Source organism: Lepisosteus platostomus, chromosome 24 (genome assembly GCF_059453375.1).
Source record: "Lepisosteus platostomus isolate fLepPlt1 chromosome 24, fLepPlt1.hap1, whole genome shotgun sequence".
NCBI classification, from domain to species: domain Eukaryota; kingdom Metazoa; phylum Chordata; class Actinopteri; order Semionotiformes; family Lepisosteidae; genus Lepisosteus; species Lepisosteus platostomus.
Window position 1 is genome coordinate 261,851 of NC_142634.1, and position 72,089 is coordinate 333,939.

The 72,089-nt window shown below is 40.6% G+C and overlaps 1 protein-coding gene and 2 long non-coding RNA genes across 3 annotated transcripts; 1 reads left to right on the forward strand and 2 right to left on the reverse strand.

The window, feature by feature from the left end:
• Positions 1 to 21,046: 21,046 nt before the first annotated feature.
• Positions 21,047 to 24,349, reverse strand: LOC148641311 (uncharacterized). Its single transcript, XR_015929812.1, has 2 exons — positions 21,961 to 24,349; positions 21,047 to 21,907 (listed from the first exon to the last, which is right to left on the reverse strand). It is a non-coding gene; the product is annotated as an uncharacterized LOC148641311 (long non-coding RNA).
• Positions 24,350 to 28,581: 4,232 nt separating this feature from the next.
• Positions 28,582 to 43,081, forward strand: LOC148641312 (uncharacterized). The gene is made up of 25 exons (XM_088618121.1): positions 28,582 to 28,710; positions 30,361 to 30,437; positions 30,586 to 30,870; positions 30,969 to 31,091; positions 31,171 to 31,339; positions 31,459 to 31,760; positions 31,853 to 32,060; positions 32,722 to 32,853; positions 32,967 to 33,106; positions 33,200 to 33,406; positions 33,607 to 33,824; positions 33,920 to 34,565; positions 35,077 to 36,211; positions 36,978 to 37,036; positions 37,210 to 37,489; positions 37,593 to 37,709; positions 37,809 to 37,957; positions 38,546 to 38,677; positions 38,949 to 39,088; positions 39,616 to 39,821; positions 39,911 to 39,964; positions 40,053 to 40,270; positions 40,362 to 41,005; positions 41,305 to 41,884; positions 42,407 to 43,081. The coding sequence occupies exons 2-12, from the start codon at positions 30,412 to 30,414 to the stop codon at positions 34,543 to 34,545; spliced, it is 2,436 nt and encodes an 811-aa protein (XP_088474247.1). The 5' UTR covers positions 28,582 to 28,710; positions 30,361 to 30,411; the 3' UTR covers positions 34,546 to 34,565; positions 35,077 to 36,211; positions 36,978 to 37,036; positions 37,210 to 37,489; positions 37,593 to 37,709; positions 37,809 to 37,957; positions 38,546 to 38,677; positions 38,949 to 39,088; positions 39,616 to 39,821; positions 39,911 to 39,964; positions 40,053 to 40,270; positions 40,362 to 41,005; positions 41,305 to 41,884; positions 42,407 to 43,081.
• A 17,099-nt stretch (positions 43,082 to 60,180) lies between these two features.
• Positions 60,181 to 63,856, reverse strand: LOC148641313 (uncharacterized). Its single transcript, XR_015929848.1, has 2 exons — positions 62,131 to 63,856; positions 60,181 to 61,296 (listed from the first exon to the last, which is right to left on the reverse strand). It is a non-coding gene; the product is annotated as an uncharacterized LOC148641313 (long non-coding RNA).
• Positions 63,857 to 72,089: the final 8,233 nt, after the last annotated feature.

A 72,089-nucleotide genomic window follows, 5' to 3' on the forward strand; every position in this document is an offset into this window, starting at 1 on the left:
CCCTGGAGTCCTGATGCCCTCATTCATCAGTTCAGTCGTGGGCTTTCCAATGAACTTAAGGATCACCTCGTTCAATTATCTCCCTACCCTGGAGGCTTTCATTTCACGAGTCTGAAATGAAATTGATTTAAGACTACAAGAACGTCAATCCAACCTCCAGTCCCACTTCCTCTCCATGGCCAGTGCCCTCTTTCTCCCCATATCCTCCGGGCTCTTACTTCCAGCAGCTCTTTCCAGGGGCGAATGTCAACGGTCTCTTCCGGCCTTCATTGATTCCAGTGCTGCAGGGAATTTCCTAGATATTGGACTCACCTCTTCTCTCAAGATCCCTCTGCAACTGATTGTTTCAACAAATGCCAAATGCATTACCCCACGGTTCAGCTCAGCATCAGCCTTACACTCCCTATAAAATGTATCCCCTATTTTTCAATATTGTTTTTTCTCCTCAATTGATTTCTTCTTCTTCCGAAGGTGTCCTTTTTGGGATGACAGGTAAAAAGGAAAAGCTTTGTGATTTTGAACTGAGCCAGCACTGCCAGAATGTCATCATGGTCATTGCACACCACTTCACCCTTGTGCCACCATTGGGAATGGACCATATCATCTCCTCCCTGTCTCAGGGGATTGTTAGTAAGATGTAGACCCCTCTAGTTTTAGGACTTTTTTAATGTTAGTAATGTCATTGATGATGTTAAATCTTCATCTTGGGAATCCAGTTTCCAAAGAATTTTCAAAACGATGTAGTGCTGACTGAGCGGTCCGACACTGGTCACAGATAACAAGATCACATGGACTGTGGTGCTTTCCTGTAATCCAGAAAAATCAGAAAATTTGGCATATGTATGGCATAATTTCCAAAGTCAAGTGAAGTATGGACTTAAAATAGTCAAAAGATAAATAATCTTTATAGAGTATGTTATCTGTTTAATATATGTTTGGATTGTGATGAAACACTTTTCAAGACGGCCATAAACATATGCAGCATGTTTAAGACAGGAATCTCAGTTTAGTTACAAAAACTTTGGCTGATAATCTGTCTGAAATGTCCATTTTTACTGCATGTTATTTAAGGATAAGTACTAACTCATTGACATTCCGTTGATTAAAATAACACTTAACATTAATCACAAATGTATTATTCCAAATAAACTGTAGTAATCAAGAGAAATTAAGAAACAAAAACATAAAGCACTCTTCTGAGGATGCCAGACGCAAGTACAGATAGATATACTTACACATACAGTAGGGCCAATTTGACCAGAATCCATTTAACCACCCACCAATATATCTTCGGACTGATGGGTAGAAACCAGAGCCCCTGGAGGAAATCAAAGCAAACTATGCGATATTACAATTTTTCAGTTATTAAAACTATGTATACTATATACTTATACATATAATACTCATGTCTGAAATGCATAGAATGCTGACACTGATCTTTCATATGCAATGTTTTGCACAAAATCAGCAGCTGAACAGCAGTATGTGACATACCTTTATCCAGTGCCTTTCAGAGCAGAAACATAAATGTTCTTCCTCTATGGTCTGCTGTACTTTAGCTAGTCACATTTTGGCTGTGGCATGTGTACTCCTGGGAACCCTGGACTGTAATGAATATCAGGCATTATGTAAAAATTAATCATGTGAGCATATTATTGTGTTGAAGCCAAACACAAAGAATCACTTCTAAAATGTCAATTTAACTTCCAGCGTCTGAAAATGCTGTCCCATCACCCATCTTCTGACTTCTGGGTGTGTTAATAGATAAATGTCATTTTCTTTTTCCCATATGCTCTTCTCTGCATCATTAAGTACTTGTGGGTCATATCATGTACCTCCTGGCATCTTGACTGGCAGACGGCTGCTACTAAAAAGTAAAATAAATGATAAGATCTTCATATTAACATAAATGATAAGATCTGCATATATTTGTGTTGAAGACAAAAACAAAAGAATTCAACATCTATATGTTTTACACTTTACTGTAGCTTTTACAATATGACAATCTTGTCATATTTACAATCATCAATTGTTTTAGGTTGCTTAACTGATTATCTGGAGACACTTGTCCCAGTGAACAAAAATGACCTTTGTTTAAGAGACAACTTACATTTTTAAACATGATTTTAAAGATAAACATCTGAAAATGTGTTTTTAATCAAACTTCCAACTTCTTAATTATGTTATAAAATAGCAGAAAAGTTATTTAGTGTTTAACCTATTCAGAAAACTTCACTAAAAAGATTAAGGAATTGTTCTCTCAACTCATCTTCAATTCAATTCAATTTATTTTTTATATAGCACCTTTTACAACAAGGTTGCCCAAGGCACTTAAGAAAGCAAGTGACCATATATGTTGCGAATACAGAATAGAAAAGACCAGAAGACAACAGAGGAGAGAAACCAAAAACTCCTTAGTAAGGAGAAAAAAAACTCTAGGGTTTATAGAGGGTTAGGGCCCATATCATATCATCTTGTGCGTTCTGTTCTGGGTGAATACAAACGGTGTCGTTCATGAAGTGCAATCAGTGCAACATGGCTGGAGATGAGTGGCAGGCGGACTTTACAAAACAGCAGAAGCACATTAATATGATTTTGTTGAAGACACAATGAAAGAACAACTTCAAGAACTCCATTTGTTGCACTTTTCTATTGCTTTTACACTATGAGAAACCTGTCACATTTAAAAGCTGCAGTGGACTGAGGCTGCTTATCTGCTCCAATGCAGTAAATCCTTCAAGAATGTGACAGACTCTGCTGGGAAGTGACACCTGTTAGAGTGAAAAATGTCCTTTGTGTAAGTGACAGGTCTCTATTGATCATAAATCACAGCTCAGACATACATAAGAGCCACTATAGTTGATAATTGCCTCACAATTACAAAATCGACTGTGTGTTCTGAATTAATTTTTTTTTTCAATTAAACTATTTTCAACAGTTTATGGCTAAAATGAACATAAAATGCAGTCATTGTAGATAAGGTCTATGGCATACACCCACTGTTGGCCTTTGCGATGCTTTGTTTTAATTAAACAGTCTAATTCCCCTGGTCCACACCAGTTCAAACTCAGCTACTAGACACTAGCCGAAGCTGCCCATTGCCTGCTGACCATCCCACCCCTGCCGCTGCAGATGATGGATTTAACCCCTCCGGCACCCTGTCCTTCACTCCTGCCTTCCCCCACGAGAAGGGGAGGGGGAGCTCCGATGTGGGTGTGCGAGAAGGGCTGCTGAAATGGTAAAACAATGTAGGTAAGGGAAGTCGGAAAGTCAGATCCATAATTTGGGGTAAAGATTGGCTGGTGCTGGGTCGGTGGGGCTGGGATGTGAAGTGGGGCTGGGCGCGAGTCTCGGTTGGACAAGGCACCGCGTGCCGCAAACCCTCTCACACGCACCAGTCAGACGCACCAAAGCGCCTTTATTTCTTGAGGTGCCTCAAGCGATCGGGGATGCCATTACATGTGTTGGTGAACTTCTACCGCTGCACCATCGAGAGCGTCCTCACCAATGGGATCACCATGTGGTATGGCAACACCTCTTTGCGAGAAAGAAAGGCACTGCAGAGAATGGTCAATATGGCCCAGAAGATCATCAGCTGCGGTCTCACCAAGATTTAACAGCTCTATGAGGACCGCTGCCGTGGTAGAATTCTGGCCATCACAGAGGACAGTCACCACCCCGGGCATGAGCTCTTCACCCCACTGCCCTCAGGCAAGAGATATAAGAGCATACGGACACTTACCACTAGATTCTTCAATTGCTTCTATCCACAAGCAGTGAGACTGGCGAACACATTTAGCCATCCCCCTCGGACCACGCCTACACCATCACCATCTACCTCTTTATGATTTCTTATCTATTGCACATCTCCAGTCATTGTTTACACGTCTGTATTGTTTACATTCAAACTGTCTACATGTTTACTTGCAAATTGTCTATTGTTTGTTTGTACATTGTCTTGATGCACTGTTTGCACTTTGTCTTGTTTTTTACACTTGTTTTACAATCGAGTTTTACAATCGACTTTCTGTAAGTAAGAATTCCATTGTGCCAGTACCGGTTACATATGGCAATAAAGTTCAAGTTCAAGTTCAAGTTCAGATAGAGGGCTGCAGATCTGCACTCAGGCCAATGGGTCTTTTAAGAAATGATCTTGATCAATTCTTGATCATGTCAAATGAGTAGGAAAAGTGTATTTAGTGAAGTGTTTAGCAGTGATCCTGTGGCTCTGCCCTCAATACTATGTGATTGATATATTTATGTCATGTGTGGGTATTTGTCTCAGGTATTAATTACAGGCAATGTCAACAGAACAGAGTTCCACATTCCAGAGTGCTTCAGAGTTCCATACTGCCTAAACATATGCAGCTCTTGCATAGTAGATTATATCATAGCACAAAGGTAACAGCGAAACCGCACTACAGCATAACTGTTTCGCTTTTTTAGAATTTTTTTAAAACAATTTCTATAGATTTTTATTCCTTTGACCTTTTCTCAGTTTTGCCTTTCCTAACTTGTAAGGTCAATATCTCCACCTTGTGGTCATTGTTAGTAATGTCTTATTTTGAGGATTTTTTTTTTATTTCAGTTCTCTATTTGGTGATTTTATTTTTATTTGTTTGAATTGTGCATTCAGCAGTGCTAGATTTTTTAAAAAAAATTGAAGACTACTACTATACATAATGTGAGTTTATTTAAAAAAATACAATGAAAGGAATGCATTTTTATGAGGAAAACAATGTTGATATTCCCGTGATAATCTTCCTTAGATCATGTATTGCATCATTAGGACACTTTGTGGGCTTGAACTACAAAGATTTTCCTATTCTATGGTACAAGATAAATAAAAACAAAAGCAGCCCAGCTTCACACCCTAGCCCAACCAACCCAGCACTTAGAGCCAATCCTTATCCCAAATTATGGATCTGACTTCCCGACTTCCCTTACCTACATTGTTCTACCATGTAGATTTGTTTTTTAAAACACATAAAGTACCTAGTAATTTATTTAATTGACATAAGTGAAATCACTTTTAGTATATTTAGTCCCTAATGCACAATGCAATGATAATTTGTGCAACATGCACAGGTGTGTCTCAAAGGACATAGTGTTCCACACTCTAGAGTGCTTCAGACTTCCTACTGCCTAAATAAAGCAGCTCTTGTATAGTAGATTATATCATAGCACAAAGGTAACAGCGACACCACGCTACAGCATAACTGTTTTGCTTTTTAATTTAGAAATATTATTTTTTATTGTATTTTTTTCAAATTCAATACACTTGAATTACAGCCAGCAGCCATATCACCCTGCAACTCACAACTGGCAACCCACTGAAGCTAAGTGGGTGTGAGCCTGGTCAGTACCTGGATGGGAGACCTCCTGGGAAAAAATATGGTTGCTGCTGGAAGAGGTGTTAGTGAGGCCAGCAGGGGGTGCTCACCCTGCAGTCCATGTGGGTCCTAATGTCCCAGTATAGTGATGGGGACACTATACTGTAAACAGGCGCCGTCCTTTGGATGAGATGTAAAACCGAGGTCCTGACTCTCTGTGGTTATTAAAAATCCCAGGGTGTTTCTCAAAAAGAGTAGGGGTGTAACCCTGGTGTCCTGGCCAAATTTCCCATTGGCCTTTACCAATCATGGCTTCCTAATAATCCCCCTCTATGAATTGGCTTCATTATTCTCCTCTCCTCCCCTCTGATAGTTGATATGTGGTGAGCATTCTGGTGCACTATGGCTGCCGTCGCATCATGGATGTTGCACATTGGTGGTGGTGGAGGGGAGTCCCCATTACCTGTAAAGCGCTTTGAGTGGAGTGTCCAGAAAAGCGCTATATAAGTGTAAGCAATTATTATTTCTGTTCCTTTTACCTTAACACAGCTTTGCCATTCTTTACACGGGAGGACAAAATCCCCACCTTGTGGTCATTGTTGGTAATGTCTAACTTTGAGGGCAGATTATTATTTCAATTCTCTAATAGGTGATTTTAATGTTATACATTTGATTTCTGCATTCAGCAGTTTAAGATTTTTTTTCCAAGTTCAATGGAACCATCATAGTAATGTAAGTTTCTTTAAAAAAATAAAATGAAATGAAAGGAATACATTTTTTGAGGAAACCAATACTGAGATTCCCATGATTATTTTCCTTTGTTCATGTATTGCATTAAAACACCTTGTGGGCTTGAGATACAATTATTTTTCTGTTCTATGATACAAGATAATAACAAAAGCATTTATTTTAATTAGTTTTGTTTTATAAACAACATTTAAGATCTGATATCAGATTATTATTTCAATTCTCTAATAGGTGATTTTAATGTTATACATTTGATTTCTGCATTCAGCAGTTTAAGATTTTTTTTCCAAGTTCAATGGAACCATCATAGTAATGTAAGTTTCTTTAAAAAAATAAAATGAAATGAAAGGAATACATTTTTTGAGGAAACCAATACTGAGATTCCCATGATTATTTTCCTTTGTTCATGTATTGCATTAAAACACCTTGTGGGCTTGAGATACAATTATTTTTCTGTTCTATGATACAAGATAATAACAAAAGCATTTATTTTAATTAGTTTTGTTTTATAAACAACATTTAAGATCTGATATCAAATGTGAAAAAACACATCGCATAATGCAATGAACAAAGTATTGCTTACAGGCCTCTGAGACAGAGTGCTATGCTTTTTGACACATACCTGTGCTTGTTGCAAAAATTACCGTATTTTACTATAGCTTATATTTTGCCTGCAGTTCTGCAGTCAGGCCGACAGCTGTTTTAAGAAATGACAAATTCTGGATCATGTCAAAGGAGCAGGAAAAGTGTATTCAGTGAAGTGTTTGCAGTGATTCTGTATTGCCCAGGGCATTAATCAGGATCAGGATTTAGCTCCAGATGGGCCAGAGACAGTGTTGTGAAGTACAGCAACTCACAGGATCACAAGGGTCGACCCCACTGCACTGTTTCTCATTAAAAAAAACAACATATACAGGTATGAAGCAAGCACATTGTAGCAGGAGTGACATTGATTAAGTGCTTGCATTACGGGGCTTGTGGAATCTACAGGGTATGATTTCCACTGAAGGCCTTCAGAGCCCAGTATATCAAACACCTAGCTGTAAGCCTGGCATGTTGCACCACAGAATCACTTTTAAACCTTACCTCTGGTATACTTAGTTCCTATTGCTCAATGCATGATGAAAGTATTGCTTACTGGTGTCTGACATAGAGCACTGTGACACCCTTTGAGAATCCCATGCATGTTTCACGAATTATCACATTTTACTATAGCTTACATTTTGGCTGCAGATCTGCAGTGTGGCTGACAGGTCTTTTAAGAAATTACAGATTCTGGATCATATCAAAGGCTAAAGGAGTGTAACATTTAGGATAGTTTGTGGATGCAGGTGGGTTCTGGTGAAGGAAGCGTGATAACAAGTGTTGGTGCAAAAGTGATTATTTTAAGGTGAATAAGTGACTGGTAAGTAATAGGACACAATAACAAACAGGAAAGGGAACTAGAGTGGTGCCAAAGAAAAGAAAATAACAAACAAAACTGAGCTGGCAAGAAGGTAAGGGAAAGCTTACCTAACTACAAAAGAAAACCTGAAACACTCAGTCTTCTTCATCATCACTGACTACCCAAAACCATGCAAGACAAAAGGCATAACAGTTTTGCTTTTTCATTTAGAAAAAAAACCCAATATTTTGTCAAATTCAATACATTTCTATTCCTTTTACCTTATCACAGCTTTGTCATTCTTAACTTGTAAGAACAATATTTGTACCTTGTGGTCGTTGTTGGTAATGTCTTACTTTGAGGGCAGGTTTTTATTTCAATTCTCTATTATTTGATTTATAGCAGTGCTAGATTTTTTTCAAGTTCAATGGAATTATGATAGTAATGTAAGTTTCTTTAAAAAAATGAAATGAAATGAATGGAATACATTTTTATGAGGAAACCAATACTGACATTCCCATGATATTCTTCCTTAGTTCTTGTATTGCATTAGAACACATTGTGGGCTTGAACTACAAAAAATGTTCTGTTCTGTGATATAAGATAAAAACAAAAGCCTTTATTTTAATTAGTTTTGTTTTATAAACAACACTTAAGATTGGTTTACATTAACATATGTGAAAAGCATTGCAAAATGCAATGAACAAATATTGCTTACAGGCCTCTGAGACAGAGCACTATGCTTTTTGACACATACCTGTACTTACTGCAGAAATTACTGTATTTTACTAGAGATTACAATTTGGCTGCAGGAAAAGTGTATTCAGTGTTGGCAGTTGTCTTGTATCTCCAGCTTCAACACAGTGATTTTTATATATATGCCCCTGTGATTTATTGGTACTTGCCCAGGGCAATAATCAGGATCAGGATTTAGCTCCAGATGGGCCAGAGATAGTGTTGTGAAGTACAGCAACACACAAGATCACAAGGTTAGACCCACTGCCTGTTTCTCCTTCAAAAACCATGTACAGGTGTGTATACTGTACATATACAGGTGTGTAGCAGTAACATTGTAGCAGTTGTGACATTGATTTAGAGCCTGCATTAATGGGATGTTGGTATGATGTGTACTGAAGGCCTTCAGAACTCAGCATATCTAAGACTGGGTTGTAAGTCAGGCATGTTGCACCAGAGAATCACTTTAAAACCTTACCTCCTCGATATTTAGTCCATGGTCCATGCAATGAGCATAGTACTGTTTACAAGTCTTGGAGACGGTGCGCTCTCCCCTTTGAGAGAAACCTGTGCTTGCTGCCCCAAATTATCATATTTTACTAGAGCTTACAATTTTGCTGTGGATCTACAGTCGGGCCGATAGGTCTTTTAAGAAATGTCAAATTCTGGATCATGTCAAATGAGCAGGAAAAGTGTGTTTAGTGAAGTATTTGCTGTGGCTCTGTCCTCAATACTATGTGATTGATATATTTTATGTAATGTGTGGGTATTTGTCCCAGGTTTTTTTTATGGAGAAGGACAAGCTTTGGAGCATCTTCTCAGTAAAATATTAGATTTATCAGAGAGAGTGAATTGCTTCTCTGTCCTCCAGTCTGAGAACAGCAGAGGTCTTTCTCAGGACACACCCAGACCCTCACAGACATAGGAGAGGGAGGCTGTAACATCCTGACTCTGAATGTTTCTCTGTGGACTTGATTAACTGTCCACTTAGCATGAGAATCAGACCCATCAGTCTTTGCAGAAAGTGAAAGTCCTAAAACTAACCTCCAACCTGATCTTAGATTCCAAGAGACACCTTTATCTTCCTTAAGAACAAAAGAGAAACCAAACAAAAAAAAAATAAATGCTGAAATTGAGAGGGAGTATTTTAATACCACAGATGGCACACACAGTCCAGATGATATACAGGATACCTGGAAAAACACATAAAATACATGGCAATTCTCAGTCATGGGTCATTGCTGATGAAACCTGGGCCTGTTCTCCAGCAAGATACATGAGAGATTCCTGGGGGATTTGAGCTTAATTGAAGGTAAAGGCCTTAAAGAGCCTCGTTGATAACAAATAAACAACAGCTGGCTTTATTCCTCAGTAAAGAAAATAGACTGAAACTGGCTTCTGTTTGAATATTTTCTCATGTAGGTTCATGCTAAGTGGTTGCTTAGCTGCTAAGCTTGTTGCTTGTACTGTGTTGCTCGACAGTTTCTCAAGTTCAACACTTCTATTACCATAATAACCATTTGCATCGAGTCTGGTTTGGTCAGCTCATGCAAGCGAAAGACATCAGTACAATATACGACAGTACAAACATAAAACCAATAATAACATTCCCACATCACATACTATCCTTATATACTCCAGTAATAATGTCTTCCTTTAACCTACATTATATAACTGTGTTCACACATCTCACAGCCTCTGGGCAGGTGCTGATACAGAAGCTGTACTCCTTATTTTAACAGACCTAAGCACTACCAGAGAGGAGGAAGGTAAACAGAGGCTGGGCAGGGTGGAAGCAGCCGGCGAGCATCTTTAGAGCTTTGTGTTTCATTCTAGAGATGTAGAATGAATCCACAAAGGGAAGATGAGTTTTAGAGGTGATATACACTGCCCTCTCTAGCTATTCCATGTCCTGGGCAGAAGTGTTGCCATCTCACACAGTGATAGGAAACAGCACAACAGTCTCAATGACAGATCCATAAGAGAGTGTCATTTCCTCCTGTGACACTCCAAACTTCTTCTGCTTCAGGGATAAATTGAAAATCTCTCTAAGATAGGAGCAAGCTGGATTTCACAGGATTTCAGTGTAGAGGTTACAGAAAAGCCCAGATGCTTCCCTGCTGTTCTGTATGTAGAAAAACAATGAACCCAGCTGCCCCTGCTCTTTAAAGCTACACTATAAATATGGGTTACCTTTTATGCTACTGTGGTAGATAGTTGTTATAGAACTGTAGTAAGGTGTGTTCAAAGGTTACATTCTAAAAAGAGTCTTTTGTTTCCCTGAAAAATAGAAATGGCTGCCAGATAATCTGAAGTTCAGTTGTTTATAATTAAGATCTCTGATTGCGACAATCCTGGTTACAGGGACAGTACTAAGAAGTCTGACTTTAGATTTCAGATTGAAAAAACCCACGCAGAAAACCCAGCCGGGGCAATTTCCTAGTTTAAAAAGAAAGGGTCCCAGTCTTATCCAGTTTAGCTTTAAACTGCTCTAGATAAATTTGAATTCACACTGGCTGAGTTGTCAAAAGCTCAGAAACTGGAGGAATATAAAAAGAGCAATTCAAAATATTTGGCATAATCAGAAACTACTCAAAGAAGCGTTAGTGAAAATAGAAAATAGAAGACCCTCTGTCATGGAGGAGGCCAGAAAAGAGATACAGGTAAGCTTGTATGAACAGGAAATCAAACTGGAAAATTTGCAATATGCAACAAGACTAATGAATAACTGAGACACGCTAATTGAAGAACTAGACTCTGTCCTGCAAGAAATCAGAGATCTCAAGCAGGGCAAGCGTGTCTCTGGTATTGGCCAAGGGTACAAGGGCATTCAGGAAGCCTGGGCTAAGAGAATCTCTAGACTAGGATCTCCGAGTGGATCAGAAAGAGCCCTATAACGGACGCTTAGGTGTATCTGTCCTGTCCTTGATCCATTTTGTAGGTAAGACAGTGGATTTAACCTCCACTAATTTAGAGGGCTAGCAATAGACAATGAAATGTTTGATCTGATAATGCCTGGTTGTAATGTCAAGACCTATATTGAGTGTCACAGAGAGTTTTTTCCGGGTCCTATGCAGACAACATGATCCGGAATTGTGAAGAAACACTGGGGAAAAAGTCATGCAGGACAGGGTATAGAGACAGGGGGCGTGTCCAAGGGGTGCAGGTGTCCAGGGAGAGTGAATCCGGGGCGAACAATCCATGAGTAAATCCAAACGGGTCATCCAAGACAGAAGGTAGTGTCCAAAGCCAAGGGATCCATCCAGGAAATAAAACCATGAACCAGGTCGGAATCGGTGGGGCAGGGAATCAGGAACCGAAGGTTAAAAATGAAACGGAGCCAGGCGCAGCAGGGCCCCGGGCTCTCACGACGCAGAACCCACTGAGGAACCAGGAGTGAAGTCTGCTTCTGGCTTTTAAGAGGGAACGGAAATAGGGAACAGGTGCAGGTAATGGGAGAAAACAAGGAAGCGCTGGAGCACCCTTAAGAGGAGGGGATTGCGATCATGACATTGAGGAGCTGAAGGATATGCTCCAGTTCTTGCCTGAAGCTATGGAACCAAAGAAAGTTATTTTAGTGAGAAAAACTACCAGCAGGGCAGTACATGAGTAGATGGCAAGTCAGGGACCATAGATCTGTAACAGCTTTGATGTCAAGCTATGATATAGGGATATTCTATCCATATTGATCCACTGGTTTAAGCAGGGACATCTGAGTCTCCTCGTGAGATTTGCTATAAGATCAGATACACTTATTTTGTTGGGCGGAATTGTGTCAGTGATGAGGAGAGAGCAGGCATATTGCGCCTACCCCAGCATACGATTGCAATCGTGCTGTCAAGGGATTCCTTAACCAGAAGGTGTAATGAGTGGCCTTGAGCGAATGATCATGCATACAAGTAGTGTCAGCGTGCACATTACTAAGAGGTAAGGACTCCTCTTTTATTTAAAAGTCCCGACTCTCTCAGACCAACTGGGAAATCTCTGCTCCCTGCGAGAATAGCCCGAGATGACGGAGTAAACGTGAGTTCCTGGATGCCTCTGGCCCGGGGAAGACACCGGTGTATGTAATGGGTGGTTTGCTGTAAGCCCAGAAGTTGGTCTGGCAGGCGGTGATTCGCGGTATTGTGTACAGGCGTTCGAAACTGGTGTCGGGTGTATGCCTCAATTGCACGTATGAAACTGGTGTCGGGTGTATGCCTTAATTGCACGGGATTTTTTAACGGGTTTGGACCTTTACCGTGAGGCTCAGGATCGGTGTGGGCCTTAATTGTGCCCGGGGTTCTGAAGCTGAGTGGTGCTTTGAATGCACGTATAATTCAGGATTGGGTCCTGAGAGTAGCTACACCTTGGTCGTGCACGGATAGGCGTGGCGTGGTTTTGTTTTATTTTGTTCTAAAAGGAACAGGAAAGACGTCGATGATACATGTATGTTTTTCGTGTTTTCCTCCCTTTAAAGGGAGCAGCAGAGACGTAGATATAGATGTATGATTCTGGTGAATTTCTTGTTTGTAAACATATACACACGCACGATACATAAACCATAAACACACCTCATAATAAAAGAGCAAAGCACTAAGTAGCAGGATTTAAAGGACGTTAAGACCCGGGAATCGCCCTGATTGAGCTCAGTGTGTATGTCCACCCCGGGGCAAAAGCAGCGATGCTGGCGTTCTGGGGATGGTGAATTACTGATCAAGGAAGGGGGTTTTCGAGGTCTCGTTCCTTGCCTGTGAACAATGCGGTGTAAGTCCTCTCTAAAGGCTCTGAGAGGCATTTAGATCTGGAGGTAAATGCATCTGGAATGCACAGGATTTCCATAGTGAAAGCATCCCCCTACTGTATGAGCTGCTACTGTACCTCACACACAACAAAGTAACTCTTAAAGAGACCTAACGTGTGCTAACTGATGGTCTGAGAAAGTAGTGTAAGGGTCCGTTTATATATCGGAAAAGTGTAAATTGACGGAAAAGAAGGAGAAAAATATGGGAAAAGCTGAGTCTCTCGGAGGGAGTTTTGGGCGAAGACGCCTGTAAAGAAAGCATATGAGTATTGATTGGCAAAAGCACAAGCATGTAGCTGCCACCCTGGTGCACGGCCAGCACCAGTGGTGGCAGATACATGAGAGAAAAAAAAGAAAGAGAACTAGGAATGTGATTACTTAAGTGTATTAACGGGAGAGAAAAAAAAACGAAAAAAAAGGTGCATACTACAAAGAGTATGAACAAAAGCAAAAAGAGGCTGTGCAGGAGGATCGAAAGATGAAAAACGGGTACAGACTGTCATACGGTTGTTTGGTCTGAGCAGGACTGTCGGAAAGTGTCTGAGCAGTGGTGAAAAAATAGACGGATACTAATCGATGTCGAGTTTTATGAGAAGTTACGCTGTTAAAAGTAAAAAGGATTCGTGTAGAAGTGAAACAAGAATACAGCACATTGTAGTACGAAGAGAAAAATATATTCTCGATGTGTATGTGTGTTTTATGAATTTGTGTGTAACTGAGTTTTGGTATACTAAATGACAGTGCGAGTGTGTTAAGCCAGCGGGACTGGCTAGAGACGTAATTTTAAGAGACTTGACGAAAATCAACTTAAGGAGATTGGAAAATATAAGAGCGTCTGAAATGTTTGAGTACAGTACAGGTGGACGTAAAAGGAGTTAGATAAACAGTTTTTGTATGTATATACAATTAGTTGTAATAGTGGAAACAAGTTGGATTTATTCGAATGTCTCGAAACCAGACATGCTGAAACGCTGTAGGTTTAGAATCAAGACTGGGGAGAATAAACAGTCTTGTGAGAAGATCTGTTTACCTAACGATTAGATCCTGTAAATCCCTTGTAGCCTCCCTAAATCCGTCCCAGTCCAGTGCATAAAAGGAGTTAAACCTAAAATGTACTGTTAATGGGGTGTTGGTTTCTCTGTTATGGGATACTGGAGCACTACTGTCATGCTTGTCTCACTTCACAGTGTGCTATAGAGTAATGTATATGGGGAGATGGCAGGAGGCCACAGGAGTATTGGGGCAGCAAGTTTTACTTGCTGAGTGCCAGATTTTAACATTCACGTGCACTTATCACGCGAATGTGGGTGGTTTTATCCCAGATCTATTGGGTTGGAATATTATGCATTACAAGGAATGACTATCCAGAACAGGGTATCACGTGGCTTCAGCTGACTGTGATCCCTCAGTATGTTGATGGTAGTCTGAGTGCTTCCCCTGACGAGGAAACCCACAAGTCTTGAGTTGCTTCAGGTTTAGAGTGTCTAATATTAAGCAGTTATGATAAGGCCCTTTTGTGTCTTGCAGTGTGTTATTTTAACAGGGCCTGGGTGCAATGTTTTTACGGATGAGCACAACTTTTAACAGATCTGCTTAAGGGGGGAGTGCAGTCCAAGGCCAAGATTGCCTTGGTTCCAGCAGCAAAAGCCGCCTGTAATAATTTGAAATAAGCTCTCTTACAGGTGCTGAGACTGCACTTTAAACTAGTGAAATAAACTGTTCTTTCTGTTACAACACTGCTTTTACATGTGCCTGGTTTAAACCTATTAATATGTATAATTTCAGAGGTATTAATGAAAATATGCCATCCATTAATAATATTAAAAAATATTGGACACCCATTTTTATAGAGGCAGACATGATGCGAAGTTTAAAAGTGGGGATAATAGACATTAAATGAAAGCTCTGATTCTCTGCTTTCATGTGCATTGAGTTTTAAGCTTGTAGTATGCAGCAGGGTTCCATGCTGTTGGTAAGAAATGTTGGCAAGTCAGATCCATAACTTCGGCATAAGGATTGGCTCAAATGGCTGGGTCAGTCGGGTTGGGGTGTAAAGCAGTGCTGGCAGCGAGTCTTGGCTGGACGAGGCACCGTGTGCCATGCCCCCCTCCCTTCCTTGTGGGGGAAGGGTGGGGAGACGGCCAGGGTGCCGGGGTAGCAAGCCATCGGCCACGGTGGCGAATCTGGACAAATGCCAGGCCATTCCTGCGGATCACCCCAGCTGCGGCAATTGTCGGTCAACCTCCTCCCGCCCAGGAGTGTTTTTATCAGGTGTTTTTTTATCTTATTGTGTTTGAGGCTTGCTGTTTATGAAGCCTTCTGCCTTTGGCTCTACTTCATAGTATGTTTCCACCGATGGGGTCAAACAGTGATCCGCTTGGGGGAGGGGGAGTTCCCGTGTCCTGTGGGGGCCCCTCGCTGACACGAGCAGGTGAATTGGCTCCCCCGCTCTGTCTATCTCTGCCAAGAATGAAGCTCCACCTTCTCGATCAGTTTGTAAAGTCACTGTCTAGCAATAGGTCTTTATGAATCATATATATATAATATAAGCAGAAATGCCATCTTCCAATCTATTCTTATGTATTATAGTTCCCAAATATGACTGATATGCAACAGAAATTATCCAGTGATTTTACAGTGTTTATTGGTTTATATCTGCTGTGGGTGAAATTCTTGGAGCACTGCCCGCATCCCCTCCGAACTGCATCGATGTTACTGCATCTTTCTCCAAGTCCTCTGCCGTCTCCTCAGCATTATTGTAAAGCAGTGTTCCTGTCTCCCACTAGATTCGCATCTTGGCCAGAAAGGGTGTCTGAAATAGTGCTCTTCTGTTTCCAGTGTGTCTGTCTTTTCTAGTTGTTCTTAAATCTGCTCTGTGAACCTCTTAGGGATGGTGCGGTAGTGGGACCTATTTGACCCCGCACAGAGGGGTCATCTGGAGCACATGGTAGGACTGTATGCATGACATTCGCTCTCATTGCTCAAGGCCGCTCATTACACCTTCTGGTTAAGGAATCCCTTGACAGCATGATTTCAATCGTATGCTGGGGTAGTCATAATATGCCTGATCTCTCTTCATCACTGACACAATTCTGCCCAGCAAAATAAGTGCATCTGATCCTGTTGGAAATCTCACGAGGAGACTCAGACATCCGTGCTTAACCCAGTGGAAAGCAGCAACAGCCAATACCTGATCAATATGGATAAAATATTCCTATATCATAGCTTGACATCAAAACTGTTACAGATCCATGGTTCCGGCCTTGCTTTCTACTCATGTACTGCCCTGCTGGTAGTTTTTCTGACTAAAATAACTTTCTTTGGTTCCATAGTGTCACGAATAGTTCTTTCCGGGCCCTATGCAGACGACATGATCCGGATTTGTGAGGAAACACTAGGGAAAAAGTCATGCAGGAGAGGGTATGGAGACAGGGGGAGTGTCCAAAGAGTGCAGGTGTCCAGGGGAAGTGAGTCCAGGGCGAACAATCCATATAGAAAATCCATAGAGGCAAAAGTCCATGGCCAGGCGACCCATCCGGGGGGATAAGGAACAGAAACGGGGTCGGATCCAAGGGGTGGAATCAGGAACAGAAAGTTAAAACCATAACGGAGCCAGACGCAGCAGGACCCCGGGCTCTCACAAAACGGGATTCAATGAGGAACCAGGAGTGAGGTCTGCGTCTGGCTTTTAAGGGGGAACAGAAATAGGGAACAGGTGCTGGTAATGGGAGAAAACAAGGAAGGGCTGGAGCGCCCTTAAGAGGAGAGGTCTGCAGTCATGACACATCGCTTCAGGCATGAACTGGAGCATATCCTCCAGCTCCTCAACATAGGTCTTGACATTACAACCAGGTATTGTCAGATCAAACATTTCTTTGTCTATTGCTAGCCGTCTAAATTACTGGAGGTTAAATCCACTGTCTTACCTACAAAATGGATCAAGGACAGGATGGATACACCTGAGCGTCATGTATAGGGCTTTTTCTGATCCACTCAGAGATCCTGTCCTAGAGAGTCTCTGAGCCATGGCTTCCTGAATGCACTTGTACCCTTGGCCCCTACCTGAGACACGCATGCTCTGCTTGAGATCTCTGATTTCTTGCAGGGCAGGGTCTAGTTCCTCAATAAGATTGTCTCTTTGTTAAGTTATTCATTAGTCTTGTATAAACTTTCCAATTTGATTTCCTGTTCATACAAGCTTACCTCTATCTCTTTTCTGACCTCCTCCACGACAGAGGGTCTTCTATTTTCTATTTTCACTAACTCTTATTTGAGTAGTTTCTTTTTCTGTTCATTTTCCATTTTCTTTTCACTGATTATGCCCAATATTTAGAATTTCTCTTTTTTATATTCCTCCAGCTTACTCTTCTGAGATACTGAGCTTTTGACAACTCCGTCAGTGTCAATTCAAATTTAACTAGAGCAGTTTAAAGCTAAACTGGATAAGACTGGGACCCTTCCTTTTTAAACTAGGAAATTGCCCCGGCTGGGATTTCTGTGTGGGGTTTTTCAATCTGAAATCTAAAGTCAGACTTCTTAGGACTGTCCCAGCAACCAGGATTGTCGCAATCAGAGATCTTAATTTTAAACCACTGAACTTCAGATTATCTGGCAGCCATTTCTATTTTTCAGGGAAACAAAAGACTCTTTTTAGAATTTTACCTTTGAACACACCTTACTACAGTTCTATGACAACTATCTACCACAGCAGCATGAAAGGGAACCCTTACTTACAGTGTAGCTTTAAAGAGTAGGTGCACCTGGGTTGATTGTTTTTCTACATGCAGAACAGCAGTGAAGCATCGGGGCTTTTCTGTAACCTCTACACTGAAATCCTGTGCCAACCAGCTTGCTACTGTCTTAGAGAGATTTTCAATGTATCCCTGAAGCACAAGAAGAAGTTTGAAGTGTCACAGGAAGCAATGGCCCTCTTTTACGGATCTGTCATTGAGAGTGTTGTGCTGTTTCCCATCACTGTGTGAGATGGCAACACTTCTGCCCAGGACACGGAACAGGTAGAGAGGGCAGTGTATATCGCCTCTAAAACTCCCCTTGCCTTTGTGAATTCATTCTCCATCTCTAGACTGACACACAAAGCTCTAAAGATGCTCACCTGCCCAGAGACTTTGAGATGTGTGAATACAGACTGGGCTGCAGAGAGGCAATTAACACTCTCTAACAAATCTCATATTTTACAGAGAAGATAAAAACACTCATCCGCCTGCTCCAAAGCATGTTGTTCTCCCTAAAAAAATGTCCTGGTGACACTTAATCATATTTCAGGTCTTCTCCCACAGCAATCTCTTTTGGCAAGGAACAGTAATGTAATGAAGTCCTGTTCATCGACCACAAAAGCCTGCTTCACTGGTCTAAGGTTGATTCTTTAATTTATTTGTCTTCCAAAGGTGTCTTTATCTGGATGACGGGAGTTCAGAGATTCTTGTGATTCCTGTGCCAGCTATGTCTTTAGGACTGTGCTGTTTTCTTTGTTATGACTTCTCCATGGTAAGCACACGCAAGCTCTCCCTTTACAGGATCGTTGCTGGTTAGAAGACATGTCTAGATTCAAAGTGTTTGAAAAAACAAAACTTTTCTCCCCAACTTAACGTAAATGGTTTCTACAATAAAACCATTGATTGAACTGTCATGGAAATATAACTATCAAGGAAGCCACAAGAGAGAGTTCTCACCTGAGTAAGGTCTTTATTTCAATATTGCAATATTGGGAGCCCTGCTGCCACTTCGCAAAGTGCAACCAGAGACTCAATTTGTTACAAGCAGTACAGGGTTTTTATAAGACGTTGCGCTGTAAAAAAGCTCAGCGCTTTGCTCCTTCTAAAACTTCCCCTTTACCTAAGACAAAACAGATTACATCATAGAGTGAGAGAAGAAGCACTAGACTTGTTATTCAAAGCTAATCAGTTACTTTTGGCTAATTCTAATGACCCAGACAGCATATATTGTTTTGGTACATTGTCTTCTAAAGTAACCTAAACAGTGTACTTTGTTGACGCACTGTTTTCTAAAATTCTGCACGTACTGTAGCACAGCAGTTACATCCTTGAAATATATTATCTAAAAGCACCAATATATTTTTTGCAAAGCTCTCTACATTTTAAGAATCAATTTACTTATTAGATTTCCACTTCAATCCCCTCCTTTTTATTCTTGAAAATGATTAAAAGTTAGATTCTTCATATGGACTCCCAGGAGGCTCCCATACTTCGGATTCTTGCATTCTTATCAGAACATACTGATGCGCAAACATATTCATTACCATATTTCAAAGCAGTGGAATAATATATGTCGTACAGCAACACAAAAACAGGAAGACAAGTATCACAGCTACTATAATTGGTGTTAGTAACTTAAAGAAAAACATTCCCCCTGGCCCAAACAGTGATTCTAACCAGGAGAGAAATGGGTGAGGCTCTAGAATGAGGCATTAAAGCACATACATAACAAGATGCATTAAGTTTCTTTACTTTTACAGTATGATTTATAAGTTTATACCACAAATTACTCATATCCCCCTCATTATCAGTTTCATTCAGCCAGTTTGTATACAAAGAGGCTTCGCGTTTAGATTCTTCCTCTTTCTGGGTGGTGACAGGCTTCCACACAAAAAGGAAAAAAGCTGTGCACATCAGTCCCAAGCATGTGATCCCCATCTATCATGTGGAGACATCACTCCTGCGCTTTGCTCAGTTCGTTTGTGACCTTTTTACAGTGGGAAGCATGAATCCAGGGCACCCTTTCCGTGACTTTCACAGCAGTTGCAGTGGTCAGCAGCCTTGGTACGGCCCCCTCCACCTGAGTGAACACCATTTCTTTTTCCTGAAGTCTTTCACCAGAATCCAGTCTCTTTATTCACTCATTAGTTCTTACAGCACAGGTAAATCCCTGCGGGCTGGAGCCCAGCATTTTTCTTAGGGTTTTTTTTTTTTACAAGATTGGTCAACAGCTGGGTAATAACTCTTACAAAAATCTACACATTGTTCCACTGCCTCAGCTGTGCCGTTTTGCAGAACAATTCTAGCTGAAGTTGTAAAATTTGTCTTTGGTCCGTTCCTGCAAAACATCTTATTATGAACAAACAAACCATAATAATAATGTGCATCTATGGGAATCACTCCCAAGGGTAACCCCCCTTAAAACTATACTGTTCTACCCATCAGGTTCTGCCACTAGATAAGAAAACCTTTCCCATGAAATCATTTTTTGACCTTCATGATCCCTTCAGGGCGTACAATTAGCACAGAAGCAGCAGCTTTAGTCCACATGTTTTTCAAGCAGGATATTAACAGTATGATCATAACGAATAATACCAGACACACAAATATGTATTGAACCAGAGACCCTCTCCAGGTTCCTAGCACAGACTGTAGCCATGCACCAATGCCCCAATCATCTGGATTATAATTATGATATATATTTTTCTTCATCATAGATGTGCTTTGCTAAGTCATTAATTAGCTTTTTCTCATTTTAGTTAACAATGACGAAATGCTAGCGAATAAAATCCACAGTGACCGTGATGAAGACTAAATTGCTTTGCATTTTTATTTGAGTGAATTAGGATGAGTCAAAATGACGTGTTTGACTAAACTCAAACGGAAATTATTTTCATCACATGAAGTTGGCCGTTTACGCATTTACTTTCTGTCTGGCCAGTAGCAAGCCGGCTGCGTTGGGAATAATCCCAGAGCTGTGAGATTCTCACACAGCAGTAGCCCTGAGGCACCCCTCAGGGCTACTGCTGTGTGAGAATCTCCAGTATCAGGGTATGCTGCTCTCTCTCCTCTTCTCCTTTGTTGAGCTGCAGTTCTTTCCATTCGGTCTTCCCCACACCCCCCGTCATGAATCCCCATTGTGTGTTTATTGATTGCTACGTAGATAGACAATGAGATGTATACACTGTGCTAATTAGATTAAAGATTCAAATCGGAGCACCTTGATTAGAAAAAAGAAAAGGCGAGGAGATGAAATAAATGTTTGTGGTTCTCCTTGCTTTCAGCTGGAAGAAAAAGATTTGGAGTCTGAGATACTTTATATACGACGAGCAAACCAAGAAAAACTCTTTTATTATTTCAATATTACTGAAGATAAGGAAGCAGAATGTGGCTAACATTATAAATTGAAAAATGTCAACAAATCTGAAGCGGCATAAGAAGCGCAGAACCAGACACTTTCGCATCAAAAACATTTTACTCTGTAGCAAGGCAACAAATTAAACATTCAGAATTAAATGAAAATATTTTAGTTTGCATATCAGGAAAATAATCATTTAATGTCTGGGTTAGAGATTAACGTGTAAGATGTTAATTGCTCATTTAAAATGTGAGTGCTAGTTGAACACACCATGAGTGCTGCATTTCAGCTTCATAGTGGCGCTCTGTCAGAAATGTGATTTTTCCACATGTTTTTCAAGCAGGATATTAACAGTATGATCATAACGAATAATACCAGACACACAAATATGTATTGAACCAGAGACCCTCTCCAGGTTCCTAGCACAGACTGTAGCCATGCACCAATGCCCCAATCATCTGGATTATAATTATGATATATATTTTTCTACATCATAGATGTGCTTTGCTAAGTCATTAATTTGCTAATAATTGTCTAGAATTCAGCTCACCTAAACAGCTGTCTATCACCCTAATAGAGAATGGCCTAAAACTGTGATTATAGCGAGGAGCATACAGTTATTTCCATTCTAATACATCTGAGTTACACTCAGACTAAAAGCAGGGCTATTTACCTATGGCAATAAACCTAAATAATCACCTCTATCAAAGGGGATTACTCCCAAGAGCATCTTTTATAGCAATACAATCCCAACATGAGCTCTGATTATTATTTGTGGCTGACTGATAAAGTATTGATTCCATATCCCCATTTATAAAAGTAAAACTCCTTACACTTAACAGGTACACTGTCGCCCCCACCTCAAGAAGCTCAACAAACACAGAAACAGTGACAATATAATAATTAATGTTCACTCAGTCTCTGGTGCAGTGGTTCGGTGTCGGCGCAATGCGTAGATCCAGCGATCTCATCCTGTCACTCAGATGGCAGAGTCGGTAGTCAGTTGCACTTGATATGGTCCTTCCCAGCAGGGTTGCAACATCTGGCAGGGTATATCTTCCTCACCCACACCCACTCGCCAGGTATCAGGTCGTGTCTTCCCTCTGCTGGAGGTCTCCAAGCGTCCAGCACCTGTTCACCAGCCCCGTGCACCACTTCAATTAACAACCTACAATACTACAATAGAGAATTAGCAAATTCAACAATCCATTCGCCAAATTCATCCCTCCAGGAAGTTTCGTTGATTGGCCTGTGATGATATCAAACAGGCTCTATTACACAGTTCTGTTTGATCCAGCCCGCATCCCATGGCGTTCCTTCAGTCTGATGTCTAGTCGATCTTTTAGAGTTCTGTTCCTTCATTCCACTGTTCCAGCAGACTGAGGGTGATCTCAGTCCATCTCACCCCGATTAATTCAGCCACAGCCTGATCATAATACAAGCAGTAGGGCAGTGCCCACCGAGGGCTTATCTCCATCATCAAGTGTTTGGTAGACACAGAGGCAGTGACAGCAACCCACTGGGAAAACAGATTATAAGAGCCAAGGTTTCCCTTTACAATTGTAAATTGTAAACATTTGCTACTGCATGAAAGGTTTCTCAGGAGCAGGCCTTTTGAGCTGTAGCACCTGCACCTGAACTGTAGTTGAGTTCCTTTGATAAGCATCACATTGAGATACCACATAAGTGGCTACTGCTTCAAACACAGTCCCCACCCAGGTTTGGGTAACCGGCACACCATTTAACTCGCACACAGGTGTCCGACAGAGTGCATTTGTCGAGCTACAAAGGGCATTAGGCTGTGAGGGCATGCAGAGCGTCCAGTGTGCTGGCAGCACCACACTCTTTTCTAACCATGTCCTTTTCTCTGCTTTAGAGGCCTCAGCCTGAATATCCTGTAGCTGTCCCTTTTTCACCAACAGAGGTTTCACAGGGGTCTCAGACCCCTGTTCTACCAGGACTGCTCACCTGACCGCTACATCTGCAAAGTTGTTCCCTCGAGTTACTGGAAACATTTCTTTATTATGTGATTTACACTTTACCACAGCTGCTTCAGTCAGCAGCTGCAAAGCTTCTAACAGTTCAGAGACAAACCCAGCATTCTTGACTGGAGTCCCTGACATGTTGGGGAAATCCCTATTCCTTCACTGCCATCCAAAATTGTGGCATACACCAAATGTATATATACAGTCTATATAAATTGCTACAATTTTCCATTTAGCATATTTACAAGTTTCAATTAAATCTTTTCATTCGGTCTGCTAGTTCTACACCAGATTATTCACAGTTTATACAGCCAGGCAGGTAGCCTGCACAACACATAAACACGGCCCCTTGGCCACCGCATCAAGGGGTCCTGAATAATAATAACCCGCCAAATTTCCCAGCGGCCTTTATCAATCATGGCCTCCTAACAATCCCGCACTATAAATTGGCTTAATTACTCTGCTCTCCTCCCCACTGATCGCTGATGTGTGGTGAGCGTTCTGGCGCACTATGGCTGCCGTCGCATCATCCAGGTGGATGCTGCACATTGGTGGTGGTGTAGGGGAGTCCCCATTGCCTGTAAAGCGCTTTGAGTGGAGTGTCCAGAAAAGCGCTATATAAATGTAAGCTATTATTATTATTATTATTCCTCTTTCCATTACATAAGTTTTCCAATTCACTTTCTTTCCTTTCTTCTCCTTCTCTTCTAAGTTTCCCCTTCTTCAGGAAACTTCTTTTTCCTAATTCAACTTTCCTCTGTCCATTCTGATTCACTTACAAAGATCCTTCATAGTTATGGGCCCCTAATTATCATAAATAAATTATGTGCAAGTTCCCTTACACCTATTACCCTAGCTTTACAGTTCATGAACATAAAACATTTTTTTTACTCTAACCCAGGCTATAATTGTTTCTCTGAATTTGTCGTACATGTACTTTTGCTGGACTGCTCGGTCCCATTTTCTTCTTTGAATTTTAATTTCCCATTTTTACCGATCGGTGCCTTACTTAGAACCTTATCACATTAACTACTCCGCAGAGCAAAAACCACAGGTCTGTGTTAAGATAAGTTCTTTATATGAGTCCCAGACCCGCGTGAGAACACCCCTGTGGCTCGCTTCTCAAGCTATTAATTTTTAAGGATAACTTACTGACGTCAGACAGCTGCCAATTCTCCAGATGCGTCTCTGGAAGGATAAACAATTTATCCTCCGAGGTTCGTCCAATTTTACTAAAATTATCCGTGTCCGGATGGAGTTTCAGCAGCCATTCGCGTTCAGGTTTGTGATCCCGGACGAGACCCAAATTGTCATGGAAATATAACTATCAAGGAAGCCACAAGAGAGAGTTCTCACCTGAGTAAGGTCTTTATTTCAATATTGCAATATTGGGAGCCCTGCTGCCACTTCGCAAAGTGCAACCAGAGACTCAATTTGTTACAAGCAGTACAGGGTTTTTATAAGACGTTGCGCTGTAAAAAAGCTCAGCGCTTTGCTCCTTCTAAAACTTCCCCTTTCCCTAAGACAAAACAGATTACATCATAGAGTGAGAGAAGAAGCACTAGACTTGTTATTCAAAGCTAATCAGTTACTTTTGGCTAATTCTAATGACCCAGACAGCATATATTGTTTTGGTACATTGTCTTCTAAAGTAACCTAAACAGTGTACTTTGTTGACGCACTGTTTTCTAAAATTCTGCACGTACTGTAGCACAGCAGTTACATCCTTGAAATATATTATCTAAAAGCACCAATATATTTTTTGCAAAGCTCTCTACATTTTAAGAATCAATTTACTTATTGGATTTCCACTTCAATCCCCTCCTTTTTATTCTTGAAAATGATTAAAAGTTAGATTCTTCATATGGACTCCCAGGAGGCTCCCATACTTCGGATTCTTGCATTCTTATCAGAACATACTGATGCGCAAACATATTCATTACCATATTTCAAAGCAGTGGAATAATATATGTCGTACAGCAACACAAAAACAGGAAGACAAGTATCACAGCTACTATAATTGGTGTTAGTAACTTAAAGAAAAACATTCCCCCTGGCCCAAACAGTGATTCTAACCAGGAGAGAAATGGGTGAGGCTCTAGAATGAGGCATTAAAGCACATACATAACAAGATGCATTAAGTTTCTTTACTTTTACAGTATGATTTATAAGTTTATACCACAAATTACTCATATCCCCCTCATTATCAGTTTCATTCAGCCAGTTTGTATACAAAGAGGCTTCGCGTTTAGATTCTTCCTCTTTCTGGGTGGTGACAGGCTTCCACACAAAAAGGAAAAAAGCTGTGCACATCAGTCCCAAGCATGTGATCCCCATCTATCATGTGGAGACATCACTCCTGCGCTTTGCTCAGTTCGTTTGTGACCTTTTTACAGTGGGAAGCATGAATCCAGGGCACCCTTTCCGTGACTTTCACAGCAGTTGCAGTGGTCAGCAGCCTTGGTACGGCCCCCTCCACCTGAGTGAACACCATTTCTTTTTCCTGAAGTCTTTCACCAGAATCCAGTCTCTTTATTCACTCATTAGTTCTTACAGCACAGGTAAATCCCTGCGGGCTGGAGCCCAGCATTTTTCTTAGGGTTTTTTTTTTTACAAGATTGGTCAACAGCTGGGTAATAACTCTTACAAAAATCTACACATTGTTCCACTGCCTCAGCTGTGCCGTTTTGCAGAACAATTCTAGCTGAAGTTGTAAAATTTGTCTTTGGTCCGTTCCTGCAAAACATCTTATTATGAACAAACAAACCATAATAATAATGTGCATCTATGGGAATCACTCCCAAGGGTAACCCCCCTTAAAACTATACTGTTCTACCCATCAGGTTCTGCCACTAGATAAGAAAACCTTTCCCATGAAATCATTTTTTGACCTTCATGATCCCTTCAGGGCGTACAATTAGCACAGAAGCAGCAGCTTTAGTCCACATGTTTTTCAAGCAGGATATTAACAGTATGATCATAACGAATAATACCAGACACACAAATATGTATTGAACCAGAGACCCTCTCCAGGTTCCTAGCACAGACTGTAGTCATGCACCAATGCCCCAATCATCTGGATTATAATTATGATATATATTTTTCTTCATCATAGATGTGCTTTGCTAAGTCATTAATTAGCTTTTTCTCATTTTAGTTAACAATGACGAAATGCTAGCGAATAAAATCCACAGTGACCGTGATGAAGACTAAATTGCTTTGCATTTTTATTTGAGTGAATTAGGATGAGTCAAAATGACGTGTTTGACTAAACTCAAACGGAAATTATTTTCATCACATGAAGTTGGCCGTTTACGCATTTACTTTCTGTCTGGCCAGTAGCAAGCCGGCTGCGTTGGGAATAATCCCAGAGCTGTGAGATTCTCACACAGCAGTAGCCCTGAGGCACCCCTCAGGGCTACTGCTGTGTGAGAATCTCCAGTATCAGGGTATGGTGCTCTCTCTCCTCTTCTCCTTTGTTGAGCTGCAGTTCTTTCCATTCGGTCTTACCCACACCCCCGTCATGAATCCCCATTGTGTGTTAATTGATTGCTACGTAGATAGACAATGAGATGTATACACTGTGCTAATTAGATTAAAGATTCAAATCGGAGCACCTTGATTAGAAAAAAGAAAAGGCGAGGAGATGAAATAAATGTTTGTGGTTCTCCTTGCTTTCAGCTGGAAGAAAAAGATTTGGAGTCTGAGATACTTTATATACGACGAGCAAACCAAGAAAAACTCTTTTATTATTTCAATATTACTGAAGATAAGGAAGCAGAATGTGGCTAACATTATAAATTGAAAAATGTCAACAAATCTGAAGCGGCATAAGAAGCGCAGAACCAGACACTTTCGCATCAAAAACATTTTACTCTGTAGCAAGGCAACAAATTAAACATTCAGAATTAAATGAAGATATTTTAGTTTGCATATCAGGAAAATAATCATTTAATGTCTGGGTTAGAGATTAATGTGTAAGATGTTAATTGCTCATTTAAAATGTGAGTGCTAGTTGAACACACCATGAGTGCTGCATTTCAGCTTCATAGTGGCGCTCTGTCAGAAATGTGATTTTTGTTCATGTTATTTATAAATTGTTGAAGTGAGTCTATGAAATTAATTTTGTGTACTGTAGATTTCACATTATGTAATAGTGATCAGAAAAGACTTTTCTTTGTGTTTAGTCTATTTATATAGCTGGGTATTCAGCTAACCAAGAAAATATTATTGTGGCACCAACATCTTACAGCATGTTCCTCCATTCCGTCTAATTTCTTCAGAAGAGTGTAGGTGGAGTGAAAGCACTGAGGCACACTGAAGCACAGTCTGTCACTGTTAGCATGATGTATTTAATATGATATTCTTATTTTTTCAGAAGAGTGTGTGTTAGCATGATGTATATAATGACTGAGATTCTCAATATATGTAATATGTCACTATGTACCTTCTTCCAAGTCTCATGTAGATCACAGATCTTGCTCACACAGGTTTATTAAAATATTCACCCCTGCTCACACCTGAAGAAGGCTTCACAGATGAATTTTTTCTCTCTTCTCTTTTCAGCATGGATAAACCTATTACTTGTTCCTTTATTAACGTACTCTCATTATTGTTTTAGTTTTGTTTTCACCGTGGCGCTAAAGACAGATAATTGTGTCTCATGGAATCTAATTTCAGGTTGGAGGTTAGCTTCAGTAGTTTCCCTTCCTGCACAGACTGATGGGGCTGATTGACATGCTAAGTAGATAGTTAGAGACATTCAGACATTCAGAGAAGTCCACAGAGAGACATTCAGAGTCAGGATGTTATAGCCTCCATCTCCTGTGTCTGTGAGGGTCTGGGTGTAACCTGAGACAGACACCTGCTGTTCTCAGACTGGGGGACAGAGAGGCAGTTCATTCTCCAATTTAACTAGAGATCATTAAAATATTCCTTTGCACTCTTACTTCTTCCTGATTTTTTTAAAATCTCTTCTTCTCAAAAAGAAGTAGAACGAGGAATCATTACATTAATGGGTAATTGGACTGTTCCCAATGATGGGCTGGTTGGTAGTACAAATTACTACTGGAAAGAACACAATTTATTATGTCTTAACATTAAGATTGTTCTTTTCTTTCTTGTGGGATTAAGAATCGTTATGTTTTGTCGTTCAGAACGTCTCTGTACTGTAAGTTTTGAGTGTAGTGAGTAAAACTCCTCCCGCTGTATTTACTGTACAACCATATGGGAACCACACAATGAAGGGCAATGAAGGGACCACGCAATAACAACACTTGTAAATAAATTGTATGTAAGAGAAATATAGAAATATAATCCTTTTCTAGTGATGTGTGCTAATATGAAAGCCGTTATTTTCCGTGACATGATCTGGTTCGTTAGATTGAATAAAAGGCTGGGCTTGGAGGAGGGGAGGAGACTGCGGGGGTGGAGCAGCCGAACTGATTTCTTTTGATAAGCCACATCTCTCTACTCACTAGAGACACCAATTCCATCTGAGACACAACTCACTGGATAAGCTCTTCAGCATTTCTACTGTTGGATGCATTTTCAATTTCTCCTCTATTTAAGCGGTAGAAAAAACCTGAAGATCTGGATTTTCTATCATTAACATCTGAGTTCAGCTTCTGCAATCAATATTGCCGACAAAAGGTAAGAAATTGTATTTAAACATCATATATGCTTATACAGGCCAACAACACTACTACCAACTTAATAATTAGTTTATGTGGGTTAATGGTGATGAAGGCCAATCTAAAATCCAAACAAAGCAACGAGCAGAAATATGGTTCTTCCAAGTGCTGGAGTGTCAAGTGGAGAGCCAGGTTAACAGCATCCTCAGCAGACTTGATTGCCCGAGAGGCAGACTGTTAAGGATCCAACAGGGGAGATGGGCACAGCTGGAGGTGCTTAAGCGCCAGATGCTCAAAGCCATTCATAGCCTTCGAGCTCAGAGCAGTTGGTCTGGCTTGTAGCCATTAGGGCACGATTTTTTTGAAGATTCAGGACCAGGAATTAGAGTGGACACTCTGAAACTGTGAAGTATCATCAAATCCGGTGAACACAGGATCCAGGTGGTCTGCACAGTGACATATTGTCTAGAGCCCTTCAATCAAGATTCTCAAAGAGCACATCAAACTGAAGTTTACCTGGCAGGCTGGGGCCTTTGACCAGATTTTTTGTTTCATAATTGGTCATTTTTTTCTTTTTCTCCAGTCTGATTTCTGCTTGTTTTCATCCAATTGCTCTTCTAGCTTTGTAATGTGGCTTCTCTTTCTTCATTGCTGAGCACCGTTCACACTTGTCAGAGATATATTCAGTTCAGTCAACCATGATAAAAGACCTGTTCTCTTTATGGCACAGGTCTTGTAATTCTTTTGAGAACCATGGATTCTTATTGCCATATATCTTAACTGTTTTGTGGGTATGCATACATCTTCACAGAAGCTTATGGAAGATATAACAGTGTCAGAATAATGAATAAGGAAAGTGGAAGCAGAGCTTAATGTGCCCCAATGATCTTACTGATTTTTAGTTTTGACATGATATTTATTGCTTTTAAAGACTACGATTAAAACTTTAAGACTTCCTAACTCATCTCCCATTGTTTAGAGACTTTCAAACATTCTCTGTTTATTGGAATATGTAAAATAGCACTAAGATTTCATTTAAATATGAATATTATACAGTTATCTTTTAATGTGTTATTGTTCAGAACATCTCTGAAAAAGTACTTACAGAACAAATGTAAAACTCATTTCTTTCTGATGTGATGGCAGCCATCGTGTGCCAGAATACTTACCACACCAGCTCTCAGTGGGGAGAAGAACAGTGTGATAAAGCCAATTCATAAATAGGGATTATTATGAGGCCATGATTGGTAAAGGCCAATGGGAAATTTAGCCACGATGCTGGGGTAACACCACAGGGGGTCAGGACCCAACAGGTCAGTTTTACGACCCATACGAAAGACAGCACCTTTCTACAGTACAGTTTCTCTGTCACTACTCTGGGGCATTAAGACCCACATAGACTGCAGGGTGAGCGTTCCCTGCTGGCACCACTAACACCTCTTCCAGCAGCCTTACTTTAATTACTTTCCTTTTTCTCAGGAGGTCTCCCATCCAGGTACTGACAAGGCTCACACCTGCTTAGCTTCAGTGGGTTGCCAGTTGTGAGTTGCAGGGTGGTATGGTTGCTGGCAATTAGATGGGAACCTAAGGGAATTGTTTTAGCTAATTCATTTTGACTTCCCCTGATATTAATAATGTTGACTTAATTCTTCATATATCTTTTGAAAAGGAAAATTCCCTCAGTCTTTTACATCTGAAGACGTCTGGGGACAGATCTCACATGGCTTCAGTTGGAACATCCACCAAGTAAGAGTTCATTGTTGTTGTACAAAGTCATGTTTTATTTCAGAATCATGTACCTAGCTGATAAAATACAATTAGGGAGAAAGCTTAATTAGGAAAATGTAGGCTTTCTCTTGTTTCTATAGACAAACATTTTTCTATGTTGTCTTAGGAAACCCAACAGGATTCCCCTGGTATGCAAGATATGCCTGAGGACATTTGACCAGCTTCCTGCTCACTTGAAGAGGGTGTGTATGAAGCAAGCCACACCAAAGGAGATCAGGATGACCTCTCGCCAGGCCAGGAAGGATTTGATGAATCACCTGAGGAATGGGCATGTTGTGGATTACGAGAGCATAGAGCTATTGTTTGACAAGGCAAATAGGAACCTAGCTGTGAGACTGGTGGAGTCCATGGGCTGTTTTGTACGTGGGAAACCTGAAGACAAACCAGCAAGGTGAGAGATTCAATTTTGCCATTTTTTCATTGTATTTTCAAAGGCTTTTTTGAAACCGGTTATCTCGGTTAGTATTTTATGAAATGGTACTTTTACAGTTCCAGATGCCCTAAGGAAGCGCATGCAGTCCAGCAGAAAGAGCTGCCGCAGGCTCCTCCAGAGACTGAGGAGGACGAGGAAGATGAAGGGGAACATGGGAGGTCTGAAGAACTGGAGCAGCAGTAAGACTTTCCTCTCATGTTTCCATTTTGATTAATAATTCCACCGGCTCTCTTATGTATGAAATCATTCTATGATTAGTGTCCTATATCCCTACAGGACCCCAGTAGTGAAGAGTTATCAGCAGGCTCTCCGGAAGAGAGTGGCCCGGGCTGGACTATACAGAAAACACAATCTGGATGTTCCTCTCCTGGCTGGGTTTAAACAGTACCTTATCCAGGACCTGGGTGTGGTAAACTGCTCTCAGGAGGTAGGTATTTAAAACTGGGCAGAGGCTCACAAAGTACATATTTTAAATCATTCGCACAGAATTTACCCATCTGAGATTGTGCCAGTCCTAAAAATAAACCCTAAAAACATTTTTTTTAGATACACAACGTTTCCAGATTTCTGTTTTTTATGGATCCGTCTAAAGCATCCTTGATGTTTGTGAAGGACATTCCCAAAACACGCAATTTTTTTTACCAACTGAGGATGACTGGACTGTCTCACCAAACCATTGCTAATTACATCAAAAATATCAACCGGTTCCTGTGCTACATCCTGAATGCCACCAACCTAAGACAGGAGGATCCCAGCCTGACTAACATCATCATCATCTTCCAGAGCATCCTAAAGGACATTCAGCAGAAAAAAAGCAAGGATGTCTCAAAGGAAGTAATCAGAAAGAGGTATGTTCCATTTGGAACTCTGATTCCAGTTGGTTTCCAGTTCCAGTACATGATGGGAATTGACATTGATGGTACTACTCCTTTTGCCACAGATACAGACAGCTGCAGACTCCTGGGCCGAGCGCCAGTGACTGCTGGAAGGTGCTGAGGGCTGCAAAGAGAGATGTGGAGCGGATACTGAAGAAGACGCACACCTCTGAAGACATCACCATGCCTGAGCAGCTTCTTGTGCTGTATTACCTGCAGGCCATTCTCCAGCTGAAGCACCTACAGCACCCACGGGTGGTAAAGAATATGACAGTAAGCATGACAGTCATGCATATTTCAGTTGTTTGGCCAAATTCTAACAATGAAACAATGATCTGACATTCATAAAGAGACAGAATAACAGTGCTGGTCAGGGCTCATCGCTGTCATTTAGGTGGCGCTCCTGTAACTTAGGGCCTTTACAGGGAGACCTGCTGTGCCAGTGATCCTGGACTGGAGGGAAGGGTGGGGGAGAAGATGCTCTAAGCTCTGTGTTCAGTCAGAGAGATTGGACAGTGGAAGTATGAGAGTGGAATTTGATTTCCACCCCAGCTTCTCTTCAGTAACTTCATATGTAACAAGAGTTAGTGAATGGCAAACATCAAGTTCAAACAGCCTCAGCGGCACTAAATCATAATCATTCTTGATAACACCTCCTCATGTTATATGTAAGCCCCTTCTCTCTTTCACATTTATCTCGCTTCCACCTCTTGGCACCTCTCTTCCATACCATCCCCTACTTGTGAGTCCTCATTGGGATCCCAGCTGCCTCGTCCTACAGAAGCTTAGCACCCAGCCAAGTGGGTCAGACTGACTGATTGAAACACTCAACACTCTCCATACACTTCATTGCTGGGTGCTGCTGTTGATACTGTAAAATGATCATTGGCAGTTTTGAATCAGTTATTATTTATTGAATTGCTTGTGATTTCAGGTCCAGGAATGGATGCAGAGAAAGAATTTTGTGTCACAAAGAGGGCAAAAACTGGTGATAATAGCAGTGAAAAAGCACACAACCTCCTCACAGCAGCTGACATGCTTTGCACTGAATGAAGAAGAGGAACATGTAAGTGTGAAAGTTACGTTGATATACTCTCTCCAGTTCATTGTCAACATCTGTCTTCGGCATTCAACAATACAATACAAAGTACAATAACTGCATTTTGTCTGTTATTTCAGATGTTTCACCTTTACTTCACTAAACTACGCTGTACTGCCACTGACAGCATCTGTGGAACAGAGACTGAACATTTTTTCATTTCTTCTGTGGGGGAGCCAATTTATAGTCCTTCCAATGACCTGCGAAGACTGCATGAGAAGTAAACCAAATCACAAAGTTGTTTTAATGTATTAATCAAACTGTCTGTGGCTTGGAAACAATCATACACTTTGTGTATGTGTTTATTTTGTAGATACCACCTCTCATTCATCACCAGCCAGGCTGCCAGGAGGGCATTTGAGACGGCCACAAAGAGGCTCACAGATGCACAGAACAGCATTGTGGCGGATTATCTGGCCCACTCAGATGGTACTGCAGAGAAACACTATAGGATACTGACACATGACAACATCTGCTCAGCCATTGAAGTCATTGAAGGTGTTGCAGAGGAGGGAGCTCAGTAAGTATCACCATGTTCTGAACAGATGACAAAATATTCTTGTGTCATAAACAGCAATTACTTAATGCTTTTGAAACATCAAGAGAGCAATCGCCACTCAGTGCTGCAGTATGCGCATCTGCTGTATAACACTGCTTTCAGTTCTTTTCAGCCAATGTGTTACAGAGATTATTGTGATTTAATATTCGTTTTTACATCAGATCAACACCAAAATGCACTGTGGCAGCTGCAGGATCTGGAAATCCAAAGATGGATGATGCAACAGCCTTCCAGGAGCTGACACGGGAGTTTCCAGTGTTGTTAGACGGGCAACTTCCCAGAAAGAAAGAGCGCCTGAGACTGACTGGAAGTCATGACCGACACTGTTACGACAGGTGGAGATCAGATCAGAGGAAGATGAGACTGCAGAACATTATTGGTAAGTTTACATATCAATTATTTTCACAGAGAAACAGACAAAGAAAGTGAATTTGGAATCATTTCTGAGGGTTTCTGTTCTGGTTTTCATTCCAGACCATTACGCTTTCCGGTTACCAACAGAAGGCCAGGTGACTCGCTATTTTCAAAAGATGAGCTGGACTGCAAATACACCAAAAGCATCTGAAGTGCTTGAGAAGTGGAAGCCCAACACAGGTGCACAACCAAATGTAAGGCAAATTAAAAAGCTGGTAAAGCGTCAAACCTGGAGAGGCCTGACTATCACTGACGATCCAGTGAAGGGGAAGAAGGTTGTGACTTCCAGGCGTTTCCAGAAGGCAGAGGTGGTATGTGATTACCATGGCGAGGTCATCACAAAGACAACTGCAGAAGTCCTAATGGCACATATGGCAGAGGGAAAAATGAGACGTCTTTTCTTTTTTGACGGAACTGCACAAAAAATGTGCATTGATGCTTGTGAAGAACATTGCGCCTGCCACCCGGATAAGGAGACGATCGGAAGGTGGATAAATTCCTCTAAGAAAAAAGACAACATCAGGGCTGTCAGAGAGTCATTCATAATCAACGGACAGCCCGTCATGAGAATTCTGTTTATAGCGAAGAGGGACATTGCTGAGGGAGAGGAGCTCCTCTTTGATTACAGAGTTTCGAGGAAATCATTTCTAGGTGAAGTACAGGCTCTAGAGTGGTTGGATAACTAACCAGTTCCAGAAAATACTTTGTAAGTATGTTGAACATATTTTCTTTCAGCTATTAAAGATAGTGTCTTCTTGTGACTTGAAATCTATCTCAGTATTGCGTGTGTCATTGTTTTGAAGATGACATGTCTCATTCTCCAACAGCTAGGGCACCAGGAGGGGATAAGAGACAGTAAAAATTAGATAGATGAAGCTCAGAAGAGCATAGAGGCTGATTAGCCATCCCACACAAATATTCCCAAGACAAAACACTATGAGACATCTGCCCAGCTCTTGTTCTTATTGAAAGTTTTGGAATGAAGAGGTCTAATTGTCACCACTTTTGAAAAACTGTCGACTTTATCTGAATGTTTCAAAAGAGCGATCACTCCACTTAAAAGTTTTCCAATTAGTTCATGATCAGTGGAGCAATGCAAATAATCTTTTTCAGTGTAAGACATCTGCTTTTGGGTCAGTTGAAATTAAACAAACTCTCAAATCTTTTTGAGACGATGTGTTACACTAATTATTGATTTATGAATGTATTGTTCACAGACAAAGGAGATATGATTGTCAGAAGACGGGTGATGGCCCAGCATTCCCAGAACGGACACTGGAGTTTCCAGCAGCATTAGATGGGCAGCCGCTTGGGAAGAGACATCGACTGAGACTCACTAAACTTCATGAATGACACCAAGAACAGAGCCTACAAGATGAGTCTAGATAACAATTCCTTAAACCTTTTAGTGAAGGTTTCTGAAAAGGCTAAGGACTACAGCAATTATTTTTGGACTACAGAGATATTTTAAAACCTCATTAAGAAGTTAGACATTTAATGAAAAGTGATTTATCTTTACAAGAATGTTTTAAAACTTTAATTGCAGTTCAATAGATGCCGTAGACCGAATCTACAATGACTGCATTTTATTTTCATTTTAGCCATAAACTGTTGTAATTATTTTAATTGAAAAAAAAATTTATTCAGAGCACCAAATCCAGTTGATTTTGGAATTGAGAGGCAATTATTAGCTATAGCGGTTTCAATTATTGTCGACTATCGGTCCTGGCCGGTTTCAATTATTAGCTATAGCGGTTCGTATCTATGACTGAGCTGTGATTTCTGTTTAATAGAGACCTGTCTCTTACACAAAGGAGATTTTTTACTCTAACAGGTGTCACTTCCCAGCAAAGTCTATCACATTCCATAAGGATTTACTGCATTGGAGCAGATAAGCAGACTCAGTCCACTGCAGCTTTTAAAATATGACAGGTTTCTGAGAATTTCAAAGCAATAGAAAAGTGCAACAAATGGAGTTCTTGAAGTTGTTCTTTCATTGTGCCTTCAACAAAATCATATTAATGTGCTTCTGCTGTTTTGTAGAGTCCGCCTGCCACTCATCTCCTGGCATGTTGCCAGTAGGACACATGAGAAGCCACAAAGCAGCTGACTGAGGTCCAGGAGAACATGCAGACACAACAGAAGTGCATTGTAATGTTTCAGCAGCCTCTTGGGAAGAGATGGACTGAGACTGATTGCGCTTCATAAAAGACACAGTTTGATTTCACCCAGAACAGAGCCCACAAGTTTATATGATATGATATGGGCTGGGAGATTAATGCTGCATCACTGCCATGGATCCAAGAGGGACATCGTGTATGTAGCTATCATTCAGGAGGATTCTGACAAGAGGTAAGACTTCTATTTTACATTTAAACCCATGTTTAGCTGTGTTTTTTAGATTCAACTGAACCAATTTCTGTGTGTGATAATGTCCTTGAATTCTGACAACATCACACTAAATTACATGATAGTAGAAAACAGCTAATGTTTCTAGAGATAAAGTTTCTGGGATGCTTCTCATTACTTTGCATTACCAGGGACAGTTTAATTCACCTTGTACAGTATTGAAAGACCAAGATGCTGTTTATTTAACATTTTATAGAACTTTGTCTACTATGGCAACATGATGAGCTTGGTGAAACTTGGAAAAATACTGCTTTGCCACTTATCTTAAGATAAAGATAGCATAAAGGTTTATCTTTTGCAACTACCTGCCCCCCGGGGAAGGCCAATGCTTTCTAAGTTAATGTTTCCCTACAGTAGACTGTACCTTATCTTCTAAGGTAATGTATATTGACCCAAATCAGTTTTGGAATCCAATCTACTGACGAGATGGAGCACATCCTTTTTTGGATACAGATTCATTGCAATAATGTAACTGCAAATGAATATAGATGAGCATGTATGTTTGTTCATATACAGTGGCAGGAGCAGTTTCTCATTGCAGTGAATTTTCAGGGCCAATTTAATCTCTCCATCTTATACTGAATATGAAAGGTAGCATTGTCTATATGGACTCCTCACTACTTGGAATTTGTATATATTCCAGTGTTCCCTCAGCCAATCCTTCTGTTGTAATTCAATTTATCTTATAAAATTCCTTCCCCACTTCTAGGACCAGCAGTTTTTGAACTCCACAATGGCTCCTATTGGAAAGTTTGTGACTGAGACCAAGTAAGAGTTCACTTTTTTATATTAAGCCATTATTTCATTTGTAGCAATGAGCAATTCTGATATAAATGCAATAAAATCAGTATGCTCAAACTATGAGAGAGAAAATTAAGGATAATTTAAGAAATCAGTCTTAGCTTGTTTCTATACACAAATTATATTATTTATTTTCAAAGGAAACCCGCAAGGATTCCCCTGGTGTGTAAGATGTGCCTGAATACTTTTGATCAGCTTCCTGCTCACTTGAAGAGGGCGTGTACGAAGCACGCCACGGCAGAGGAGATCAGGATGGCCTCTCAACAGGCGAGGAAAGATAAATCACCTGAAGAACAGGGCCATCGTGGATTACAACAGAATAGAGATCGTGTCTGGTGAGGCAAACGGGACAGTGGTTGTAAGACTGCTGGAGTCCTTGGGCCTTTTTGTACGTGGGAAGCCTGAAGACACATTGGCACGGTGAGATATTTTTAATTTGTAAGGCTTCTGTAGTTTCTTTTTGAAATCATTGTTACAACATATTATGTAAAAGCATGTTGAAAAGAATCTACCTGTATTCCAGCGGCCCTGAGCAAGAGGCCGCTGTCCAGGAGGAAGAGATGCCAGAGGCTGCTCCAGAAATTGAAGCAGAAGCGGATAAGGAAGGGGAAGATGTGAGCTCCAAAGAACTCTATCAGCAGTAAGACTTTTTATTTTTCTGATGTATCTATTTTTTACTAAAATTCTAATTTGTCTTATAGGTATTAAATGTTTAAACCGGTGTTTTATATTCTTACAGACCCCCAGTAGTTAAAAAGTATCAGCAGGCTCTCCTGAAGAGAGTGGCCCAAGCTGGACTCTATAGAAAGCACTCCCTGGATGCTCCTCCTGGCTGGATTCAAACAGTACCTTACCAAGGATCTGGGAGTGGCAAATTGTTCTCAGGAGGTATTTATTTTTTAAAGGCATTTAAAATTAAGCAGTGGTATCTCCATTGTACATGTTTTTATTCCTTAGCTTTCACCCATGTGAAATGATGTCAGCCATAAACATCATTGTGAGGAAACACTGGGGAAAAAGTCATGCAGGAAATGGGGGATGAAAACAGGGGGGCGTGTCCATGCAGTGCTGGTGATCCGGGGAAGTGTGGCCGAGGCAAACAATCCAAAGAATAAGTCCAAGGGAGAATCCAACAAAAAAAGCAAAGGTCCATGTCCATGTAATCTATCCAAAAACCAGGGATTAAAAACAGGTGCCGGGTCGGGACCGGCGGGGGGAACAGGAACAGGAGCAGGAAGCTAAAAACACAACGGAGCCAGGCACAACCAGGACCCGGGCTCGCACGATGCGGAGATCAGGTGCAGAGCCACAAGTGAAGTGAGCGCCTGGCTTTTAGAGGTGAACTGAAACAGGGTAGGAACAAGGAACAGATGCGGTGAATGAGGCAAATGAGGAAGGGCTGGAGCGCCTTTAAGAGTAGGGGTTTGCGATCGTCTTACAGGTTGGCATATTTATTTTATTTTCTTGCTATTACAGGTTGAGGAATGGATGCAAAGAAAGACTGTTGTTTCACCAAGTGGACAAAAAATGGTCATAATTGGTGTGAAAGAGCACAAAACTGCATCACAGCAATTGGCGTCCTTTGCATTGAATGAAGAAGAGGAACATGTAAGTTGATGGCTACACTGAAATACCCCTTAAGGGTTGTGGTAGAACTGGAACCTTCCTGTCAAGCGGTGGGTGCAAAGCAGAGTAACACACATAATGTGACACCAGTCCGTCACAAGACACACACACTTAAACCACAGGCAATTTTCATAGAAGCCAATTAAAATACATGTTAATATAGAAAAAAAGACCTCTCCCTGTATAGCTACCATCATTTGCAATATCTAAGAATATTTGGAATGTACCATAATTGCATTTTGTTTTCCATCAGATGTTTCATGTGTACTTCACACAACTGCACTCTACTGCCAAGGACAGCAGCTGTGGACAGGAGGAAGAGAAGTTTTTCATTTCATCTGCTGGAGATCCTATTTACAATCCTACCAACGACTTGAGAAGACTGCATAAGAAGTAAGCAGAATAATATTATTATAATATTATATATTATAATAATATTAGATTATATATTAAATATATATAATTAATATAAACTGATGGAAAAATAAATGCAACACCTCCACACTCTGCCCCCAGCCTGCAGCATGCCAATGGCTCCCTTCCTTTTTTCTGGTGACATTCAAGGCATTATGGAATGCACAGACAACTGACTAGGTGTGGCCTTTTCCTTGCAGTGACCTAAGCTTTAAATTAAAGTCTTTTTAAAAGGTGACCTGGTTCTGACAATGTTTCACCTGGACCTCATTGTAGTGCACCTAATGAGCTTTTGCATGATTGCCAAGTTGCAATGCCTCACTGTACTAGCTTTATTGCTGGTCAGACAAATTGACAACATTTTGTGAAAGTACATAAGCTATAACTATAGCAACTAAGGTATAGTATTATTATTCCGGAAAATGTTGTATTTCTTTTGTCCATCAGCATCTTTTTTTTTTGGTGAGTTGGAAATGATCACATATGCTTGCTTGTTTATTTTGTAGGTACTGCTTGCCATTCATTACTAGCCAGGTTGCCAGGAGGGCATTTGAGACGGCCGCAATAAATGTAACAGATGCACAGAAGAGCATTGTTGCAGATAATTTAGCACATTCCAATTCTACGGCAGAGAAACCTTATAGAATGCTGACACATGCCAACATCTGCTCAGCAATCGAAGTGATGAAGGCTTTGCAGAAGAAGGATCGCAGTAAGTGTCACTGTGATCTCAAAATGAGTAAACAAAATCAGTATCTCACAAAACTACAATTACACAATTACTTATTTTTTTAACTTCAGGTCAAGCTCAGGGGAGAAAACATCAGACTCTGAACAATGCACACCACTTGTGGAGTAAGTTGGAATCTAATATTCCCTTTTCATTCATTTTTTACATTGTGTTACAAAGACCTGTGATATTTTATTTAAATACTTACAACAGATCAAGGTCAAGATCCACTATGGCAGCTGCAGGATTTACTTCTACGAAGTTGGATTATTCTACAGCCTTCCAACAACTGATACAGGTGTTTCCGGTGACATTAGATGGACAGCTTCCCAAAAAGAAGAAGCGTGTTAGCCTGACTGGAAGTCATGACCGTCACTGTTATGACAGGTGGAGAACAGAGCAGAGGAAGATGAGACAGCAGCATATTACTGGTAAATGTACAAATCAATTATTTTCACCAACAAACACTTAATGTAAATTTAGAATATATTCTGAGAATGTATATTGTCATTTTCTTTCCAGACCATTACGCTAGACAGTTACCAACAGAAAGACAGGTAACCTGCTATATTCAAAAGATGGGATGGTCAGCCAATGCATCAACAGCATCTGACGTTCTTGAGAAGTGGAAGACAAACTTGGAACTGCCACCAAATGATAATGAATTTAAAAAGTTGGTAAAGCGTCAAAGCTGGAAAGGCCTGCACATCGTTGTCGATCCTGTGAAAGGGAAGAAGGTTTTGACTTCCAGACGTTTCCAGAAGGGAGAGGTTGTGTGTGATTTTCATGGTGAGGTCATCACAAAGACAGCTGCAGAAGCCCTAATGGAACAGATGCCAGAAGGAGAAATGAAATATTTATCTTTTTTGATGGACCTGTACAAAAAATGTGCATTGACGCTTGTGGTGAACACTGCACCTGTCATCAAGATAAGGAGACGATCGGAATGCAGATACATTTCTCTAAGAAAAGGGACAACATCAGACCTGTATTAGAGACATTCATAATCAACGAACAGCCCATCCTGACAATTCTGTTTTTGGCAAATAGGGATATTGCTGAAAGAGAAGAGCTCCTCTTTGATTTCAGTGTTTCAAGGAAATCATTTCAAGGAGAAGAACAGGCTCTGGAGTTGTTGGATCACTAAGCATTTAAAACAATACTAAGTAGGTATATGAAAGCACAAGTTTTGCAGATATGTATTTTCTTGTAGCTTGAAATTATGGTTAGAATTCTGTTTATTTTATTATCTAGAATATGGCATTTCTCATTCTCATCAGCAAGTATAGCAAGTATATTGGGGGGGGGGTATGCGATGCCCAACAAATGATTTTCAGAAGAGCATAGAGCCAAATTAAATACCCCACTCAATTGTTACTGCAAAAAAATGCCACATGCTGTAAACAAAACAAAAAGATTTAAAGATGTGAGCTATTTTTGAAATTTGTTGACACTATCTGAACAGCACAGCATTCCCAGAATGGACAATGGAGTTTTCAGCAGCATTAGACGGGCAGCCTCTTGGGAAGAGAGATGGAATGAGACCGACTGGACTTCATTAATAACACCGTTCTTATTGAAAGAGAACAGAAAGATAAGTCTGGATAATAATTCTTACTCTGATTTTTTAGTTATTTTCTTTCATTATCTACAGAATAGATTCTTGATAATCATATCGATAAGCTTCTTTTGAAACTGCCCAACATTACCAAACAGAAGAATTTTTCGGCAGGACACCATTTGTGCATCAAAAGCACTGGAGAGGTATATATGACAGATTATTTTCTGCCACTGAAATACTAATTGCTTCATTTCAGTTCATCCTTAGACAAGCAGAAGAAAAAGAAGTTTGATGGAATTAGATGGCATTCCTCTTGGGAAGAAAGATAACAGAGACTGACTGGACTTCAAGAACAGCACCTTTCTGATTCACAGCGAACAGAACACAAAAGATTAGTCTAGGGAACAATTGCTTTATTTTCTTAATTAAAATTTCTGAAAAGTTTAAGGACAACAGCCTTATGGACATTGTTAATGAGTTAGAGGTTAGATAAACCTGTATTTCCAGTGGTTTGTCATTTCAACAATGTTTTAAAATTGAATTTCTATACAGTGGACACCCTTGACATAACACAAAATGAAACCATTTCATTTTCATTTTGGAGCTAAACTGCTGGGAACATTTTTTCAGTAAACTGTTAAAAGCATATTATGGTCTGAAAGCCAAGATATTATTTGTGACCACATTAATTAATTACTTTTTAAACTGTAAAGTAATAATCTGCTAACATGGCTAGTTTCTATCACTGAGCTGGGATTTCTATTTACAACAGAGATCAGTTTCTTAAACAAAATAAAATTGTCTCCATCCTGGAAAATCAGTCACGAATTTGAATAGGGCTTATGGCATTTGATCAGTTTCACAGCCTAATTCTACTGCATTTGTTTTTTAATGATTCACAATTGTGAATATTAGAAATTTTAATGCACAGAGTTGCTTAGGCTTTTATTTTTTAATTTTGTTTTCAACACAATCATAATGATTATGCATATGTTATTTTTTGTAGCTGTCACCTGCCATTCACTACCAGAAAAGATGCAAGGATGTACATGAAGAGGTGTGATGACCAGGATGACAGTGCTGCTCAGGACAAAATCACAAATTTTCACATGCCTAACACCTTTGAAGAAGAAATCAATAATGCAGAAAAACTGAAAATAGGACTGTGCGAGAGTTTTGTCTTTTGCCTCCAAACTATTTTTCTAATTGTATAATGTTAGCATACCCAGAGGGGTTGGGCAGTCAGTTGATCTTGGACCCCTAGAGGTTTTTTTTCTCTCCTTACTAAGGAGTTTTTGGTTCCTCTCCTCAGTTATCTTCTGGCTTTTACTCTTTCTATATTGTAACATCATGTATCATCACCCAGCTATGTTAAGTGTCTCAGGTCAACCTTGTTATGAAATATGTTATATAAAAATCAATCGAGTTTAACCATACTAGTTGTGAATGCTGTCATATTTTATTGCCATAATTTATAAAAAAATAATAAAAATTATTGCGCAATTAGCTTTTTCAAACTTTTAGATTTTCTATATAATTTCAATACAACTTCTAATTGTGACCATCATGAACAATGACTGCTTCTTGTTTTGGGATTAAAATATTTTTTAATTTTGATCTCATAACTAAAAAATGTATGAAACAAACTGTAAGATTGCAATGTATTAAAATTGGCCCCTCATTGTTCTGTGATTCTTACCGATTGTGCAGACCACAGCAGGTCAAAGGAATTCACAGATAACTCTACTCTGAGAATTTGGTAAGTTTAGTGAAGAGAAAAATCAGTTGTATCATTAATTTCTTAATGATTTCACAGCTGACTTTCAAAGTGAAAAGTATGTGAAATTCAACCGAGTATGGATAAGTGTTTTAGCTAGGAATAATGGAATAGGACTCCGGTTCTATTTTGTGGGTTTCCGGAACTGGTGCCACAATTAAGAGGGATGGCCGGGGGCATTCGTATTGCGCCGCTAGAGGTGAAATTCTTGGGCTGGCGCAAGACAGACGAAAGTGAAAGCATTTGCCAAGAATGTTTTCATTAATCAAGAACGAAAGTCGGAGGTTCGAAGACGATCAGATACCGTTGTAGTTCCGACCATAAACGATGCCGACTCGCGATCCGGCGGCGTTGTTCCCATGAAGCATCCGGGAAACCAAAGTCTTTGGGTTCCGGGGGGAGTATGGTTGCAAAGCTGAAACTTAAAGGAATTGACGGAAGGGCACCACCAGGAGTGGAGCCTGCGGCTTAATTTGACTCAACACGGGAAACCTCACCCGGCCCGGACACGGAAAGGATTGACAGATTGATAGCTCTTTCTCGATTCTGTGGGTGGTGGTGCGTGGCCGTTCTTAGTTGGTGGAGCGATTTGTCTGGTTAATTCTGATAACGAACAAGACTCCGGCATGCTAACTAGTTACGCGGCCCTGTGCGGTTGGATTCCAACTTCTTGAATTAAGAATAAGTGGTTTTTAAACTTAGAATCCCAATCATAACTGATGCTGCGTTTAAAACCATTGTTAATGGACATTAAATGAAAGCTCTGGGTCTCTGCTTTCACATGCATTGTGTTTTAAGCTTGTAGTATGCACCGTTTCAGAGATATTAATGAAAATATGCCATCGGTTTGGTCAATATTCTAAAATATTGGACGTATATTCTTATGATGGCAGACATGATGCTGCGTTTAAAACCGGGGTTAATGGGTATTAAATGAAAGCTATGGGTCTCTGCTTTCACATGTATTGGATTTTGAGCTTGTAGTATGCATCGTTTCGGAGAACATAATGAAAATATCCCATCTGTTTGGCCATTATTCCTCAATATTAAACACACTTTCATTTGATGGCAGACATGATGCTGCGTTTAAAGCTGGGGTTAATGGACATTAAATGAAAACTCTGGGTCTCTGCTTTCACTTGCATTGGGTTTTAAGCTATATAGTTTGCACTGTTTCGGAGATATTAATGAAAATATGCCATCCGTTTGGTCAATATTCTAACATATTGGTCAGAACGTTTCGGCTGTGGAGCCTTCTTCAATTTATTTTCTGTTTTAAATGATTACTAGTGTGGCGTAATATATTGGTGACCATGTGACGAAGACTGTGCAGCATTATTGGGTTGCACGTAATGTTTATTTGATTAATTAGAAAGTTAGGATGTCTGATCTGGAGGGCCTGTTGCGATATGCTAATGTACCGTAATGGAGTGTAGTGTGGTGCTAGCGACACGTGGTCATGCAAGTTAGCATGCAAGCGTTATTTTTTTAATTTCTTTTTATTACATATCATGTGGTGATATTATATATCTTATTTCTGTGAATATTACAGTTGTGTGCCCAATTAATCACGGTAGTTCATAAAGGTAATGTTTAATGCATTATATGGTGTTTAACCCCATGTTATATTTTGCTAAGCAGGAGAGAGAGACATTTAGCGTGTGTAACGCCCATGTGTTTTATGTTCTATAAGGTATGTCGTCCATTTTGTTATAATTTTTTTCTTTCTTATTTAATATTTTAGGTGTGTCTTATATCATGGAGAGTACATATAATGTGATGATAGATAAAACATGGGAAAAGAAAGAGGCTAATTATGGGTGTATAACAATCATTGTAATTGATTTGATATTGATATGATATATGTGTAGTCATCTGAATGTACATAGATGGTGGGTATTGTGTTAATTATATATTATATTATATAATTACATTTATATATGTAATCTATTATTTTTATATATCATTCTTTATATTGTTAGATCTTATATATCATTCTAGATATTATTATTATTCTGTTATTTTATATAATATGATATAATAAGGAGAGTCTCAGATGCATTGTGGATGCCAATCGGGAGAGAGAGAGACATTTAGCGTAACACCCACGTTTTATGTTCTATCAGGAAATAAAATCGCAGACCTCTACCTGGTGTCCCTGGGTGTTCATTTGACACAATGCAGAGGAAGCCGTCCGCTACAAAGGCTCAACTCAAATTCTACCTGGCGTGCCTGGGCTTTTTCCTGCGCCTCTATTTGCAAGCAGGCCAGATGAACTTTCAGGCGAATCTCATTTTTTGACCCAGTGGAGACCGGAGAGAACGGTTCAAAGGGAGGTAATGTGGCCTTGACGTCTGCCTCCGTTAAGTCTTTAGCCACCACCTGCACCTCAATGTGTTCTTCCCTAGCCATAGCAGATTTAGCACCAGCCCGAGGAGGACTGGCGTCGTTGCTCGCTAGTGCAAAGACTTCTAATTCCACCAATTTATCAATCACAGCTCTCTTGATGTTCCTTTTAAGAGCTTGCGTCGATACCTGAATCTGGAAGTGATCAGCAATTTGGAGCAATTCGTCCTTCCTACACCTCTCCAGCTGCTCAAAGGAAGGCTCCTCCACAAACGTTTGCAAATCGAAAGTGGCCATAACTACCTTGCCAAAAACACAATCCACAAATCAGAATCCTATAGCAGTCCTTATTCCTAAACAAATACCCGATAACGCTAACCAGTCCCAAAATGCACAAAAGTACAAACACCAAAATTCTGCAACCAAAAAAGAAATCCTTAACACTGGGATTTGATCTCCCGGATGAGCCCCGAAAAATGTTATGACCCCAAGTATCTAGGGGTAAAGGGGTGTAACATTTAGGATAATTTTTGGATACAGGTGGGTTCTGGTGAGGGACTTAGGAAGCGTGACAACAAGGGTTGGTGCAAAAAGTGATTATTTTAAGTGAATAAGTTACTGGTATGTGATAAGACACAATAACACACAGGGTAAGGGAACTATAGTAGTGCCAAAGAAAAGAAAACAACAAATAAAATGGAACTGGCTAAGAAGGTTTGGGAAAGCTAACCTTACTACAAAAGAAAACCCAAAACACACGGTCTTCGGCATCTTCAAACAGCCTAGCTAACCTTCACTGACCTCCCAAAACCATACAAGAAAATGGCATTCACCCGTCCTAAACTAGTGTTACTATTACAAAAATCAACTATGTGTGCAGAATGTACCTGACAACGTAAACTAACTCTATACACAAAGTACAAATAAGGGAAAATGAGAGTAGACAACAGGAACAGGGTACAAAAGAACATAGAGGTTGATGGCAAGGAAATAATAATAATAATAATAATAATAATAATAAACTTTATTTTATATAGCGGCTTTAAAGGTGGCTTCTCAAAGCACTTTACAGGATGACAACAACAATAAATAAAAAGAATACACAATATAAAACACAATTACAATATACAGAGTAAAGGCTTTTCTGAAGAAGAGGGATTTGAAGGAGTTTAGAGAAGGTGACTCTCTGATATCCTTGGGGAGAGAGTTCCAGAGCTTGGGGCATGGCAGGAAAAGGCCATGTCACCCACACAGTGTAGACGGGCTTGGGGGACAGTAAGGAGAGCAGACTTAAAAGAGTGAAGGTTGCGAGGTGGGGAGTAGGGTGATAATAGTTCAGACAGGTACTGAGGTGCCAAGCCATGCAGAGCCTTATAGATGAGCATGAGGATTTTAAAGTCTAAACGGAATTTGACCGGAAGCCAGTGCAAGTACTCCAGGATAGGAGTAATGTGAACACTTGCACTAGTCCTGGTCAGGATTCTGGCTGCTGAATTTTGGACATACTGCAGTTTGTTCAGAGTCTATTTAGATACCCCAGCAAGTAGAGCATTACAGTAGTCAATTCGAGAGAATACATATGTGTTGATCAGCTTTTCAGCCACAGTTAATGATAGCATAGGGTGTAGTCTAGCGATATTTCTAAGATGAAAAAAAGATGTTTTGACAGTATGCTGCACATGTGGGTCGAGTGTTAAGCCAGAATCGAATATAACCCCAAGGTTTTTTAACTTTGATTGAAGCTACAGAGTACAGAGCCATCTACAGATAGGGTTACAGGACTGGCTTTACGAAGTTGATGGGGAGTGCCAATAAGCATGACTTCAGTCTTGTCACAGTTAAGATGAAGGAAGTTTTGAGTCATCCAAATTTTTATGTCAGAGATGCAATTAGATAGGATAGAGACAGCCACATCAGTGTCAGGTTTGGTATGTGATCTTAAAAGCTGACCAAGTGGGAACATGTAAATGCTGAAGAGCAAGGGGCCCAGTATTGAGCCCTGAGGAACACCAGACTTAACAAGACCAATTTCGACCTGTACTCATTAAGAGAGACAAAGTGACAGCGATCAGTGGGGCAAGATTTGAACCATTTGAGAGCAATGTCAGAAACTCCAAACACAGTCTCAAGACGAGAAAGTAAGATGTTATGGTCAACCGTGTCAAAAGCAGCACTGAGATCAAGAAGGATGAGTATAGAAAGAGAACCAGAATAAGAAGCTATTAGAAGATCGTTGGTGACTTTGACCAGGGCAGTTTCTGGGCTGTGAAGTTGATGGAAGCCAGATTGGAGGGATTCGAAAAGGTTGTTTGTCATCAGGTGGTTATGTAACTGAAGTGTGACAGCACGTTCTAGAATTTTAGCAAGGAAGGGTAAGTTGGAGATGGGGTTAAAATTGTTAAGATTGTCGAGAGCCATGTTAGGCTTTTTTGGCACGGGCGTAATGGCAGCAGTTTTGAGGACCGTTGGTACAATGCCAGTGCTCATGGATTCATGTATAATATTGAGGACAATGGGACAGAGAGAAGAGAAACAGGACTGAAATAAAGTGGTGGGAATGGGATCTAAAATAGATGTGGTGGGTTTCATGCATGTAACTAGTTTATTGAGGGATGCTGAGTCAAGAAGAGAGAATCTGGAGAGAAGGGAACCAGAGAAGTTGGATGAGGAGGGAGGAGGTATGGAAATGATATGCGTAGTGGAGAGAATGTGATGCCGGATGATGTCGATCTTAGAACTAAAAAAATCTAAGAATGTGTTGCAAAGTTGTGATGAGGCAGGTAATGTGGTGGGGCAGTTTGGCTTGAGCAGTCTGTTGATGGTGGAGAAAAGAAGTCTGGGGTTGTTTTGGTGATTTACAATGATGTGAGAAAAGTAGGTGGATCTAGCAGGCTCTATAGTAACCTTATATTCAGATATGTAATCTCTCCAAGCCTGATAATGTACTTTTAGCCCAGAAAGACGCCACCTACGCTCAAGTTTGCGAGAGGCTGCCTTCATGGATCGCAGCTGGTCATTGTACCGGGGGCAGGGGGAGAGAAGGAGATGGAGTTTTTAAAGAAGCAAATGGAATGGATCAGCGTGTGTCTACCCTTCGCCGACAGGGGCGGGTAACCCGCTGAACCCCATGCGTGATGGGGATCGGGGATTGCAATTATTTCCCATGAACGAGGAATTCCCAGTAAGCGCGGGTCATAAGCTCGCGTTGATTAAGTCCCTGCCCTTTGTACACACTGCCCGTCGCTACTACCGATTGGATGGTTTAGTGAGGTCCTTGGATCGGCCCCGCCGGGGTCGGCCACGGCCCTGGTGGAGCACTGAGAAGACGATCAAACTTGACTATCTAGAGGAAGTAAAATTCGTGGGTGTCGAGGGTAGATAAAAGAGCACTGTCAAGTAACTGTATTTTGTCCTCTAGAGGGTCAGAGGAAGAGAAACAAGATAAGGAGGACAGAACAGAATTTACAAACCTTGGGTGATCAATTGATCGCCAGCCGGGGAAGTTTACAGTAATGGCAAAATAAACGATAAACACAAACAAACAAAAGTATAAGGAAAACACAAACAAAAGGCCGAAGCTATACCAAAGATAAGTCAAGCGGGACCGAAGTCAAACAAAAGGCCCCTTCGTTCTGAAAACCTAATATACTGAATTATCTGTGTTCTGATTGGCTGAGAGTTAATTGAAGATGATGTCAGACTGAAACAATGATGTAATGATGGACCAATGGGGGAGGAAGAACAATCAAGGTCAGGAAGTGTGGAAGATAGCAACAAAACACACATAAACCACACACTGGGACGTAACAGCAGTTGTCCTGTGTCTCCAGCTTAAACGCAGTGATATATATATATGCTCCTGTGATTTATTGGTACATGCCCTGGGCAATAATCAGGATCAGGATTTAGCTCCAGACAGGCCAGAGATAGTGTTGTGAAGTACAGCAACCCACAGGATCACAAAGGTAGAGCCACTACACTGCATCTCCTTCAAAAAACAACATATACTGTACAGTTATGTAGCAGCATAGTACTGCTTACAGGTCTCAGAGACGGTGCGCTGTCCCCGTTGACAGAAACCTGTGCTTGCTGCCAAAATTATCATATTTTACTAGAGCTTACATTTTGGATCTAGATCTGCAAGTCTGGCCGACAGGTCTTTTAAGTAATGACAATTTCTGGATCATGTCAAATGAGCAGGAAAAGTGTATTCAGTGATGTGTTTGCAGTGATCCTGTGGCTCTGCCCTCAATACCATGTGATTGATATATTTATGTCATGTGTGGGTATTTGTCCCAGGTATTAATCACAGGCAATGTCAACAGAACAGAGTTCCACACTCCAGAGTGCTTCAGAGTTGAACTTGAACTTGAACTTTATTGCCATATGTAACCGGTACTGGTACAATGGAATTCTTACTTACAGAAAGTCTCTCGTTTGTAAAACAAGTGTAAAAAACAAAACAAAGTGCAAACAGTGCATCAAGACAATGTACAAACAAACAATACACAATGTGCAAGTAAACATGCAGACAGTTTGAATGTAAACAATACAGACGTGTAAACAATGACTGGAGACGTACAATAAATAAATTACAATGAGGTAGATGGTGATGGTGTAGGTGTGGTCCGAGGGGGATGGCTAAATGTGTTCGCCATTCTCACTGCTTGTGGATAGAAGCTATTGAAGAATCTAGTGGTAAGTGTCCGTATGCTCTTGTATCTCTTGCCTGAGGGCAGTGGGGTGAAGAGCTCATGCCCGGGGTGGTGACTGTCCTCTGTGATGGCCAGAATTCTACCACGGCAGCGGTCCTCATAGAGCTGTTTAATCTCGGTGAGACCGCAGCCGATGATCTTCTGGGCCATATTGACCATTCTCTGCAGTACCTTTTTTTCTCGCGAAGAGGTGTTGCCATACCACACGGTGATCCCGTTGGTAAGGACGCTCTCGATAGTGCAGCGGTAGAAGTTCACCAACACATGTATTGGCATCCCCCATCGCTTGAGGCACCTCAAGAAATAAAGGCGCTGCTGAGCCTTCTTCATGATAGAGTCAGTGTTCACAGTCCAGGTTAGATCTTTAGAGATGTGAATTCCCAAAAACCTAAAGCTGGTGACTGTTTCCACTTCCGTTCCATCAATACTGAGTGGGCTGTGAGTGTGTGGCCTGTGTCTCTGAAAGTCCACTATTAGCTCTTTCGTTTTCTTTATGTTCAAGTCCAGGTTATTGCTATGACACCACCTATGCAGCTGTACAACTTCATCCCTGTAAGTGGACTCGTCATCATCACTGATCAGTCCTATTATAGTGGTGTCATCGGCAAACTTAATGATGCGGTTGTTGCTGTGTCTTGCTGTGCAGTCGTGAGTAAATAGGGAGTACAACCTTGGACTCAGACAGCAGCCTTGTGGGGTTCCAGTGCTCAGGGTGAGTGGTGTTGATGTTTTATTGCCTATCCGCACCACCTGTGGTCTCTCGATAAGAAAGTCCAGCAGCCAGTTGCAGACAGAGTTGCACAGACCTAATCCCCTGAGCTTTGTCACCAGTTGACTGGGTATGATGGAATTGAATGCTGAACTGTAGTCCACAAACAGCATTCTCACATACGAGTTCTTAGTGTCCAGGTGTTCCAAGGCTGTATGCAGAGCCAGAGTTCCATAGTTCCATAGTTCCAGAGTTCCATACTGCCTAAACATAAGCAGCTCTTGCATGGTAGATTATATCATAGTACAAAGGTAACAGCAAAACTGCACTACAGCATAACTGTTTTGCTTTTTCATTTAGAAAATAATACTGTATTTTTTCAAAATTCAATGCATTTCAATTCCTTTTTACCTTTTCTCAGTTATACCTTTCCTAACTTGTAAGGTCAATATCTCCACCTTGTGGTCATTGTTAGTAATGTCTTATTTTGAGTAAACCTTTATTTCAATTCTCTATTTGGTGATTTTACTTTTATTTATTTGAATTGTTCATTCAGCAGTACTAGATTTTTTAAAAAAATTGAAGGCTACTACTATACATAATGTGAGTTTATTTAAAAAATGAAATGAAAGGAATGCATTTTTATGAGAAAAACAATGTTGATATCGTGTTGCATCATTAGGACACTTTGTGGGCTTGAACTACAAAGATTTTCCTGGTCTATGGTAAAAGATAAATTAAAACAAAAGTATGTATTTTAGATTTGTTTTTTAAAACATGTAATAATTTATTTAATGAACATAAAAAACATTTTAAAATCATACTTTTAGTATATTTAGTCCCTAATCCACAATGCAATGATAATTTGTGCAACATGCACAGGTGTGTCTCAAAGGACACAGTACTGCATACTCCAGAGTGCTTCAGAGTTCCATAGTGCCAAAACATAAGCAGCCCTTGCATAGTAGAGCACATAATAGCACAAAGGTAACAGTGACCCCGCACTACAGCATTACTGTTTTGCTTTTTAATTTAGAAATAAAAACAGTATTTTTTAAAATTCAATGCATTTCTATTCTATTCTTTTACCTTAACACAGCTTTGCCCTTCTTAACATGGGAGGACAATATGTTATAGAGTTCTGCATCCATCAGTGCAAGATTTTTTATCCAAGTTCAATAGATTTTTCATAGTAATGTAAGTTTCCTTAAAAAAATAAAATGAAATGAAAGGAATACATTTTTATATGGAAACCTATACTGACATTCCCATGATAATCTTTCTTAGTTCATGTATTGCATTAGAACACTTTGTGGGCTTGAGCTACAGTGATTTTTCTGTTCTGTGATACATGATAAATAATAACAAAAGCATTTATTTTATTTAGTTTTGTTTTATAAACAACACTTAAGATCTGATTTCATTAACATATCTGAAAAGCATTGCATAATGCAATGAACAATGTATTGCTTACAGGCCTCTGCGACAGAGTGCTATGCTTTTGACACATACCTGTGCTTGTTGCAAAAATTACCGTATTTTACTATAGCTTATGTTTTGCCTGCAGATCTGCAGTCTGGCCCACAGGAAAATTGTATTCAGTGAAGTGTTTACAGTGATTGCCCAGGGTATTAATCAGGATCAGGATTTAGCTCCAGACGGGCCAGAGATAGTGATGTGAAGTACAGCAACCCACAGGATCAAAAGGGTAGAGCCACAGCACTGTTTCTTCTTAAAAAACCAACATATACAGGTATGAAGCAATCACATTGTAGCAGGAGTGACATTGATTAATTACTTGCATTACGGGGCTTGTAGAATCTATAGGGTATGATGTCCACTGAAGGCCTTCAGAGCCCAGTATATCAAACGCCTAGCTGTAAGCCTGGCATGTTGCACCACAGAATCACTTTTAAACCTTAACTCTGGTATACTTAGTTCCTATTGCTCAGTGCATGACGAAAGTATTGCTTCCCGGTGTCTGACATAGAACACTGTGACAACCTTTGAGGTAATCCTGTGCACGTTTAATGAATTATCATATTTTACTAGAGCTTACATTTTGCCTGCAGATCTGCAGTCTGGGCAACAGGTTTTTAAGAAACGACAAATTGTGGATCATGTCAAAGGAACATTAAAAGTGTATTCAGTGAAATGTTGGCAGTTGTCCTGTATCTCCAGCTTCAACACAGAAAGATAGATATATGCTCCTGTGATTTATTGGTACATGCCCATTGGTATTGGTACATGGCAATAATCAGGATCAGGATTTAGCTCCAGACGGGCCACAGATAGTGTTGTGAAGTGGAGCAACCCACAGGATCACAAGGGTAGAGCCACAGCACTGTTTCTCATTACAAAAACAAAATATACTGTACAGGTATGAAGCGATCACATTGTAGCAGGAGTGACATTGATTAAGTGCTTGCATTACGGGGCTTGTGGAATCTATAGGGTATGATGTCCACTGAAGGCCTTCAGAGCCCAGTATATCAAACGCCTAGCCACAGATTCACCACAGAATCGCTTTAAAACCTTACCTCCTCTATATTTAGTGCTAAAAGGTCCATGCAATGAGCCAAGTATTGCTTACAGGCCTCTGAGACAGAGTACTATGCTTTTTGACACATACCTGTGCTTCCTGCAAAAAATACCATATTTTTCTAAAGCTTACATTTTGGCTGCAGATCTGCAATCAGACCTACAGGTGATCCCAAAGTATAGCAGGGCTCACTTCTTCGTTATCATCGTTCTCTAAATATGACTTGACTTCTTATTCATTCTCTAAGCTGTATTTCTAGGTGTACTATCTTGGTGTAAAATTATACATTCTTCCACCTCATGCCAATCACTATTAAACATGAAAAGTCCTCTATTCTGGAGTATGCTGAGTATTTAACATTAAATACCGCTACTTTACAATTTCCATACACAACCAGCATATAACGGTGTGATGTATATGCTGGCAACTTGAACATATAAATCCATACAACATGAACAGTAAACAAAAACAATTTAAAAAAGAATGACTTCCACCGATGGGGTCAAACGGTGATCTGGTTCCTTCCCAGGAATGGAGGGGAAGTTCCTGTGTCCTGTGGGGGCCCCTCGCTGACACGAGCAGGTGAATTAGCTCCCCCACTCCTATCTCTGCCAAGAATGAAGCTCCACCTTCCCGGTCAGTTTGGAAAGTCACTGTCTAATACGGGGCTGAAGACAGGGGGGCGTGTCCAAGGTGCGCTGGTGCACGGGGGAGGTGTGGCCGAGGCGAACAATCCAAAACAGTAATCCTTAGAGAGAATCCAAACAAGTGGGTAAGTCCAAAACCAGGAGATCCATCAGAACAAGGAATTAAAACACGAAGGCCGGGTCGGAACCGGCAAACAGGGAACGGGACCAGGCGCTTCCAGGTCCCGGACTCGCACGGTACAGAAACCGGATGCAGAACCCGGATGAGCGTCAGGGCCTGGCTTTTAAGGTGGGCTGGGAATAGGAATCAGGTGCGCAGAATAAAGTCTCAAGTGAAAGGGCTGGAGCACCCTTAAGGAGGGGGGACTATAATCGTGACAATAACAGGTCTTTATAAATCATATATATATATCTTGTGAAATGTTCTTATTTATTGTTGTAGTCTTCTTATTTATTGTTATTGTCATCCTGTAAAGCGCTTTGAGAAGTTACCTTTAAAGGCACTATATAAAATAAAGTTGATTATTATTATAAATCAATGTCACTACTGCTACAATGTTATCGCTACACACCTGCATATGTATACACACCTATATATAGTTTTTGAAGGAGAAACAGTGCAGTGGGTCTACCCTTGTGATCCTGTGGGTTGCTGTACTTCACAACAGTATCTCTGGCCCATCTGGAGCTAAATGCTGATCCTGATTATTGCCCTGGGCAATAAAGAATCACTGCAAACACTTCACTGAATACACTTTTCCTGCTCCTTTGACATGATCCAGAATTTGTCATTTTTTAAAACACCTGTCGGCTAGACTGCAGATCTGCAGGCAAAATGTGAGCTATAGTAAAATACGGTAATTTTTGGAACAAGCACAGGTATGTGTCAAAAAGCATAGTGCTCTATCTCAGCAATACTTTGTTCATTGCATTACACAATGTTTTTTCACATATGTTAATGAAATCAGATCTTAAGTGTTGTTTATAAAACAAAACTAATTAAAATAAATGCTTTGTTTTTATTCATCTTGTATCAAAGAGCAGACATTTTATTGTAGCTCAAGCCCACAATGTGTTCTAATGCAATACATGAACTAAGGAAGATTATCATGGGAAAGTCAGTATTGGTTTCTTTATAAAAATGTATTCCTTTCATTTCATTTAATTTTTTAAAGAAACTTACGTTACTATGATAGTTCCATTGAACTTGGGGGAAAAAAATCGTGTACTGCTGAATGTAGAATTTAAATCTATAGCATTAAAATCACCTATTGGAGAATTGAAATAAAACCTGCACTCAAAGTAAGACATTACCAACAATGACCACAAGGTGGAGATAGTCATCCCATGTTAAGAATGGCAAAGCTGTGTTAAGGTAAAAGGAATAGAAATGCATTGAATTTGAAAAAATACTGTTTTTATTTCTAAATTAAAAAGCAAAACATTAATCCTTTAGTGTGGGTTCACTGTTATCTTTGTGTTATTATGTGCTCTACTATGCAAGAGCTGCTTATGTTTAGGCAGTATGGAACTCTGAAGCACTCTGGAGTATGGAACTCTATTCTGTTGACACTGCCAGTCATATACACACACATAACATAAATATATCAATAACATAGTATTGAGGGCAGAGCCACAAGATCACTGCAAACACTTCACTAAATACACTTTTCCTACTCATTTGACATGATCCAGAATTAGTAATTTCTTAAAAGATCTGTCGGCCCGACTGCAGATCCACAGCAAAAATGTAAGCTCTATTAAAATATGATAATTTTGGGCAGCAAGCACAGGTTTCTGTAAATGGGGACAGTGCTCCGTCTCCAAGAACTGTAAGCAGTACTATGCTGCTACACACCTGTATATGTTGGTTTTTGAAGGAGATGCAGTGCAGTGGGTCTACGCTTGTCATCTTTTGGGTTGCTGTACTTCACAACATTATCTCTGGCCCATCTGGAGCTAAATCCTGATCCTGATTTTTGCCTTGGATATGTACCAATAAATCACAGGTGCATATACATATATCACTGTGTTTAAGCTGGAGACACAGAATCACAGAAAACACGTCACTAAATACACTTTTCCTGCTCCTTTGACATGATCCAGAATTTGTCATTTCTTAAAAGACCTGTCGACCACACTTTAGACTTTACACTTTAGACAGAATATTCATATAATTGTTAGATCGAACAGAGAAGCGTGTTTTGATGAGTTGTGAATATTTCTGTCAGTTTCTGAAAGTGGATGAATTTTTTGAAAAACTAGTCACTTTGGGGAGACAGAATATGGATAAAATTCTTAGATTGAACAGAGAAGCATGTTTTGTTGCCTCCAACAAAGGAGACACAATCTGGGGATTGTATGAAGCAGGCATTCCCATTATTACGTCTGCATATGGGAGCCAAAGCTGATGAAGCCATTACTCAACTTATTGATACAAAAGGTCACGTTTTATACAAAATTACAAACAGATAACCCACCCAGAACAGTTTCAGTACAGTTCCATGCCATATATGGTGTAAAGCTAGGCTGCGCCTTGGTACGTGATAAACTATAAGAATTGTAAGAATATTCTTGGGCTCCTTTAATTATTTTTAAGCAGATATTATGTACTTCTAGAATTTGTTAATCATGACTTAAGCAGATATCAGGCACCCTCAGTTCTGGTCAGGCTGCCCGAAGCTGGCTCTGCTCTTCATGTTCCAGGCGCGTAGCCAGCTCACACTTAAATTGGAGTTAGTAATTTTCCATTATTCTGGCAAGATAGTTAGTAAATGATGTTAGTACATTATTTACACAGTAAAAGCAAACTAGTGAAATAAATGAACAAGTAATAGGTTTATTCCATGCTGAAAAAAAGAAGAAAGAAAACACAACGTTTCGGCCGTGGAGCCTTCTTCAGTTGTGAAAAAATGTTTGATTCCTCAATAGTATGTGGGGGAAGGTTTGCCCTTCTCAGTCACCGCAGGAAGTGGAGACGTTGTTGTGCTTTTTCTTGCTAGGGAGGTGGTGTTGATGGTCCAGGTGAGGTCATCTGTGATATGCACAGCAATCAACTTAGTACTTCTAGCTGTCTCCACAGGGGAGCCATTAATGTGCAGTGGGGAGTGATTAGGGCGGGCCTTCCTGCAGTTAACTATCATCTCTTTTGTCTTATCGACATTCAGATACAGATTGTTGTTGATGCACTAGTTGCTCCACCTCCTTTCTGTATGATGCCTCATCGTTGTTACCAATTAGACCCACCACTTTTTTGTCATCAGCAAACTTGATGATGTAATTTGCACCGTGCTTAGCAGTGCAGTCATGAGTCATCAGCGTGAACAGGAGTGGGCTGAGTACATAGCCCTGGGGGTACCAGTGTTCAGTATTGTGGTACTAGAGATCTTGTCTCCAATCCAGTGCATGTCAAAGAAGAGACTAAGATCTTCAATTTAATGCCCATTAAACCCACAGTTCAGCTCAGGATCAGCCCTGCACTCCCTAAAATATGTGTCCCTTATTTTTCAATATTCACAAAATGGATGGCATATTTTCATTCATATCTCCAAAACGGTGCACACAAGTATAAAACCAAATGCACATGAAAGCAGAGACTCAGAGCTTTCATTTAATGTCTATTATCCCCAGTTTAAAAACTCAGCATCATATCCACCTCCATAGAAATTTGTATCCATTTTTTGAATAGTGACAAAATTGATGGCCTGTTTCAATAATACTTCCGAAACTCTGCATACAACAAGCTTAAAACCAAATGCACATGAAAGAAGAGACTCAGAGCTTTAATGTAATGCCCATTAACCCCACCGTTCAGCTCAAAATCAGCCCTGCACTCCGTAAAATAAGTGTCCCCATATGTAGAAAAATTAAAATGGACAGAATTATAATGTTGGTAAGAGAAGATCTATTTATTAATGTGCACATGGGAGAGCTGCTTGCAAAAGCTAGTCTCTCCAAAAGACGTTGCTCAGCGCTTTTTATACACAGTGACAAACTTCCTACCTTTAACATAGATTACCTAATCCCTAAAATGAACTGTTAGTTTTTTAGTCAAGATCGAGTACAGAAAAACAACTCCTTATTAAGACTTTCGTTATTGCTTACATTCGCAAAACAAGACATTCGCTTTCCCTTTTTACTACATTTAAGACATGAGCTGTATTTTTCCACTGATGTTTCCATATGTCAGGGTTATAAGCAATTCAGAAGCTAAAAGACAAGCAGTTTTTTTTAGCTTTTATACATTTTATAACATTCCTTCAGTCCCTCCTTTAGAACATATTTGTTTTCACACCACTTTGTTCTAAACAATGAGACTAGCTAACAGAGCTAGTTACCTTTTTGCATACAGCTTTAAGACAGTGAATACATAAAATAAAAATTATTAGTAGTATTAGGCCAATAAAGAAATATTGTACCAGTGATCATCCCCAGGCTCCGAACACAGACTACAGCCACTTTCCCACTCCCTAATCATCAGGATTATAGTCGTGATATTTTTGTCCTTCATCATTGATGTGCTGTGCTGAGTCTGTGATGTGTTCAAAATTGTCTAGTATGTAAGTACTACATAGTCGTTCTTACCTTAAAAGAGGATGGCCTAAAACTGTGATTATAGCGGGGAGCATACGGTTAGTTCCATTCTAATACATTTGAGGTACACTCAGACGAAAAGCAAAACTATTTACCCAGGTTATTCGCAGGTTATTAAATCAAATCTGTCTCCACTCTCCGTAATTTCAGGAAAGCATAGTTGTACATTCTTGGCAACATCAGGTTTTAACCCACTCAAGTAAATTTGTTTCATTACTGTGGAAGTATCTTCATTCACTTCCCTTTCATTGGCTAACCCCAATCATTATCTATAAAGTTATAAACCTTTTTGTGAAATCTGAAACATCCTCACTTTCCTTCTGCTGACATGTGGTTACGTTTAGTTTAGCTGTTACTGTTACTAAACTAAAACATAAAAGATGCAAATACAGACAGATACACTTAACACCAAGGGCCAATTTGACCAGAATCCATTTAACCACCCATCAATACTGTATATCTTTGGACTGATGGGTAGAAACCAGAGCCCCTGGAGGAAACCAAAGCAAACTATGCGATATTACAATTTTTCAGTTATTAAAACATGTGTTACAAATCTAGCATACTCAAATCTAGCATGCAAATCTTATACATACTCATGTCTGAAATTCATAGAATGCTGATATTTCAATCTTTCATTTGCAATGTTTTGCACAAAATAAGCAGCTGAACAGCAGGCTGTGACATACCTTTATCCAGTGATTTTCAGAGCAGAAACATTAATGTGGGCAGGAGGTTTTTTCTATGGTCTGCTGTACTTCAGCTAGCCACATTTTGGCTGTGCTGTGTGTACTCCTGGGAACCCTGGACAGTAATGAATATCAGGCAGTATGTATAAATTAATCATGTGAGCATATTATTGTGTTGAAGCCAAACAAAAAGAATCATTTCTAAAACATCAATTTAACCTTTAGTGTCTGGTCTTGAAATGCTGTCCCATCACCCTTCGTCTGACTTCTGGATGTGTTAATAGATAAATGTTATTTTCTTTTTCCCATATGCTCTTCTCTGCATCATTAAGTACTTGTGGGTCATATCATGTAGCTCCTGGCATCTTTACTGGCAGGCAGCTGCTACAAAAAAGTTACATAAATGATAACATCTGCATATGATGGTGTTGAAGACAAAAACAAAAGAATTCAACAGATCTATACTTTACACTTTACTATAGCTTTTACATCATGACAATCTTGTCATATTTACAGTCATCAATTGTTTTAGGTTGCTTAACTGATTATCTGGAGACGCTTGTTCCAGTGAAAAAAACAATGGCCTTTGTTTAAGAGAAAACTTACATTTTTAAACATTCTTTTAAAGATAAACCTCTGAAAATATGTTTTTAATCAAACTTAATTATCCTATAAAATAGCTGAAAAATTATTTAGTCCTTAACCTCTTCAGAAAACTTCACTAAAAGGATTAAGGAATTGTTCTCTCGACTCATCTTCAATTCAATTCAATTTATTTTTATTTAGCGCCTTTCATAACAAGGTTGCCCAAGGTGCTTAACAAAGCAAGTAACCATGCATTGTGTTGAATACAGAACAGAAAAGACCAGAAGGCAACAGAGGAGATGATCCAAAAACTCCTTAGTAAGGAGAGAAAAACCCTCTATGGGTCCAAGGTTAACTGGCTGCCCAACCCCTTTGGGCATGCTAGCATTATACAATTTAAAAAAAGGAATAAATGAATAAGGGTATTAATCCATCCATCATTTCATATCATATCATATCTTGTCATCTTGTGGGCTCTGTTTTGGGTGAATCCAAACTGTGTCGTTCATAAAGTGCAATCAGTCTCAGTCCATCTCTCTTCCCAAGAGGCTGTTGAAACATTACAATAGGCTTCTGTTGTGCCTGTATGTGTTTCTGGACCTCAGTCAGCTGCTTTGTGGCTTCTCATGTGTCCTACTGGCAACATGGCTGGAGATGAGTGGCAGACACAATGAAAGAACAACTTCAAGAACTCCATTTGTTGCACCTTTAAATTGCTTTTACATTATCAGAAGACTGCTTATCTGCTACAATGCAGTAAATCCTTATGGAATGTGACAGACTCTGCTGGGACAGGACACCTGTTAGAGTGAAAAATGCCCTTTGTGTAAGAGACTGGTCTCTATTAAACAGAAATCACAGCTCAGTCATAGATAGGAGCCACTATAGCTGATAATTTCAAAATCAACTGTATGTTCTGAATTAATATTTTTTTCAATTAAACTATTTACAACAGTTTATGGCTAAAATGAAAATAAAATGCAGTCATTGTAGATTAGGTCTACAGCATCTATTGAACTGTAATTAAAGTTTTAAAATATTATTGTAACAATAAACCATTTAAAATGTTTTTTTAATCAAATGTCTAACTTCTCAACAAGGTTTTAAAATATCTCTGTAGTCCAAAAACAATTGCTGTAGTCCTTAGCCTTTTCAGAAACCTTCACTAAAAGGATTAAGGAATTGTTATCTAGACTCATCTTGTAGGCTCTGTTCTTGGTGTCGTTCATGAAGTCCAGTCAGTCTCAGTCGATGTCTCTTCCCCTGTTCTGGGAATGCTGGGCCATCATCCATCTGTTGTAACAGAAAAAATAAGGTTCTGGATCCCGAGATGAAGTTAAATAGATGAGTTTATTGCATGCAAGGAACAATAAAGCCGAAGTCTTGTTTCCCGCAAGAAACAACAAAACCGAAGTATTGTTCGATGTGCCGATACAAACTTTTATGTTATATAGTCCTTCCTTGCTGCTTCGGCCGTCATTCGGTGTTATGGTAAAGAGGGGGGTCATGGTACTTGGTCAGTTAAGAGACCCTGGCCAAATGGTCAGATTACGCCCCAAGGGGGTTCCTAGCTCGCATCAGTTAACCCCCTTTCCTGCCATAAACCCCTGTCGCTTAGAAGTCTAATTTTCAGGCAGAACTGACTTAAGTTAACCCTTTTACATCTTGTGCATTACTTCATTCCCCCCTAATAAAATATGTCATACATCAGCACTGCCTATTTTTACACATACAATGTCAGGGCAGATCTTTCTTTGTTAGATGTACAGGCATGCATTACCATGACATTGTGCGTTCCATGGTTACAACAAGATGTGATTGATGTTTTTGTACAAGTGATAGTTACAATTATACATATAAAACATTCATAATCCTACAAATACATAAAGTCCTACCCCAGGACCCAAACGCAGACCTCAGCCATGTGGAGATTTATCGTCAGGATCTTAGAATAGCAATATTGACCCAACTCCAATTATCATTTTTTGGCTCATAGATATGCCAACACCCGGAATGTATTGATACCATATCCCCAGTAATGCTCCTCAGGCCTAACAAGCACACTGTTGGTCTTAGGAAGCATCAGACACAGAAATGGTAACAACATCCTTCTTTCTGTTCACTCACTCTCTGCTGCCGTGGGTCGGTGAAAGTGCGATGCCCGGATCCAGCGATCTCGTCCTGTCACTCAGATGGCACAGTCAGTAGTTAGTGGCACTTGATATGGTCCCTTCCAGCAGGATTGCAACGTCTGGCAGGGTATATCTTCTTCACCTACACCCACTCGCCAGGTATCCAGTCGTGTCTCCCCTCTACTGGAGGTCCCCAAGCGTCCAGCACCTGTTCACGAGCCCTGTGCACCGCTTCAGTTAACAAACCTACAATACTATAATAGAGAGTTTAGTAAATTCAATAGTCCATTAGCCAAACTTGGCCTCCAGGGAGTTTCTTTGGTTGCCCGTGATGACCTCAAACGGGCTCAGTCTCACAGTTTCATTTGCTCCAGCCCGCAAACTGCACAGGACCGCAGGTAGAGCATCTACCCACGTTGTTCCTTCGGTTGATATTTTCTTTGTTGGTCTTTTAGACTGTGGGTGATGGGGGCAATGTAACTTCCACCTCACCCCAATGAGGCGATTACAACCTGGCACACCTTCCCAGTGTAGTATGCCTCTAGATCAGTATCCAAGGGGCAGGGCAGTCCGCACCATGGGATCATCTTAGTCATACACCTGGGTATCCACCAGCCCACACCCCATCATCATACAACCCCACATTCTTTACACATTTTCTAACCACTATTAAACATCTATTAAAGGCCTCAACCTGAATTCTCCCTTTTCCCAAATACAGGTTTCACAGGAGTCTCAGACTCCTGCTCTCCCAGTGCCGCTCGCCTGGCATCTGCATCTGCACGGTTGTTACCTTGAGTTACTGGAATTCTTTATTTATTGTGTTATTTACACCTTACTCCAGCTGCTTCAGTCGGCAGCTGTAAAACTACAAATCAGTTCAGAGACAAATCCAGTATTCTTAACTGGAGTCTCTGCCATTGTGAGAGAATCCTGTTTCTCCATAGCCATCCAGAATTGTGCCTACATGCAACAAATACATACATTATATACATATACAGTAACCCTTTAACATCTTTCTTTTTACAATCTTCCATCAGGGCACTAAACTGACTTGCTGCGCTGAGGCAGTGGAGGGGCATTTTTCAGATTGTTAGCACCTCGAATTCTGTTGTAACAACTCAGCCTGTTCTCTGTTCTCCCTCATGCATCAGAGAGGACCCATCAGTAAACAGTATTACATTTTCTTGAAATTTTCACGGTCCCCCACCTTTTGGTTACAGCATCTAATGGTATAATAGTGCCTACCTCCATGCTCCTGCATCAGCACAGCTGCCCAGAACCCTTTTTCCACACTTACATACTGTACAAAGGAATGGTACATCCATCTGAGGAAACCCCAGTCTCAGCACCTGTAAGAGAGCTAATTTCAAATTATTACAGGCGGCTTTTGCTGCTGGAACCAAGGCAATCTTGGCCTTGGACTGCACTCCCCCCTTAAGCAGATCTGTTAAAAGTTGTGCTCACCCCGTAAAAACATTGCACCCAGGCCCTGTTAAAATTACACACTGCAAGACACAAAAGGGCCTTATCATAACTGCTTAATATTAGACACTCTAAACCTGAAGCAACTCAAGACTTGTGGGTTTCCTCATCAGGGGAAGCACTCAGATTACCATCAACATACTGAGGGATCACAGTCAGCTGAAGCCACGTGATACCCTGTTCTGGATAGTCATTCCTTGAAATGCATAATATTCCAACCCAATAGATCTGGGTAAAACCACCCACATTCGCGTGATAAGTGCACGTGAATGTTAAAATCTGGTACTCAGCAAGTAAAACTTGCTGCCCCAATACTCCTGTGGCCTCCTGCCATCTCCCCATATACATTACTCTATAGCACACTGTGAAGTGAGACAAGCATGACAGTAGTGCTCCAGTATCCCATAACAGAGAAACCAACACCCCATTAACAGTACATTTTAGGTTTAACTCCTTTTATGCACTGGACTGGGACAGACTTAGGGAGGCTACAAGAGATTTACAGGATCTAATCGTTAGGTAAACAGATCTTCTCACAAGACTGTTTATTCTCCCCAGTCTTGATTCTAAACCTACAGCGTTTCAGCATGTCTGGTTTCGAGACATTTGAATAAATCCAACTTGTTTCCACTATTACAACTAATTGTATATACATACAAAAACTGTTTATCTAACTCCTTTTACGTCCACCTGTACTGTACTCAAACATTTCAGATGCTCTTATATTTTCCAATCTCCTTTAGTTGATTTTCGTCAAGTCTCTTTAGTTACGTTTCTAGCCAGTCCCGCTGGCTAAACACACTCGCACCGTCATTTAGTATACCAAAACTCAGTTACACACATACATGCCGGCACACAAATTCATAAAACACACATACACATCGAGAATATATTTTTCTCTTCATACTACAATGTCCTGTATTCTTGTTTCACTTCTACAATCCTTTTAATTCCTGAAGCGCACTCCAGGTTTGCTGCATTCCTAATTTCGGATGCGGTACTTTAGCCCACCGGTCAATATCTTCCGGTTTTGGATTTGATTGTATGGGGGAATGAGGGAAGGTAGGTGCGAGTGCAGACCCCCACAACAGGGTGCGAGACAGTTAGAGTGAAGCTGTCATAACCAGCGCCAGCCCCTGCTGCATCAAGTACTTTCCCACTTCGGGTGAGAGTACAGATCTGCGGGCGCCCTCCCTTTAAGAGGGGAGTCCCTGTTCCGTCTCTATCACACTCGTACCAGGTGTCAGCCCACTCAGACCCCCCGTCTCCATATGGTCACTGTGGGAATTGATCCCAATTATTTTCATTTCCTGCCTGTATGTTCCCCTATGGGAGAGCAGGATATAATTTAGTTGACTGTTGTAACACATTAACTGGTGCAGTGCGACCAGGAACTAATTCTTCTTTTAGTTTCTGATTCTCCTGCACACAAGTAGGGGATGGTGTGGAAGGGAGGTGCAAAAGATGAATGTGAAGGAGAGAAGGGGCTTACATATAACATGAGGTGTCATCAAGAATCATTATGATTTAGTGCTGCTGAGGCTGTTTGAACTTGATGTTTGCCATTCACTAACTCTTACATATGGAGTTACTGAAGAGAAGTTGGGGTGGAGATCAAATTCCACTCTCACAAGTCCGTTGTCCAGTGCGTTCAATCTCCCTGAGTGAACACAGAGCTGAGAGCATCTTCTCCTTCACCCCTCCCTCCAGTCCAGTCTCCTTGTTAAGGCCCTAAGTAACGGGAGCGCCACCTAAATGACAGTGATGAGCCCTGACCAGCACATTATAAATGTCAGATCATTGTGTCATTGTTAGAATTGGACCAAACAACTGAAATATGCAAGACTGTCATTCTCACTGTCATATTCTTTATCACCCGTGGGTGCTGCAGGTGCTTCAGATGGAGAATGGCCTGCAGGTAATACAGCATAAGAAGCTGCTCAGGCATGGTGATGTCTTCTCCAGTATCCACTCCACATCTCTCTTTGCAGCCCTCAGCACCTTCCAGCAGTCACTGGCACTCGGCCCAGGACTCTGAAGCTGTCTGTATCTGTGACAGAAGCAGTAGTACCATCAACGTCAATTCCCGTCATGTAACGGAACCAGAAACCAACTGGAATCAGAGTTCAAAATGGAACATACCTCTTTCTGATGACTTCCTTTGAGACATCCTTGCTTTTTTTGCTGAATGTCCTTTAGGATACTTTGGAAGATGATGATGACTTTAGCCAGGCTGGGATCCTCCTGTCTTAGGTTGGTGGCATTCAGGATGTAGCACAGGAACCGGTTGATGTTTTTGATGTAATTAGCAATGGTTTGGTGAGACAGTCCAGTCATCCTCAATTGGTAAAAAAGTAGCGCGTTTTGGGAATGTCCTTCACAAACATCAAGCATGCTTCAGACGGATCCATAAAAAACAGGAATCACGAAACGGTCTTTCTAAAAAAAAATGTTTTTCGGGTTTATTTTTAGGGCTGGCACAATCTCAGATGGGTGAATTCTGTGCTAATGAGTTAAAATATGTACTTTACGAGTCTCTGCCCAGTTTTAAATACCTACCTCCTGAGAGCAGTTTACCACACCCAGGTCCTGGATAAGGTACTGTTTAAACCTAGCCAGGACAGGAGCATCCAGAGCATGTTTTCTGTATAGTCCAGCCTGGGCCACTCTCTTCCGGAGAGCCTGCTGATAACTCTTAACTAATGGGGTCCTGTAGGGATACAGGAGACTAATAATAGAATGATGTACTGTAACAGAGCCAGTGGAATTATTAATCAAACTGGAAACATGAGAGGAAAGTCTTACTGCTGTAGGGAATTTGTGTATTTACTGGGACAATTATTAATTGATAAATGGAGAAGGAGGGAGAGATTCCTGCTGCGGCGCACTTGCAGTTACTCTCTGAAGGCCAGCTAGTTAGTCCTTGCTGAACTAGCAGAGTTTGTGCACATGAAAAGTGACTGGGGGTCCAAGCAAGTCACACTTTTAGACTGGAAGAAGACCAGTTCGCTACCGATGTAGCGATAGTCCTGAATCCTGAGATTCAGCTCTCGACAGTTCCGACCATAGTTCACTATCAGGCGAGCGTCCGCGGTGGGGTACTGGCAGTTCACGAGGCTTGCTGCTGGGCTAACCTCGGGCGGATCCTTTGGTTACCTCCGGTCTCGACTCTTAGAACAAAGTAAAGTCCTGGCACTCGGAAACACTGGCCATCACGTGATTGTCCGAGCTGAGTCTGAGAATGTCCTGGAGGGCCACCTTCTGGGCCCTGTGCTGCCTCTTTTATCTGGAGGAACTATGGTCATTCATTGGTTGAAAGTTTTGCGGGCATTCGAGACCCACGTAGGGTTGTCCTGCACTACCAGTTCCTGATTGGCTAGTTGAGGTGGAGGATGAGTAACAATGCACTCTGACCTTAGGATTGTAAACCTTGGGATGAGACTCTTCCATGGAATCTCCCAGACAGTAAGGCGCCAGAGATGACCATTTATTAGGATAGCTGGAGAATCTCAGCCTTGGGAGTTATTCCTTATCAGGAAACTCTGTCAGATAGAAAAACACCTTAAATCTGAACCAAATGGAATGGCCTCTCTGTGTCCAGCACCACTGAGATGAGGGAGAGAGAGACTGGCAAGGGAGCAGCAAACTTAATTCCTGTATTATAAGCCATGCCGCTACACTGCTGCTCCAGTTTTCCAGAGCTCCCATGTTCCCCTTCATTTTCCTTGTCCTCCTCAGTCTCTGGAGGAGCCTGTGTCATCTCTTTCTGCTGGACAGCAGGCACTTCCTCGGGGTATCTGGAACTGTAAAAGTACCATTACATAAAATACTAACTGAGCTAACCAGTTTCAAAAAAGCCTTTGAAAATACAATGAAGAAATGGCAAAATTGTATCTCTCACCTTGCTGGTTTGTCTTCAGGTTTCCCATGTACAAAACAGCCCATGGATTCCACCAGTCTCACAGCTAGGTTCCTATTTGCCTTGTCAAACAATAGCTCTATGCTCTCGTAATCCACAACCTGCCCATTCCTCAGGTGATTCATCAAGTCTTTCCTGGCCTGGTGAGAGGCCATCCTGATCTCCTCTAGTGTTGCTCGCTTCATACACTCCCTATTCAAGTAAGCAGGAAGCTGGTGTCTGATGTCTTCAGGCACATCTTGCACACCTGAGGAATCCTGTTGGGTTTCCTAAGACAACATAGAAAACTATTTTTCTAGAGAAACAAGAGAAGACCTACATTTTCCTAATTAAGATTTCTACCTAATTGCTAGGTCACAGTGTTGATGACATTTTATCAGATAGGTACATGATTCTGAAACATGACTTTGTAAAACAACAATGAACTCTTACTTGATGGATGTTCCAATTGAAGCCTTTTGAGATCAGTCCCCAGACATCTTCAGATGTAAAGGTCTGTGGGAATTTTCCTTTTCAACAGATATATAAAGAAATAAGTCAACATTATTAATATCAGGGGAAGTCAAAATGAATTAGCTAAACCAACTACCTTAGGCTCTCAAATAATTGCCAGCAACCTTACCACCCTGCAACTCACAACTGGCAACCCACTGAAGCTAACCAAGTGTGAACATGGTCAGTACCCGGATGAGAGACCTCCTGGGAAAAAGGAAGGTAAGTAAAGTAAGGCTGCTGGAAGAGGTGTTAGTGGGGCCAGCAGGGAGCGCTCACCCTGCAGTCACTCTTAATGCCCCAATATAGTGACAGAGAAACTGTACTGTAAAAAGGTGATGTCTTTCAGAAGAGACGTAAAACCGAGGTCCTGACTCTCTGTGGTGTTACCCCAGCATCCTGGAAAAATTTCCCATTGGTCTTTACCAATCATAGCCTCCTAATAATCCCCATTTATGAATTGGCTTAATCACACTGTTCTCCCCACTGAGAGCTGGTGTGGTGAGCATTCTGGGACACTTTGGCTGCCATTGCATCAGAAAGTAATGAGTTTTACATTTGTTCTGTAAGAACTTTTTCAGAGATGTTCTGAACAACCCCATTTGATATCAATTTTATTTCTATGAGTGATGTACTTGCCTTAAGTATCTAGTGTAGAAGTATTAATCAAGGTTCATTTACGAAACGGTATAAATGGTTTTGGTTTGTAACTCTTCGTTATCAAATATATGCCTTTTGTATTCTGTTAACCCTCACTCTTAAGATCTGTTATGTTTATATGCACATTTTATGTACAGTGCCTTGCGAAAGTATTCGGCCCCCTTGAACTTTTCAACCTTTTGCCACATTTCAGGCTTCAAACATAAAGATATAAATTTTTTATTTTATGTGAAGAATCACCAACAAGTGGGACACAATTGTGAAGTGGAACGAAATCTATTGGATTTTTGAAACTTTTTTAACTAATAAAAAAATGAAAAGTGGGGCGTGCAAAATTATTCGGCCCCCTTGCGTTAATACTTTGTAGAGCCACCTTTTGCTGCGATTACAGCTGCAAGTCGCTTGGGGTATGTCTCTATCAGTTTTGCACATCGAGAGACTGAAATTCTTGCCCATTCTTCCTTGCAAAACAGCTCGAGCTCAGTGAGGTTGGATGGAGAGCGTTTGTGAACAGCAGTTTTCAGCTCTTTCCACAGATTCTCGATTGGATTCAGGTCTGGACTTTGACTTGGCCATTCAAACACCTGGATACGTTTATTTGTGAACCATTCCTTTGTAGATTTTGCCGTATGTTTGGGATCATTGTCTTGTTGGAAGATAAATCTCCGTCCCAGTTTCAGGTCTTTTGCAGACTCCAACAGGTTTTCATCCAGAATGGTCCTGTATTTGGCTGCATCCATCTTCCCCTCAATTTTAACCATCTTCCCTGTCCCTGCTGAAGAAAAGCAGGCCCAAACCATGATGCTGCCACCACCATGTTTGACAGTGGGGATGGTGTGTTGAGGGTGATGAGCTGTGTTGCTTTTACGCCAAACATATCGTTTTGCATTGTGGCCAAAAAGTTCGATTTTGGTTTCATCTGACCAGAGCACCTTCTTCCACATGTTTGGGGTGTCTCCCAGGTGGCTTGTGGCAAACTTTAGACGAGACTTTTTATGGATATCTTTGAGAAATGGCTTTCTTCTTGCCACTCTTCCATAAAGGCCAGATTTGTGCAGTGTAAGACTGATTGTTGTCCTATGGACAGACTCTCCCACCTCAGCTGTAGTTCTCTGCAGTTCATCCAGAGTGATCATGGGCCTCTTGGCTGCATCTCTGATCAGTCTTCTCCTTGTCTGAGCTGAAAGTTTAGAGGGACGGCCAGGTCTTGGTAGATTTGCAGTGGTCTGATACTCCTTCCATTTCAAGATGATCGCTTGCACAGTGCTCCTTGGGATGTTTGAAGCTTGGGAAATCTTTTTGTATCCAAATCCGGCTTTAAACTTCTCCACAACAGTATTACGGACCTGCCTGGTGTGTTCCTTGGTCTTCATGATGCTCTCTGCGCTTTCAACAGAACCTTGAGACTATCACAGAGCAGGTGCATTTATACAGAGACTTGATTACACACAGGTGGATTCTATTTATCACCATCAGTCATTTAGGACAACATTGGATCATTCAGAGATCCTCGCTGAACTTCTGGAGTGAGTTTGCTGCACTGAAAGTAAAGGGGCCGAATAATTTTGCACGCCCCACTTTTCATTTTTTTATTAGTTAAAAAAGTTTCAAAAACCCAATAGATTTCGTTCCACTTCACAATTGTGTCCCACTTGTTGGTGATTCTTCACATAAAATAAAAAATTTATATCTTTATGTTTGAAGCCTGAAATGTGGCAAAAGGTTGAAAAGTTCAAGGGGGCCGAATACTTTCGCAAGGCACTGTATTAATAAATGTATTGTCGTGTATTAGTATCCATGTCTGTGCATTGCTGAGTTATCCCACAAGGTCGGTTTTCTAATAGCCATCAAAGAATCATTTTGTGACTTACTGCTACAATTAATAATTGTCCCAGTAAATGCACAAAACCCCTACAACTGTATATGGCTGGTATTGGTAGTTTAAATTAAAACTACACATCATTATTTCACATTTCTTCCTAAATATTTTAAGCATCAAAATATTTCATTCGATTACATGTGGTTAATTTGGAAACATTTTTTACGTTCTCCTTCTGACTGTATTAGGTTTATATACTTCATAAAAGTTATAATATTTTATCCTTTTCTGCGAATACGCTCGTTATCGCAGTTAACAAAAGCATACTTTTTAGAATTTGATTAATAGGGAATATAATATGGAATCACGTATCTAAATAAATAACAATATTCAATTCAATTTATTTTTATATAGAGCCTTTCACAACAAGGCGCTTAACAGTACAATTGAAGATACATTTTGTTATTAGAGAACAGAAGACAACAAATGAGAGGAACCAAAAACTCCTTAGTAAGGAGAGAAAAAACCTCTAGGGGTCCAAGGTCAACTGGTTGCCCAACCCTTTTGGGCATGCTAACATATAATTTAAAAAAGAAAATGATGAGGGTATTAATCCATCCATCCATCATGTTTTCTGTGTGTTAGTACTCCATGCAGATCTCTGTAGACCATTCGATTCCTCCTAAACGATAGCTAAATCCACGATGTCCCTCTTGGATCCATGGCAGTGATGCAGCATCCAACTCAGATGGTACCCAGCCCAGGCACCATCCGGACATGTGGGGAGGAGAATAGGATAATTTGGTCAGAACAGATGTATCTATCTGATGTGCCAACATAGAGGTACACAATGGCATGTACAGCAGCACCTGCAGCCATGGTTGCAGCAGGCTATAATGTAAGGTGTAAGTAGACTAGGCTGAGGTAATAAGTCTTCAGTCTGGATTTGAATACTGTGATTGACTCAGCATCCCGAATATGGAGTCAGAGACTGTTCCACAAGCTAGGGGCCCTGTAACTAAAGGCTTTACTGCCAACTGTTATTTTATTAATTCATGGAATGTGAAGAAGACCTGCATTCTGTAATCTAAGCAGGCGATTTGGATGGTAAACATTAATATGTTCCATTAGACAGAGCCATGCCTGACCTCTGAGAGCCTTGTAAGTAAGTAGAAGGATTTTGAAGTCCGCCCAAAATACCTGACAGGAAGCCATTGAAGATAGTTAAGTATGGGGGTTAAATGGTCGTACTTTCTGCTCCTAGTAACAATTCTAGCTGTTGCATTCTGAATTCACTGTAAGGTGTTGAAAGAGTGGTGGGTGCTCCCTGATAATAGGGCATTGCAGTAGTCTAACCTGCTGTATACAAGAGCACGTATTAATGTCTTGAATGGAGAGAAAGTGCCGTAGTTTTATAATATTTCTTAACTGTATGAAGCATGTTTTAGATACTGTTGTAGCGGCGAGGCTAATTAAATCCAGGAATTACGTTTTCTGCTCCCTTGCCAGTCCCTCTCTCTCATCTCAGTGGTGCTTGATACAGAGAGGCCATTCCATTTGGTTCACAATTAAGGTGTTT

Excerpts from the sequence above, each read along its gene's own strand:
- LOC148641312 (XM_088618121.1), top strand. The coding sequence starts at position 30,412 with ATGGCTTCAGTTGGAACATCCACCAA. Across the intron at positions 31,340-31,458 it reads TGGTAAACTGCTCTCAGGAG|ATACACAACGTTTCCAGATT; the intron begins GTAGGTATTTAA and ends CATTTTTTTTAG. Across the intron at positions 33,107-33,199 it reads CTGCGAAGACTGCATGAGAA|ATACCACCTCTCATTCATCA; the intron begins GTAAACCAAATC and ends TTTATTTTGTAG.